The sequence below is a fragment of the Salmo trutta genome, chromosome 13 (genome assembly GCF_901001165.1).
Source record: "Salmo trutta chromosome 13, fSalTru1.1, whole genome shotgun sequence".
NCBI lineage: Eukaryota > Metazoa > Chordata > Actinopteri > Salmoniformes > Salmonidae > Salmo > Salmo trutta.
This window is the reverse complement of record NC_042969.1, coordinates 53,958,326-54,029,819: the sequence shown is the minus strand read 5'-3', so window position 1 is coordinate 54,029,819 and position 71,494 is coordinate 53,958,326. Positions and strand designations below refer to the sequence as shown.

The 71,494-nt window shown below is 43.9% G+C and overlaps 4 protein-coding genes and 1 non-coding gene across 11 annotated transcripts in view; all 5 read right to left on the bottom strand.

Moving 5' to 3' along the window:
• The window catches only part of LOC115206048 (unconventional myosin-Ic), a 45,317-nt gene extending 35,081 nt beyond the window's left edge, over positions 1 to 10,236 (bottom strand). The window contains exon 1 of one of the 3 annotated variants that reach the window (XM_029772599.1): positions 9,666 to 10,236. In XM_029772599.1, coding sequence (XP_029628459.1) covers positions 9,666 to 9,758 — 93 coding nt within the window. In that variant the 5' untranslated portion in view covers positions 9,759 to 10,236. Of the gene's footprint in view, positions 1 to 6,163; positions 6,617 to 9,665 lie in introns of those variants that run through there. The other 2 variants (XM_029772598.1, XM_029772600.1) reach the window with 2 other exon arrangements.
• Positions 10,237 to 20,138: 9,902 nt separating this feature from the next.
• Positions 20,139 to 25,679, bottom strand: LOC115206047 (14-3-3 protein epsilon). Of its 4 annotated transcripts, none has more exons than XM_029772596.1 (7): positions 25,458 to 25,679; positions 24,030 to 24,229; positions 23,677 to 23,783; positions 23,111 to 23,317; positions 22,831 to 22,967; positions 22,386 to 22,433; positions 20,139 to 21,155 (listed from the first exon to the last, which is right to left on the bottom strand). In XM_029772596.1, the coding sequence occupies exons 1-6, from the start codon at positions 25,519 to 25,521 to the stop codon at positions 22,426 to 22,428; spliced, it is 723 nt and encodes a 240-aa protein (XP_029628456.1). In that variant the 5' UTR covers positions 25,522 to 25,679; the 3' UTR covers positions 20,139 to 21,155; positions 22,386 to 22,425. The 4 variants fall into 4 exon arrangements, with proteins under 4 accessions (XP_029628456.1, XP_029628457.1, XP_029628454.1 ...); XM_029772597.1 differs by having other exon boundaries at positions 20,139 to 21,152; XM_029772594.1 differs by lacking the exon at positions 22,386 to 22,433.
• A 2,389-nt stretch (positions 25,680 to 28,068) lies between these two features.
• Positions 28,069 to 34,204, bottom strand: LOC115206046 (adapter molecule crk). Its single transcript, XM_029772592.1, has 3 exons — positions 33,653 to 34,204; positions 32,716 to 33,278; positions 28,069 to 31,142 (listed from the first exon to the last, which is right to left on the bottom strand). Exons 1-3 carry the CDS (start codon positions 33,870 to 33,872, stop codon positions 31,005 to 31,007), a joined length of 921 nt encoding a protein of 306 aa, XP_029628452.1. The 5' UTR covers positions 33,873 to 34,204; the 3' UTR covers positions 28,069 to 31,004.
• A 7,534-nt stretch (positions 34,205 to 41,738) lies between these two features.
• On the bottom strand, positions 41,739 to 70,535 carry LOC115206045 (leucine-rich repeat-containing protein 75A). 2 transcript variants are annotated; one of them, XM_029772591.1, is made up of 5 exons: positions 69,123 to 69,239; positions 68,732 to 68,852; positions 60,481 to 60,618; positions 51,920 to 52,032; positions 41,739 to 43,752 (listed from the first exon to the last, which is right to left on the bottom strand). In XM_029772591.1, the coding sequence occupies exons 3-5, from the start codon at positions 60,607 to 60,609 to the stop codon at positions 42,921 to 42,923; spliced, it is 1,074 nt and encodes a 357-aa protein (XP_029628451.1). In that variant the 5' UTR covers positions 60,610 to 60,618; positions 68,732 to 68,852; positions 69,123 to 69,239; the 3' UTR covers positions 41,739 to 42,920. The 2 variants fall into 2 exon arrangements, with proteins under 2 accessions (XP_029628451.1, XP_029628450.1); XM_029772590.1 differs by lacking the exon at positions 68,732 to 68,852 and having other exon boundaries at positions 69,123 to 70,535.
• On the bottom strand, positions 47,496 to 47,569 carry trnaa-ugc (transfer RNA alanine (anticodon UGC)). Its single transcript has one exon. It is a non-coding gene; the product is annotated as a tRNA-Ala (tRNA).
• Positions 70,536 to 71,494: the final 959 nt, after the last annotated feature.

Sequence of the window (71,494 nt, the reverse complement as noted above, 5' to 3'; positions counted from 1 at the left end):
CATAGGAACATATAGGACAGCAGGATACGGACAAGGGGACAGGAGCCTACGGACAAGGGGACAGGAGCCTACGGACAAGGGGACAGGAGCCTACGGACAAGGGGACAGGAGCCTACGGACAAGGAGCCTACGGACAAGGAGCCTACGGACAAGGGGACAGGAGCCTACGGACCAGGGGACAGGAGCCTACGGACCAGGGGACAGGAGCCTACGGACAAGGGGACAGGAGCCTACGGACAAGGAGCCTACAGACAAGGGGACAGAAGCCTACGGACAAGGGGACAGGAGCCTACGGACAAGGGGACAGGAGCCTACGGACAAGGGGACAGGAGCCTACGGACAAGGGGACAGGAGCCTACGGACAAGGGGACAGGAGCCTACGGACAAGGGGACAGGAGCCTACGGACAAGGGGACAGGAGCCTAACAGAGCGGGGCCCATACTCATGCAGGGTATCAGAGTAAGAGTACTGGATCAGGTCCCCTCTCATTCATTATGATTAGAAAGGAAAAACTGATCCTAGATCAGCATTCCTACTCAGAGCTGCTTTGTGAATATGGTTCAATACTAGAGTATCCATATTGTCCAAAGCAATGACACACACACACACACAATAAAGACTTTGCAGAAGGGAGAATTGTAATTAAACCCACAATGTGATGTGAGTGTGTGTGGTTTGACTTTGCAATAAATTGAGCAATCTAGGAATGAGGAAAGGTGAGGCTTGGAACTGGGCTTCAACAGGGGCCCCACAGAGCAGGCATGAACAAGCACAGCCTCTTTCCCAACGGAAGCTCTCAACAGGGGCCCCACAGAGCAGGCATGAACAAGCACAGCCTCTTTCTCAACGGAAGCTCTCAACAGGCTGGGGACAAACACACTTCACGTCGTCTCTGGAACCTTGTCCCCAACCAGGCTGCTTACATGACAATACACACTTATTTTTACACACACACACACACGTCTCTGCGGCAGGTCATTGGGTATTATTACCACCCACGAATGAGCAGACAGCCCTGGAATCATGACAACACAATGATACACGAGCGCCCTCCCCGCCACATCATCATTCTACACATCACATCCCCCCCAATTACCGGATGCCATCTCTCTCTTACACACACACACACACACACACCCTGAGGCAGAGAGAGAGAGACAGGGCCTGAACACACAGGGCTTAGCTGGCTCCTCTCCGAAGGGACCAGTCAGGACAGAGTTAGAGGATCAGATGACTGCTGACAGGAGCTTATTGAGACACACAGGCCTATAGGTGGATCACACTGAAGGACCAGCTCTGTGCAGTCAGAGCAGAGTTAAACCCAACCTGGACGTAGACCTGGGCGTGATATGAATGTACCTCTGCATGTCCCATAGAGTGAGCTGAGGCTAGTGTGTGTGTTTGCATTCGTTCGCTCTCTCCCTCGCACCCGGGCCAAGCTCTTATCACACCCTGCTCCGTTTGAAACAGGAAGACTCACATCGGTTGCAGCTGAATGAAAAGGAAAAAGGATTTCAGCGAGTATGTGATAGTACACTGGAAGTGAGGTTTTGGAAAGTCTCGTTTGAACAGATGCTACGTCAAGTGTAATTACATGTATCAGAAGAGATAAAAGGAGGTTGTTGGTGCTGGCAGAGGAACTTTGCAATATCCATGTCTAATTCAGAGCCCTACATTTAATTGATCCTATCAGTGGGAAACTCATTGTGCTTGTTTGGCTAATGGGTTTTCCAATCCAGGGGCTCTACTGTAATTGCGTCGACATTCATCAATCCATTACCTGACAGACAGAGGAGACGCTTCCTACTAGTTTTACTACTACCGCCCCTCCACACCGCCACCTGTGGGTGGGTGGCTGGCCTTCAGATAGAAATATATGACGTAGAACAAACATGCTACACTGGTGGAAGGAGCCTGATCGCGCGAGAGCTCAGCGAAGCGGTCGGTCCTCTTGATCGGGATACAACCATGACAGCTGGGCATATGGAATCACCTCAGCTTTACTTGTGACCTTCATCTGCAAGATTCCACAACGTGCCCTGCCCTGTAACAATCCATCTGGCCTGAATATTTGTTTTCCGATGACCCATACTCTCCACCCCCCTCCCCTCCTACATCACGTTGAGTGATTGACAGCACAGGGTTGGGACAACACAAGGACACACCTGGTTGGGATTGCAGTCGGCTTACGGCCCAGGCTGTCATGGAGTGTAGCTGGGTAAAGGTTAACGTGCAGGGCTGGCAGGCTGGCCAATCAGGAAGAGCGGGGGGGATGGGCAGGCAGGCACAGTGTTGCTGGCCAAGTTCCCAGCGATGGCAACCCCACTGAAAGGAACTAAGTTTATGTACAGTCACTGTATCCAACGTTCCATGCTAGCCTGGTCCCAGATCCGTTTGTGCCGTCTCCACAAAAAGGTGGCAATGAGGAGTTGGTAAAACAACACAAAACAGATCTGGAACCAGGGTATATCCATGCCTGTTTAACTTCCCAGAGGACCACAATACACACAACAGGAAGGTGGACTGGTAGGGCTCTAGCCGGTACAGAGAGTGTGGGAACCAACCCAGTGTGACACAATAGGTAGGTGTGCCAGCAGACAGGGAGCACATGGGCCATTTACAGGCTAGGAGTGTTGTACAGTCATTGGGTAAAGAAGAACGGCCGGGACGAGACCAGTATCACGGCAAGGAAACAAAACAAAGTGGATTTAACTTCTTTAGGAAAAACGTCCCTAATATTGTGACCCAGAGTCACATTTATTTCCCAAGTTATAGCAGGCAATATTGTACCTGCAGCAGGTTTTTAAAGGACCCAAGAGTGGTCTGCATCGTGTTTTCATTTTTGCACTGGATAAAATATTGTGATACTGGTATCTCACAGCCCTACAAAGACATGCAGGTCCACAGAGATAGGTCCATAAGGCTACAGGTTCTCTACCACAGAAAGGGGCCATTTTCTTAGTGAGCACATACCTCGTTCATCTGAGTGGAACAGGAGGGCTGGAATACAACGAGCCACAAGTTAATAAGAAAAGTAGTTATGAAGTCCCATACATGCTTATAGCAGGTTATAAAGCATTGTACGTGCAGGCTTTAAGTAAAGTGTTACTGACAGCAGTACTGAAACTACAGGAGTCTGCAGTCTGGATAGAAGGCATTGAGTCCAAGTGTTAGAGAAGACGTGGTGACTATCGTGATACAAGGACGCAGGTACCACTAAAATGCTTTTACTTTGCACTCCAGTCAGTGAGCTCAAAGTGAACAATGAACAAAATGTTCATTCATAAAAGGCTTTATAAATGCCTATATCGCAATAATACCACAATTCAAATCATGGCATCATACACATGGATTTTATAGGCTTACTAGGTCAACTGGTACCAATTCCTATGTTTAGTTTAACGGAGCAGAAGTACCACATAGTGAAGGATTAGCGACTGAAAGAGGATCTCTAAGCCACACCCCCTGTCCGTCAGGTTTATCAGTGTGTGTGGGTGTGTGTGTGTGTGTGTGTGTGTGTGTGTGTGTGTGTGAGGGGCTAGTGTAGGTCTAGAATTCTGAGAGACATCATACTCTACCAGTCATGCTCACTAGGCACAAAACGGAAAGAAAACTGACCAAAACAGGGAGGTACTATCTGAAACCGTCCAATAACAAAAAGCCCATGTTCCTTTTCTGTTCCGCATCATTTACAAAAGCTTTGTTACTGTGTGCCTTAATGAACACAATCCAGGTCTGACTGAGCCAGAAGGGTTCCCCAGTCTGAGTAGTTTGGTCCTGATAGGAAGCTGGACTTGGTAGCAGGGCGGGGCGCTCTACTCTTCGAAGGCCGGGACATTTCTGGTGGAAAAGCCACAGCTAAAACGAGACGAACTCCAGATGGTCCAGCCGGCTCAGTTTATGACTCACCAGCGTACATGCAGCACTCTACATTGACTCACTACCAGACTCACATTCTACCAGACTGACTCATTCCATACATACACTCCTCTACCCAATGCTCGACTTGGACTGAAATAGGTGCCAGAACTCCTTTAGGTGCCACCTCTTCTTCCTTCTCCAAAACCGCTCTTATACATATACCTCAGACGGCTAACCAATAGTATGTTGATGGGAGCGAGACTCAAAACAAACAAAAAGCAAATGCATACAAAACACGTTCTCTCGCTCCTCACTTTTCACCCATTGCTCCCTCGCTCTCTCAGACTTGTCACATGAGCTCCCAAATCAGTAAGTAGTGTGTTTCTCCCACCATTTCCCATCTGTCAGTCTCCGTCGGTCTTTCCTACTCCCCTTCCTAGACGACCATATACTTTTGCCATCTAAACAGAAGCAGGCAGTGGGCCAGATTCCATGTCCTCCTCCACTAACTCATGACCGTTGGCAGTTCCACTCCTACCAGGGTGTGAAAATCAGCGTGGCCTCACTGTCTACCACAGTATTTGGTTTTTTATTAGCTGTTGCAAAAGCAGCAGCTACTCTTCCTGCGGTCCACACAGAACATGAACCACTACACAGAAGTCCATCGACGTGGCTGTTTTCAGGGCTGCTTGTCCCAGACATGCCCCGTCTCCCTGTTGCTTGGTTTCCAAACTCTGGGCAGAACGTGTGACACGCCTACACCTGTGAAACCATTGCAACTGAGAAAGTACAGTACTTTTGCAAGCTGTCCCTCGGTCCACTAATTCACAAGGCCTGGACGAATGTTGTCAAGACGTTTTATCATTTGACCAAGAGTTTTCCTGTTCTAATACATAATCTCCCTTCTCATCCCCTCTCCATCTTTGTTCATTAGTCTCTAGTACAAATCCAACTGTTCATCATCTGTTCCAACTAACAAGGTAATCCAGCAAACTGCAGTGTTGGTGACTTTGGTGGTGAGTGTTTCATGGGGGGAGGGGGGGTGTCGTCAGAGGTTGACGAAATGGTTCAGGGCCATTTCGAGTTTCCTGTTAGAGGTGGAAGAGGCCGACTGAAGCAGGTGGAGCCAATAAGTCTCCTGGGGTAAGGCTCTGCAGCACTGACAGCTGCTTCTGTGACAACAGGGTCACAACAAGACGAGGTCTGCAGAGCCACCCATGTCACCACCATTTAGTTCACACACAACACATACTGGCTGGTCACATGTAGCAGCTGATGACAGAAGCATTTGCTGTTGTGGTTGTGGTGGGGTCTTTAAATAACATTAAACAGAAATGCCCAATTGCAAAGCGATATATGCAAAAAGGAGATTATGCAAACAGTGGTGGTGTCAAGCAGAGGGTTATATCTGGCTCTGTCAGAGTCTCAAGCTTTGTGAGACAGAGCTGGGAGGTGCCTAAATATCCATAGAGTGCAGACAGCTGGGATAAAGCTCAACCCCCAAATTGTTCTGCCTTGGGCCAAAACTGGAATCCTTGTAGAGTTACTTCTCTTTAGGGAGGGAGGGAGGGGGGGAATCCCAGCATCCCTCTGAGATCGTCTAATGGAAAGTCTTGGCTACAGTTAAACACCAGACAAAATATCCCCAAGACGTTCATTGTGGGAGAAAGTACTGACAACACCACGGATTGGTTTTAGTGTTTGCCTAACTCAACAATTGAACAAAGAAACAAAAATCACCAGGATGTAGCTGTAGGCTTATCTGTTTTTATTACTGTATCTACACATATACAGCCATACGATGTAAGTGGAGAGCAATGCCACATCTCAACCCTGTATACAGTCCTGTTGACATAACCCCAGGTCACCCAAGACACTCACACTGCTACCCACAAACCACCAGGCAGCTTAGTCTAGTTAGCTCATATACTGAACAACATATCTGGTTGTAACTACTATGATAAGTATTTTGATTCGCAAATGTATGGGATCATGAGGCTATTAGGAGTGGCAGGCAGGCAGCAGGCAGGCAGGCAGGCAGCAGGCAGGCAGGCAACTGTTCAGGTGGTAAAGTTGTTACATCACGCATGGCATGACAGCCAGCCACTCCTAATAGCCTCATGATCCCATACATTTGCGAATCAAAATACTTATCGTAGTAGTTACAACCAGATAGCCTCGTCGCCGACTTCCTACATTGTCACAAATATGAAGCACGCAAACTTCTTCCCGCTACAAAATAACTTTGTAACAGCCTGTTTAGAAAACGGAGGCGAAACAAGGTACCTCAAGATATACATACCTTCAATTAGCCGAAGTCAATACGACACAGTAGGTTACTGATGTCTCTTCGCCGGTAGGCTACAAAACGATAGCAAGCTGTTCTGTCTCTCGTTGAACCCAGATTAAACTCCGTCTCTGTGTGACCAGTCCTTTCAGCGGTTCCTCGTTACTGATCCAACAAGCAACTGCAATCTGGTGGCTGTAGTTCTAGTGAAGGTTTTTTCTCCACAGCCTTAGTAGCCTAGACTAGCCACCACTATTCATCTATTTTAAATGATCTTACACTTTCTTTCTTTTTTTAAGAGTAACGTTGTCTAGCAAATATACAATAGCAGTAGTTTTAAGCCATAAAAAAAAGATGATTATATTATTCTGAGTATTTGAGTCCCCTGGTGAGTCGTGGAACATGTCAGTAATTCCCCCTCCCTCTTTCAAACAAGCAACAGCCCTTATGCTGCATTCATAACCTATTGGGAACGTGGTAGTTACCAGTTGTGAAGTGATAAATACAAGTTGGATGCATTCACGTGCTTTGAACTCGTTGAAAAACGCCGATTGGCTAATGATCAACAAGCTGCATTAACCATAAACTAAAAGAACAGCTATCATGCTTGTAAAAGCAAAGTGAATTCTAAATGCCTGTGAAACCTTAGCCTGTGTATTTTTAGTTTAAATGTGTATACCCCTGTGTATAAAGTTTGTCTGTGTTATTTGGTATATTGTGTTATATTCGTATAAAAGTCATGGTTGTAAACAAATGATCATGTTCCAAAAACATATAATCGATTGCTTTTTTTGAATATTTTTTGTTGTTACAGTAAACTGCTTAAAATTATTTTATAAAGAGGTAATTTCCTTAGTATTTGACGACAGAGGTCAGCGAGTGGGAAAGTCGGAGCGCAGAAGTTATATGCGGCAATCACATGGTAACTGGTTATAGTTATGCACGTGCCACGTTCAACCAGTTAGCAAGTCAGACATTTTGGAGTTTCCTAGATCCAACTAGCACATTAACGGGGCAATAGACGACTTTCCCACTTGCAAGTATGACTTGGAGGGGCATTCAAGTGGATTTTCCCAGTCGTATATGGTAAATACTACCTTCACACTTGGCTATGAACGCAGCAGAGATACCAGGAAGTTCTCGAGACCCATCCCACAGACTTAAGGAGTGATATAATTTGTTTTACATCAAACTGTTTTCAACAGGCGTAACACTAAATAGGCTGTATGGGAAGTAGTCTATGCATTGTTTGCATTGGATAGCCCTGTGTGAACCTAATGTTGCACTGTGAGAGCACACTTCCTTGCTTTGATTAGCCTATTCAATGTTTGCCTATATGGATTGTATGCCTATAGGGATGTTTGCCTATAGCTCCTACCCCAAGAATAACATGGGTTGAGAGTGTCTGTAAATACTGTTGTACTGGTGAGAATATGCCGTTAAATGATCCTGAATGAGAAAAGAAAAACCGCCGAAGGCATTCAACTCACTTTCCCTCCGCTGACTTTGTAGTAGTGTTCTTCTACCCTCTACTGTCAATAGACCTGTCACTACACCTTCTGTCCACGTTCTACAATGCATTGCGTGGTTCTTGGAAAGGGTGTGGCCGCCATGCGCGTTTTTAATCAGATCTGTGGCAGCAAGTTCAACAATTTGATATTGCTATAAATGTTAATGTTATTCTAGTATATTATGACATTCTACTTGTCATATTATGCTACAGGTAGGAGGCATGTACACCTTAACAAAAGTCCACTGTCAGCATTGCTTTATTATTGTCAGCATTTTTTAATGGTGCCATATTACACCACCTCTTCCCATGTGAAGGTGACCTTTGCAGTTCAATTGCCTGCCTGTATGTGATAATGGACTGCAATATGGCACCCCTGCCAGAGGGGGTAGTGATCGATTCAGTACTGTAGCCCACCTCTCTCTCTCTCTCACTCTCACTCTCACTCTCACTCACACACACACCACCCAGCTTTGCTAGCCCTCCTCACTCTGCTTTAGTTATGCTGGGAGGAAAGGTTGTATCCTGTTGACAAGGCCCTGTTCATTGGAAAGACAGACTGTACTCCAGGGAGTGTCTCTGTCTCTCGCCACAGAATCTGTGTGAAACTGGAAGAGGGCATTGTTCCTTTCTCGATAAGGAATGAGAAAATAGTGTATATGATATGCCTACTCATTAACTCATACACTACACGCGCCTTCAGTTCACAAGTCCACATGTTCAATCACACACACACACACACACACAATCAGAGGCACGCGAGGGTGATGTGACCGCGGTGGAATGTTGGGATGCATGGGAAACGCATGTGCTGTTCAGGAATTTCTCTCTTTTCCTCCCCTACATTCTGTACCATTCCCATCATTAGCCATTCCTGCTCACTGAACGAACATACGGCTCAAACGGAACATGATGAACTAAGATTTATCAGATGAAGTTAATAACATCTCACCGGGTGTACGCTCGAGATCTCTATCTATTCCTAAGATTCAAGTTGGTCAAAGTTGGTTTGTGTACTAGTCCAACATTCCATGAACCTGCACTGCTTTCTATGGCACAGCCTGTTGTTTCACCATATGCTGTCTGATTTAAAGCCCCACACCCTGCATTCCTTAGATTGTGTGAACAGGAGACTCAGTCCCACTCGCTCTATCACCACTCTCTCACATTCACCAGGAACTTGTGCAATCCCCATTCCATAGAGAAACATGCCACTCTTCTTTACATTGCTAATGTGTTATGTTAATAACATTATTTAAGTGGCAATCGACCATTCAGTTGGTTTGGATGTTCTTATTGTTTATAATTTGTTTATTCAAATTGCCCTTCCGCCATTCATTTTCTGTTGTATACTTTTCTGAATCTGTATTTACATTGGATGACGTTTTCACACCTCTTCACACCTCTCCAAACACACTGATGTAGCCAGCACATTATAAGCCCCATGTAACATTTTTCACTTGTCACTCTGCTGGACCGGCATGCACGATCAATGGCCTAGCAGGTGTTTTCTGACCGCGGGCACTGAGTGGAAAAATCGAATGAGGATGATATCGATTGCACTCTGTCAAGCCAACTATTTGGCACAAACAAATTTACCGTACATAGTCAAGCCGCTTGGAGGCTGCTGAGGGGAGGACGGCTCACAATAATAGCTGGAACGGAGCGAATGGAATGGCATCAAACACATGGAAACCATCACCACAAGCCTGTTCTCCCCAATTAAGGTGCCACCAACCTCCTGTGGTCAAGCCAAAACCAGAGTGAGCGGCCAAGGTGACCAACTGTTTCCCATGCACAGTGAACCTCTAAAAGGATACACCAGCTCAACTTCCACACAGGCAGATCCTAGCCTAGTCCCAGATATGTTTGTGCTGTCTCGTCAAGGTTGGCAAAGTTAGCAAGACAGCACAAACAGATCTAGGACCAGGCTAGGGAAATCCTACTCTTGGATATCGAGGTATTTAAAGTGTATGAGGAGTGAGCAGATTGAGTGGATGGACTCACCTTGGTGCAGCTGTGGCAGAAGCTCTCTCCATTCTTCCCAGGGGACAGGATGATCTCACCTGTAGGGATCAACTGGATCCTCAGCTCCATCATGGTCGCTCTCTCTCTCTCTCTCTTTCCTTCTCTCTTTCTCGATCCCTCGCTCTCTGTCTCTCTCTGTCCTCCGTCCACTTACTCGGTCCTTCTGATGGCGTAGCAATGAATTCCCCCCTCGCACGTTTGGAAAAATTCCTCCCCTTAGCGTCGGTGAGAGGAATAAGGCTGTTTCTGTTACACTGTCAATAGAAAGAATGAAAAGTAAAACTAAAGTAGAAAAATATGATTTTACTGGCCGCACATACAGTCATTTACATGTATGCTTCTTTTCTCAGTTATCAAACGAGGCCAAGACAGTCAAAGCACAAGGATGTTTCCTGCATCTGTGCAGAGTGTTCTAGTGCGAATTTCCCCTTAGCAGGCAAAGGATATGTGTTGATGGTCACAGTGTCAGGCTCTCTTTCCACAGCCGGCCCAGCAGTATAATTGATGTCCCTGCACACCAGATCGCTGTGGCGCAATGCACTCAGGGCTTCCTCCTGGACCCATGCATCCTGTCTCGGACGTTCCCAACGTTCACAGGGTAAACACCAGAGGAACCCACTCTCTTTCCTCACGTTTCCCCTGGATATTTGTATTACATTTAAAAAAATGTAACCTTTATATTCAACTAGACAAGTCATTTAATAACAAATTCTTCTCTACAATGACGGCCTACTTGTAAAGCCCCTTGTACAACTGTGAGACACGCGTAAACGCCACATGCCTCCCCCACCTTTCCAAAACAAATAAGAGACTTTTGCCTCTTGTGTTTCTAGTGTCTTCGGTTTCCTCTTCCTAAGGGGTAGACAGATGAACCCATTGATCTTTGCTGTGACACTGACTGCCCTCAGTGCCCTGTGACCCCTCCCAAGGTTCCTGTTTGTTCCTTCGACCAACATCCCCTCAGCATCTTCTCAGCATCCTCTCAGTCACACCCTTTAAAAGCTGCCCTCCCTGGACCACTGACGTCCAGGGATCTCAGCAATGCCAACGCACAATATTAATTATCAACACTGATATGGATTGAACATCAATGATAGATTGAGTTTTGCTGAGTCTGGAGTTATAGCATGGGTTTGGGTGGATGAGTGGCGAAGGAAAAGTGGCTCTATATTACTGTATGTTTTGGGTCATCAATATGGTCAGTCAGTGGTGGGATTTGTGGTGAGGGTGACAGAATATGTATAGAAACTGATTGTGGTGAATAGTGTTTTGGGGAAAGTGTGTGTGGTGTAGTGGGCTGTGGGCAGTTTCTCTTCTATAACTTCTGTTTCTGTTCCTTCATATCCTCCATCACAGTGTTCCCTAGATGTGTGTGTTCATCACGATTTGTGTACGGCCTTGTGAATATGCAGATATGTTTGTGAGAGCATGGCTGTTTGTACAGTGCATTCGGAAAGTATTCAGACCCCTTCCCTTTTTCCACATTTTGTTACGTTACAGCTTTATTCTAAAATGGATTTAAAAGCGAAAACAGGTTTTTAGAAATGTTTGTACATTTATTAAAAATAAAAAACATATCTTATTTACATAAGTATTCAGACCTTTTGCTATGAGACTTGAAATTGAGCTCAGGTGCATCCTGTTTCCATTCATCATCCTTGAGATGTTTTTACAACTGTATTGGAGTCCACCTGTAGTAAATTCAATTGATTGGACATGATTTGGAAAGGCACACACCTGTCTATATAAGGTCCCACAGTTGACAGTGCATGTCAGAGCAAAACCCAAGCAATGAGGTCGAAGGAATTGTCCATAGAGCTCTGAGACAGGATTGTGTTGAGGCACAGATCTGGGGAAGGGTACCAAAAAATGTGTGCAGCATTGAAGGTCCCCAAGAACACAATGGCCTCCATCATTCTTAAATGGAAGAAGTTTGGAACCACCAAGACACTTCCTAGAGCTGGCACAAACTGAGCAATCAGGGGAGAAGGGCCGTGGTCACTCTGACAGAGCTCCAGAGATCCTCTATGGAGATGGGAGAACCTTCCAGAAGGACAACCATCTCTGCAGCACTCCACCAATCAGGCCTTATGGTAGATTTGCCAGACGGGAGCCACTCCTCAGTAAAAGGCACATGTCAGCCCACTTGGAGTTTGCCAAAAGGCACCTAAAGGACTCTCAGACCATGAGAATCAAGATTCTCTCGTCTGATGAAACCAAGATTGAACTCTTTGGCCTGAATGCCAAGCATCACATCTGGAGGAAACCTGGCACCATTCTTTTGGTGAAGCATGGTGGTGGCAGCATCATGATTTGGGGATGTTTTTCAGTGGCAGGGACTGGGAGACTAGTCAGGATCGAGGGAAAGATGAATGGGGCAAAGTACAGAGAGATCCTTGATGAAAACCTGCTCCAAAGCTCTCAGGACCTAAGACTGGGGCCAAGGTTCACCTTCCAACAGGACAACAGCGCAAAGCACACAGCCAAGACAATGCAGGAGTGGCTTCGGGACAAGTCCCTGAATGTCCTTGAGTGGCCCAACCAGAGCCCGGACTTCAACCCGATCGAACATCTCTGGAGAGACCTGAAAATAGCTGTGCAGCAATGCTCCCCATCCAACCTGACAGAGCTTGAGAGGATCTGCAGAGAAGAATGGGAGAAACTCCCAAAATACAGGTGTGCCAAGCTTCTAGCGTCATACCCAAGAAGACTCGAGTCTGTAATCACTGTTAAAGGTGCTTCAACAAAGTTCTGAGTAAAGGGTCTGAATACTTATGTAAATGTGATATTTCTTTTTTCTTTTTTTTTATACATTTGCAAAAATGTCTAAAAAACAGTTTTTTCTTTGTCATTATGGGGTATTCTGTGTAGATTGATGAGGGGGGGAAATGATTTAATACATTTTAGAATAAGGCTGTAACGTAACAAAATGTGGGAAAAAGTCAAGGGGTCTGAATACTTTCCGAAGCACTGTACATGTGGTGGTAGTGGGCCCTTGGTGTATGCCTTCCTACAGTGTCTGGGGGGCTGCTGAGATGGGAAGTGACAGTGACACACATCCTTTGACCTGTGACATGCGCCCGAGGTGTTCCTGATTGCTGGGCATCAACAGGAAACAGTGGCCTTGACGCAGCAAGACCTCAGGCCGTGCTCAGCCTAGCAGACTGTTATGGATGAGAAGAGAGAGAGAACACACACTGATGTCCCTGAAACATACTGGGAAGAGTAAGAACTGTAACAGAAGGCAACCACAACCAGAAATGGACATTAAAGAAGGTTCATTTGGCAAAGCATCGAAAGTAATGACCTTTTGAATGACCCTCTATGTAGCATGACTTTGCTTATGAATAAAATGTAAAGCATTTACGTATTGTTTATGAAGACTTATTGATTGCCCTATAAAGCCTTTATACGTTGTGGTTTGTTGATAGTGTGTGTACTTTTCTGAGACGTTTTTCAAGTTCAAGGATATAGTTTGTTGTTTACACTGATCACGGATAAGATATTATGAGTTTCCAAAAACAATGCAGAAGATAGTTATTAATTAACAGAAGACAGGCTCAAGGTCCTTTCCTGGCTGAAGGTTTCCTACACACACTTCCTCTTTCTCAATGCTGTCCATCCTTCAACACACAAGGCGAAGGAGGCCCAACTCTCTCCCTCTCTCTCTCTCTTTCTCTCTATGCTGGTCTAAACCATCTTTCGTGTCCAATCCGCTCACGCTGTAAGGGTGATATGAGGTGTGTGTGTGTGTGTCAGAACCTGCAGCTGTTACAGTAGTGTGTGTCAAGGTGAGCCAGGCGCAGTGGGAGAACTCCTACACGACGGGCCAGTGTTCCTGAACTAGGCGCGGACACAACTTGTCACTGACAGAGATGTCTTTAAGGAAGTAGAGAGGGAATCGCATCCTGTTTGTGTGAGAGAGAGAGCCAGGGGCCAATCTGTGAGTAAAGGGCATGTGGGCATGGCAACGAGAAAGGGCAAGGAGGGGTAGGGCAGAGGTTCAAAAATATACTGTGTACTGAAGTAACTAACTAGAATAGGCTAGTGCTATCTCCCAAGGGTGACTGGAAATAGCCATTCCTATTTTTAACACTAAAAAGGAAATCCCTAATATTTCCATGCTGTTTGTTCCTTCAGTCTGCTCAGACGCAGTTATCAGCCTCCGACAACGCAGGATTCAGCAGCGCCGTTTCCACAGGAAAGCACGCGACGCCAAATAGGCTACCACTCAAGCACCAGCCCAAAGAACTGTCCTCACACTACATTTCCCTAGAAATGTTCTGAACGTACTTAATAAAATGTGTATTTTAATTAGATGACACTGTATTTTGGTACTGTCTTTTTTCATCTTTCTTACATTTCCCCTACAGTAGGTTATTTTTGCCTTAAAAACTTTGATTGGGGCCAAATTCGTGCCAATTAGAGCTAATCTTTTTTATCTAGTGCTAGCAATTGCTGCCCTCTTGTGGTTTCAGATAAAAACACAGCTTTATTCACACCATGAGTCTTAAAATGAATGTGAAATGAATGATGTTGTCATGGTAAATCTACTGTACACACATATCTAAAGCCTCCACTGAAGTCAGGAGAATGAAAGCATGCACCACCAGCTAAAACCAGAATCCACCAATGTATAGCTCAAGAAGGCTACAAGCAACTATAGGCCTAAGCCAGAGGTAGTAGCTACAGTGCCTTGCAAAAGTATTCATCCCCCTCTGTTTTTCCTATTTTGTTGCATTACAACCTGTAATTTAAATGGACTTTTATTTGGATTTAATGTAATGGACATACACAAAATAGTCTAAATTGGTGAAGTGAAATGAAAAAAAGAACGTTAAAAAAAATGAAAAAAATGAAAAGTGGTGCCTGCATATGTATTCACCCCCTTTGCTATGAAGCCCCTAAATCTGGTGCAACCAATTACCTTCAGAAGTCACATAATTAGTTAAATAAAGTCCACCTGAACATCCCACTGAGCACCATTAAATCCACTTGAGTGATTTAAGAGGAAACATTTAAATGTCTTGGAATGGCCTAGTCAAAGGCCAGACCTCAATTCAATTGAGAATCTGTGGTATGACTTAAAGATTGCTGTACACAAGCGGAACCCATCCAACTTGAAGGAGCTGGAGCAGTTTTGCCTTGAAGAATGGGCAAAATCCCAGTGGCTAGATGTGCCAAGCTGATAGAGACATACCCCAAGAGACTTGCAGCTGTAATTGCTGCAAAAGGTGGCTTTACAAAGTATTGACTTTGGGGGGTGAATAGTTATGCATGCTCAAGTTTTCTGTTTTTTTGTCATATTTCTTGTTTGTTTCACAATAAAAAATATTTTGCATCTTCAAAGTGGTAGGCATGTTCTGTTAGTCAAATGATACAAGCCCCCCAAAAATACATTTTTATTCCAGATTGTAAGGCAACAAAATAGTAAAAATGCCAAGGGGGGTGAATACTTTCGCAAGCCGCTGTAGGTGAGTAGTCTCCATACACACCAGGTAAACAACACATTACACACAGAAGGAAAAACTGTGTTTTGAGAAGGACTGAAGTACGAAAGCTGAGAAATCAAGAATAGTCAAATCAATAAAAACTCAACAAACTTTTTGAAAAGGCATGTTTTAGTGTTGCAGTATACCAGATAATGATTGTATGAAAGAACAGTATATATTTTGGTCCCAATGCAGAAGTGTTGCCAGCACTGATGAGCCTGGTCTTTTTTAGTGTTCCTCTGCATTATGAAAGGCAGATTAAAGAGAAAAAGTGCTAAAAGCTGAATGAAGTGTCTCTTTTAATCAGGCTCCATTCATATGGGTTTTCTGTTAGCTCCATAGACTGGACATTAGAGGAATCGCTCAAGTATTGACTGTACACATCAGATACATAGACTGAGTGTACAAAACATTAGGAACACCTTCCTAATATTGAGTCGCACTCCCTTTTGCTCTCAGAACAGCCTCAATTAGTCAGGCATGGACTCTATAAGGTATCGAAAGCGTTCCACATGGATGCTGGCCCATATTGACTCCAATGCTTCCCACAGCTGTGTCAAGTTGGCTGGATGTCCTTTGGATGGTGGACCATTCTTGATGTGCCTGTCACCTACCACCATACCCCGTTCAAAGGCACTTAACTATTTTTTTCTTGCTCATTCACCCTCTGAATGGCACACATACAAACCATGTCTCAATTGTCTCAAGGCTCAAAAATCCTTCTTTATCCTGTCTCCTCCCCTTCATCTACACTGATTAAAGTGGATTTAAGAAGTGACATCAATAAGGGATCATTGCTTTCACCTGGTCAGTCTATGTCATGGAAAGAGCAGGTGTTCATAATGTCTTGTACACTCCGCTTACAACATGCTTAATGATCAAATCAGTCTCCTATTTTACATGTCATCTATAATCTACATCCGTCCTCGGTCTGATGAACAGATCTCAGGTGGGGGGGGAATGGGAAGGTGAAGAGGAAAACAGAGTGTGAGGAGACGGAAAGTATTCCCAGCAGAACTCCTGCCCGTCAGTCCATTCATATTTGACCCCCAGGTGAGGTCAGACATATTCCCAGCAGAACTCCTGCGCCCGTCAGTCCATTCATATTTGACCCCCAGGTGAGGTCAGACATATTCCCAGCAGAACTCCTGCGCCCGTCAGTCCATTCATATTTGACCCCCAGGTGAGGTCAGACATATTCCCAGCAGAACTCCTGCGCCCGTCAGTCCATTCATATTTGACCCCCAGGTGAGGTCAGACATATTCCCAGTTTGGGATCATCATGATAAGTACAAAATATTTCCCAAAATGTCCGATTTTCACAAATGCCTTACCTGTTTTCTATTCCTCACAATGCAATATACATACACAGTCAACAGATCACCTTTGATCTCAAATATCTAATGTAGTTTCACCTGATTTTCAGTGGAAGCATCCTCTGTATGCACACGTCTTGTCCTCCGGGGGTTACTGAAGGAGCTGCTCCTGCGTCACCCTAAAACCGGTGAGGAGAGTAGGAGTCTGGACAGCATAAGCACACAGTTGTATGAGCTGGAGAATGCTGTATGACTGCCTTATTATACATTGAATACTAACTGAAGGGTTGGCACTGTCTTCAACAATCCCGACAGTCATATTCATCCAATAACAGAGGTAAACACCAACCAATGGAGGCAAGGGTGTGTCATTCCAAGGAGATATGTCACTTTGACCTGCCAATGGACTTCAGACAGCTGGAGAGCGGGTTGGATGGATTTGCACCAGATGAATTCAGAATGTGAGATCTATCTTTCATTCATTTGGTGGAAGTGCAAAGACTTTGGAGGTCATTCTCTTGTGTCTTTCTGTGTGTCCCAGCCAGGCCTCTCTCCACAGGGCTATCTCCACAGGCCTCTCTCCACAGGGCTATCTCCACAGGCCTCTCTCCACAGGGCTATCTCCACAGGCCTCTCTCCACAGGCCTCTCTCCACAGGGCTATCTCCACAGGCCTCTCTCCACAGGGCAATCTCCACAGGCCTCTCTCCACAGGGCTATCTCCACAGGCCTCTCTCCACAGGCCTCTCTCCACAGGCCTCTCTCCACAGGGCTATCTCCACAGGCCTCTCTCCACAGGGCTATCTCCACAGGGCTATCTCCACAGGCCTCTCTCCACAGGCCTCTCTCCACAGGGCTATCTCCACAGGCCTCTCTCCACAGGGCTATCTCCACAGGGCTATCTCCGCAGGTTTCTGTCAAGTGTGTAAGCGAAGAAGCAACCTCTACAGGAGAGTCTTTGAGAAGTTTGATAAGGACAGGGATGGACTGCTTTCAATCCAAATGAAATGGCATCATGTAACGTGGCTCCTCCACCACAGCGGATGGTCTGAGAGGAACCCCCACCAGCAGGCGCCTACCCAGCAGAAACAGTAGTTAGACTGACTCGTTTAGGGATGAAATGTGAGAATCTAAATCCATTTAAAGTGTATAATCCTGTTACAAAAGAGTTGTGGACAAATCTATATCGAATCACAATTTATTGATTGAAAGCAGATGCAAAATCACACTTTGACTGTGTGTCATTCTGCGCGGCATGTGCCCTGTCTGAAAGATTATTTCACTCTGCGTTAGTTTAAGTCAGTCTTGTGTTTGACACATGATAACCAACTGTCAAATGACAAAATAAATACACTGGGTGCATTCATACGAATGACATGAACTTGTTCACTTTCACATAAAAGAAACAATCAAGAAAAGACCAGCAAATATACATTTACATTTACGTCATTTAGCAGACGCTCTTATCCAGAGCGACTTACATTCTTGAAAGTTATCACTATTAACAGATTAAAATCAACACTTCCAATTAACACTGTTTAAATGAACTCTTGAATTATCAACAGTGGAAATACGTCTGAAATTTTGTTAGAAAAGACGACATGGAGGAATATTGTGAAAAGGACCGTTTAGATGAGGCAGACATTTCACCTCCAACGACTAGACTGTTGTTAATGATTTCAAGACTTAGATGTGTTCAAACAAACCTAGACCAGCACCTCAAAGGGATGTGGTAGGCCAAGCAATCTCACGTACCAGAGTTGATAGGGCTTTCTTTATAGACACTGGGGCTGTTGAGACTAGGGCCCTTGTAACCTAGTTAGGGTCTTACAGTCACCTGTCACGGTGACAATTCATATAAGTGTTGGTAGGCTTATTTGTCCCCTTTCATTTTAATAAACGTGTCAAAGCAAACATTCTTGTAATGTGGGCCTACATACAGTGCGTTCAGAACGTATTCAGACCCCTTAACTTTCCACATTTTGTTACGCTACAACCTTATTCTAAAATGGATTAAATTGTTTTTTCCCCTCCAAATCGATCTACACACAATACCCCATAATGACAAAGCAAAAACAAGTTTAGAAATTCTTCACATTTATTAAAAATACAGAACTGAAATATCACATTTACTTAAGTAGACTCTTTACTCAGTACTTCGTTGAAGCACCTTTGGCAGAGACTACAGCCTTGAGTCTTCTTGGGTATGATGCTACAAGCTTGGCACACCTGTATTTGGGGAGTTTCTCCCATTCTTCTCTCCAGATCCTCTCAAGCTCTGTCAGGTTGGATGGGGAGCGTCCCTGCACAGCTGTCTCTCCAGAGATGTTAGATCGGATTCAAGTCCGGGCTCTGGCTGGGCCACTCAAGGTCATTCAGAGACTTGTCCTGAAGCCACTTCTGTGTTGTCTTGGCTGTGTGCTTAGGGTTGTTGTCCTGTTGGAAGGTGAACCTTCGCCCCAGTCGAAGGTCCTGAGCAGGTTTTCATCAAGGATCTGTCTGCACTTTGTTCCGTTCATCTTTCCCTCGATCCTGACTAGTCTCCCTGTTGCTGAAAAACATCCCCACAGCATGATGCTGCCACCACCATGCTTCAACGTAGGTGTGGTGTAAGGTTTCCTCCAGACATGATGCTTGGCATTCATCAATGTAACAGTGTTATTTGTCACACTGCTTTGCTTTATCTTGGCCAGGTCGCAGTTGTAAATGAGAACTTGTTCTCAACTGGCCTACCTGGTTAAATAAAGGTGAAATAATAAAAACGTCATTTAAAAAAATTCAGGCAAAGGGTTCAATCTTGGTTTCGTCAGATCAAAGAATCTTGTTCTCATGGTCTGAGACTTTAGGTGCCTTCTGTCTGGCCACTCGACCATAAAGGCCTCGACACAATCCTGTCTCGGAGCTCTACAGACAATTCCTTTGACCTCACGGCTTGGTTTTTACTTTGACATGCACTGTCAACTGTGGGACCTTATATAGACAGGTGTGTGCCTTTCCAAATCATGTCCAATGAACTGAATTTACCATAGGTGTAAATAAGGTATTTCTGTTTTTTTTTTTTTTATACATTTGCAAAAATATCTTAAAACCTGTTTTCTCTTTGTCATTATGGGGTATTGTGTGTAGATTGATGAGGGAAAAAATGGTATTTAATCCATTTCAGAATAAGGCTGTAACGTAACAAAATGTGGAGGTCAAGGGGTCTGAATACTTTCCAAAAGCACCATATTTCCCTGCCATACATGCTTAACCGGTATACAAGTATAACACTTTATGTATATGACAACTGCTAGCAAATCAATGCAATCCATCATTACAAATGTTTTAACTTGAAATCTTCAAAAGAAAGCTCTGATTAGAGATTTGGTGTAGGGGGGCAACCAACCATGAGCCCTGTGCTGGTTAGTAGCCTAGGGATTTATCTCCAACCTTCCACCAGTGCTTCTCAAATGACAGGGACTTAATGGCCCACCGAAAATAAATGGGCATACATCCAACAGGCAAGCTTCCATTTTGTGAGTCATTTCTAACTACGTTTAAAAACACCCAATACCATGGCTTTCCTCCGTTGCTTTTTGAAAAGTCAAAAAAATCAACAAGCATGAATTCATCGTCTGATGCAATCAACACCAATAGACATTTGAGTATGTTTAATTTAGATTGTTTAATGTTAATTCCATGCTGTGTTTCAGTAAGAACAATACAGATGCTCCATCTGTGGCTCCAGTCAGATATCCAGTAGTACAAATTAGTTTTAAGTTACACATAATGAAGCTAAAAGAAAAGGAAAACATTGAGCTATATAAAAGGAGGGGAAAGAGGCAGAAAAATAACGATTCATTAACTCATGCAGGCTTGAAATCATCTATTTAGAACCCTGTCATCTTGCAACAGAAGCCAATCCAGAACTGTGTTAACGCGACAACGCTCCCTTGGATTTTTACGGCTACCAGCCACCATCTGAAATCAGCAAGTATTCGCAATACAGTATTTTAGCACAACGTACAATCCAAAACATTACAATAGAATCACTATGGTGTAAAAGTTAAGCATTTTGCTCCACGTGGATATCAAGAATTTTGCCAACTTCCTCTGATCAACTAAGTCAACAAAAGAGGACTTTGTTTAGACTTGCCCTTAAAAAGGTTTAATGATTTGCATCTCTTTCACTAACACAGAAATATTACAGCTCCCAAGACTAATAGACATATCAGTAATAAAAGTTAATTTCTGTAATTACATTAAGAAAAAAAATCTCTAAATACATCCAGCAACTGATAAAATATTGAGGAAAGAGCATAAACAAAACAAAATTAAAACAATACAATAATGAAAACAAAGATTTTTTTCAGAACCGCGTGTACCAAGAAAAATAAAATAATCCAGGGACTCTTTGCCTTTCCAAAATTGTATTTATTGTCTCAATTAAGTGGTATTTATATTTGAATTGAATTAAAGGGCAAAAAAAAAAAAAAAAAAAATATTAACAATGACTGATTATCTCTAAGACCATGGGGCCAGAGAGCTGCTGAGAGCCGCGGTCACTTGGGCGTGGTGGCTACAGTTTTTTTGTGGGGGGGGGGGGTCTCAAGTTGGCTGTAATGTCTCACTGGGGCTCGTCCTCCACATCTTGCAGCGCCTCTTTGTTCTGTTCTTCACCTGCTTGAAAACAAGAGAAACAGACGGTGAGGGCTGGGCTTTCAGGTTATGTACACCAGAGACAACCCTCAATCTAGGTGATCAGACTCAGTGCTCAAACATCAAACATATTGAGATGCCGTGGAAGTACTGCATTACTCCTGTGCCAGTTTTAACCTACAGTCTCCAAAGTTACAGGTGGACAGGCCGAAGTGAGCCCAGCAGTGGTTTCATTCAGTGTGCCACAAACATCTTAGCACATGCAGTGAAACGTCAACCACCATCTACAACCTTGTGGGCCATATCAAAAACAACTACGGTAGCGCTTCAATCAAATTAAAATTACATCTCTTATAGTAATTAAAAACCCCTTCAAATGAAACGTCCTATATAGGCCCTACTTGACGACAACCTGACAGATGACTTCCGTTTACCGCTGAGAAGCGTTTGATTTGTTAATTTCCCCATAGCCTACTCATCCCATGATTTATAAGCCATCTAGTTAACACAGTGACATCCAATCTTTAAATCCCTCGACAGATCTGCCCAAGACTCACCTGCACCCCAATATTCTATTCCAACACAAGCCACTATATTGTACTGGCATTCCGTCGCTCGTGAGACAGCTGTCTAGTTGTGTCATGCTACAGGACGCCAGGCAGACAGAATGACAGAGCGATTATAGGACTGGATGTAGATGCATGTCACCCAGTCAAAGACGACAGGATATCCCACACAGCCTGAACAATTGGTGCCATGCTGTTAGTCCTCCAGTCTCCACAATATGCGGCTCTTACAATAGCTACGGAGATCAAGCCCTGTACGTCAACAGATCAGGCGACTACAGAGCGTCAAGACTCCACACACAAACCCATGTTCTAACTCGGTGAGACACCTCGCAGCCCCGCAGAGAAAGATCGTTACCGTGTGCCTACAGAGCTGTCCTTTACCTGACCTCACCAGTATCAAAAACCCCAATCTGTCAGCTGTCCAAGACACGTGGAAATCATAACATGAAAAAGACAGTCGCTTCAGGTTACCTTCAAACTAAATGCTTTACTGATACACCGGCGCTAAAGAAAAAAAAATCGCTACGTAGAAAGACGGATTCATAAGACACAGTGTGTGAACATACAACTTTCCCCATGACACAAACCAAATGGGTGAGTGGCATTGCAGTGAGTTAATAGTGAAGGGGGACAGAACAAACGATTCAAACCAAGGGCAGGGCAGGGCAGGGCAGAAAACACTTACAAAGTACAGATTATGGGAAATGAACAGCTGTTTTGCTCCTTTAGGACTCTACACAGATGGAAGGAGAGAGGAGATGGACGTTAAGATGAAGGTTAAAGAAGGGGGGGGGGGGGTTAGAGACGGATGGAGAAGGGAGGCTTGAAGAGTTTGTGTAATGATCCACGTCAGCAGCTCTGAAAAGAGCCGAATTACCAACAGCACACACCTATAGGAAACACAGTGCTACACTTTCTGGTAGGAAAGCATCCGTTCACAAACTTTAATGGGCATACTAGAAAGAAAATAGCACAGGCAAACTGCTGTAATATTGCAAGTATACCTCAGACTGGAAGAAATGAAGGAATTGAGCATGTCCACTCAAACAGCAATTTCTCCATTAATAACATTACCAACTTCCTCCATGCATTGGAAAAATCCAGGTGGGTGAGCTCTCACTCACGCTTACCATCTCCCTGCATGTCTGAAGTCCATAGTGTCAGGTTGTCGCGTAACAACTGCATGATTAGTGTGGAGTCCTTGTAGCTTTCTTCGCTCAGCGTGTCCAGCTCTGCGATGGCGTCATCGAACGCAGCCTTCGCCAACCTGCAGTACAAACACTGGTCTTACGTCGCACTCGTATCAAGGGAATAAGTCACCTTATTGAATCGTTTGAGCACACATGATCAACAGCCAAATAAGAGCTCTAAATTAGAAGTCTATCGAGGAGAGCCGCGCGAGGTACTTGCCTGCACGCGCGGTCGGGTGAATTGAGGATTTCATAGTAAAATACGGAGAAGTTAAGAGCGAGGCCTAGGCGAATGGGGTGTGTAGGTGGCAGTTCGATCATGGCGATGTCACTAGCAGCTTTGTAGGCGACCAAACTGTTCTCCGCAGCCTCCTTCCGGTCGTTCCCGGTGGCAAACTCAGCCAGATACCTGTGGTAATCACCTTTCCTGAGGGAAAAGCAAGACGGAGAAGAATCAGTGGGTCATCATGGTGTAAAACATACAAAGGCTCCGTGAAAACAGGGGTCCATGTGAAAAACAACTACGTTCCCAACTCAGGGCTGTTACCAGGACAACCTAAAACATCTAGCGGATAGGTCCGTTTCAATGATCAACGAATGGAGGATAAATGTCAGAAAAGCATGAATTCCTTCCTGATTTATCAGGAAGACCCACAATTCCTGTTCTATGCCTTATTCTAGAACCATTAGAGTTGTGGAATACTGTTTTAATCCGGTTGTTAAAAAAACAGCAATAACCATCTATCCCCAAACAAACACATCGACAACAAAAGCAGAGGCTCGTACATTTTGTAGTAGAAGACCTTGGACTCTCCCGTGTTAGCAGCTGGAATAAGGTGCTTGTCCAGTACATCAAGAATGTCATTACAGATCGACTTCAGCTCGTTCTCAACCTGCAGGAAAAAAATAAAAAATAACTCAATGAATGACCAACCACTGGCACAACAAGCAACAATACAAATGGTATCATTCAGGTGAATTAGCCTCAATTATTTTATAATGTTCAACATTTTCTCCAGTGGTAATGCTACCATATTGCTTTAAGAGTGCTGCGGCTCAAATGCCTCTCTCATCATATCAGATCTCTCCCGCACTACACTAATGCACTCAGAATGACTCATCCTTCTGGGCTTACTCACCGTTTGCCTGTATTCCCGGATCATTTTCAATTTGTCTTCTCCGCCCTTGTTTTCTTCCCTTTGTTCAATACTGCTGATTATCCTCCATGATGCTCTCCTCGCCCCAATGACATTTTTGTAGGCCACTGATAGTAGGTTTCGCTCCTCGACTGTTAGTTCCACATCCAACCCGGCCACTCTCTTCATGGACTCCACCATTTCTGTGGGGAGCAGAGTGGAAGTCATAAGTAATTGGTGCTGAAAGATCAGATCCAAAATAAAACTAGGGGACAACGTTTGATGACTTCACATTGCAGATCTTTCCTTTTTCTTATGCTGAAGTTACAGATTAGAATTTCTGTATTCACAAAGAGTCTCAGAGTAGGTGTGCTAATCAATTTTGCCTAATCGACCATAATAAATATGATTCTAAGGACAGGTGAGACCTGATCCTAGCTCGGCATGCCTACTCTGATGTGCTTTATGAATACAGGTTCTTAATAATACAATCTTGGAAGGTAGTATCTGCTGCAAAATGTAGTCTTACATTTTGCATGAACAAGGTACATAATCATACCTTTAAGAAACCGGTAGTCACGTCAATGTCAAGAATGAGAGCGGCATGTCTGAATAATCGCGTTTGATTTGGGGGTTAAATATTACTGGTTTTATTTCGGGGCAAATCAAAGTTGCATGTGGCCAGGGTTCCATAATCTGACAGACATGATCATGCCCTGTAATCGCACATCTAAAAACAGCTTCATGCCAATTGACAGGCATGTTCTCTCAATAACTTAACTACGTCAAAATTGCTTATCATTGGGGGTAGGTTTTATTTAAGGTCAGTCTTCGATACGTCACACCCAAATAGCAGGCTATGGCTAACGTTGGACCACGAGAATGTTAGTAAACGTGGGTATTTGGCTGGCCAACAGATTTACATAGTTATCTAATGTTAGATTATAGCTAGTAATGTAGCATACATTTAAATTGGCTGACATTGTTTGGGAAAAGTAATCCCCACATAGGTACTGTAGCACAGCTAACGTTAGTCTTGTACCGCGTTAGCTAGCTACCACCCCCACTTGCTTACTAGCTACCACCCCCACTTGCTTACTAGCTACCTAGCTCTCGCACCATCAATAATCCGCCATTTTGTATTCTCTTTAAATTATCCATATCTTTGAACAAATCTGGACAGTTAAATAGCTACCGTATTGGCTAATTAATGCTAGTTACACGGCTACCTAGTTAAGCCAATGCGTTAGCTCAGGCTAACTAACTAGCCAACGTTAGCGCACTGACATCACCGTCCTCGCCCCTGCAAGAGGGAGGAGGGTGAGTGACTGCAAGTGTTAGCTATGTTGGAAGCTACTAACGTTAGCTTGCTGGGGGAAAAAACAGCGGCGAACATGTCCCTCCATCGAATAATTCAATTGTATCTCTTACCGTCATATCTTTCCGCCTGCTCGGCGAGTTTTGCCTGATATACTAAATCCTCCCGATCGCCCATTTTGTTGCGAGTGGCGAAGTTTAGTTTAACTGACAAATGGATAAAAATGCTCGACAGTAGCTGCTAGTAGGTCAATCTGTCGGCGGGTCCAGGGAAATCAACGGATAGATCAGTGGCGTTTCCACCCCACCGGTTGTACTGGAGTAAAAAAAAATGGCGAAAATCTCAATCCGGGAACCTATCACCCCCCACTGAGGATCACCCCTTCCTCATAAAACCCCCTCCCATTTTTACACGGCATGGCAACCAGTGACTCGGGGATTCCAAACACTTACACCCACAGTATTATTATCATGGTGAGCATAATCACATACAAAAACAATTGTAAGCTTGATAAGGCTTTCTCAATCTTCTTATCAAGAACATCTGTAAAATGGTATGGAATCAGCTTGATTCGTTTTTGGTATTTTCAGTGGTATTGTTAGCATACATGCCCCCATAACGAACATGAGAATTAAAAACAGGTTCAGCCCCTGGTCTCCTTTCCCCCCTGCCCTGCTACAAAGTTTCTCCCTGCAGGCAGTCACTGAGTCCGAGGCGCTAAAGGAGCTCCTTAAACTTGACCCCAAAAAAACATCTGGGTCAGATGGTTTAGACCCTTGCTTATTTAAGGCTGTTGCCCCTACCATCGCCAAGCCCCTCTCCTTTCTGGGGAGGTTCCCATTGCTTGGAAGGCAGCCACAGTTCGTCCTTTATTTAAAGGGGAGATCAAGCTGATCCTGTTATAGGGCTATTTTTATTTTGCCCCATTTATCAAAAGTGTTGGAAAAACATGTCAATAATCAACTGACTGGCTTTCTTGATGTCTATAGTATTCTCTCGGGTATGCAATCTGGTTTCTGCTCAGGTTATGGATGCGTCACTGCAATCTTAAAGGTCCTCAATGATGTCACCATTGCCCTGGATTCTAAGCAATATTGTGCTGCTATTTTTATTGACTTGGCCAAAGCTTTTGATACAGTAGACTATTCCATTCTTGTGGGCCGGCTAAGGAGTATTGGTGTCTCTAAGGTGTCTTTGGCCTGGTTTGCTAACTACCTCTCTCAAAGAGTGCAGTGTATAAAGTCAGACAATCTGCTGCCTCAGCCACTGCCTGTCACCAAGGGAGTACCCCTAGGCTCAATCCTAGGCGCCAAGCTCTTCTCAATTTACATTAACAACATAGCTCAGGCAGTTGGAGCTCACTCATCCATTTATATGCAGATGATAGTCTTATACTCAGCTGACCCCTCCCCGGAATTTTGAGTTAAATGCTCTACAACAAAGGTTTTAGTGTGCAACAAGCTTTCTCTACCCTTAACCTTGTTCTGAACACCTCCAAAACAAAGGTAATGTGGTTTGGTAAGAAGAATGCCCCTCTTTACTACCTCTGAGGGTTTAGAGCTTGAGGTAGTCACCTCATACAAGTACTTGGGAGTATGGCTAGAAAGTGCACTGTCCTTCTCTCAGCACATATCAAAGCTGCAGGCTAAGGTTAAATCTAGACTTGGTTTCCTCTATCGTAATCGCTCCTCTTTCACCCCAGCTGCCAAACTAACCCTGATTCAGATTACCTTCCTACCCATGCTAGATTACGGAGTCATAATTTATAGATCGGCACTGCACTCTATTCTCCTCTGTAAACCAGTTTACAGAGGAGAATAGAGTGCAGTGATGTGTCCTATAAGGAGCATTGGTGGCAAATCTGATGGCTGAATGGTAAAGAACATCTAGCTGCTCTTTATTCCCGTTGCAAGACCCACTGGTTGATACTTATTTATAAAACCCTCTTAGACCTCACTCCCCCCTATCCGAGATACCTACTGCAGCCCTCATCCTCCACATACAACACCCGTTCTGCTGTTAAAAGTCCCCAAAGTTCACACAGCCCTGGGTCGCTCTTTTCAGTTCGCTGCAGCTAGTGACTGGAACGAGCTGCAACAAACACTCAAACTGGACAGTTTCTCAATCTCTTCAAAGACTCAATCATGGACACTCTTACTGACAGTTGTGGCTGCTTTGTGTGATGTATTGTAGTCTCTACCTTCCTGACCTTTGTGCTGTTGATTGTGCCCAATAATGTTTGTACCATGCTTTGTGCTGCTACCATGTGTTGCTACCGAGTTGTTATGTTGTATTGCTACCATGCTTTGTTGTCATGTGTTGCTGCCTTGCTACGTTGTCGTCTTAGGTCTTTCTTTATGTAGTGTTTGTTGTCTCGTTGTGATGTGTGTTTTGTCCTATATTTCTTAATCCCAGGCTCCCGTCCCCACAAGAGGCCTTTTGGTAGGCCGTCATTGTAAATAAGAATTTGTTCTTAACAGACTTGCCTAGTTAAATAAAGGGTAAATATATATATATATATTTTTTTTAAACACGTGAAACAGACTGGCTGTGACATCTTTAACAAGTCCGGGATAAAGTTTTAGTAGAAAGGCCTGTAATAGTAATATTAATCAGCTGTCTGGATATTTAAATACAAATAAACACACCAGTAGGGCAACTGGCTTTTTGTAGGTCTATGTTATGCATGACAAGTGAGCCAAATTATGAAAAAAGGCAGTGCAGTTTGATCTCATCAATTTATGACAATCAACAAGATCGCTAGGGTACAGTATTTTCATTTGCCAATCCTTTGACTTTATTTACTATGTATATCTTAACACATTACATGCTACAGAAAAATAAAAAGGTAATTTCAATTGTCTTAAAAGAATATATAGTGTTATAATACACTGGCACATTGTGATATCACAATTTCCATTCGTGGTTGCCAACCAAGCCCCATTATGAAAAGGTAATGACTTACACAGGGTTACAAAAATACAATACTTTAAAATATTTATAGGCATTAAAATAAGAGCAGATTACATAAGCAACAGGCATGCACTGAGAAAATGAATGGAAAAAGCAGACATGATTTAACAGATGTTAATACTGGAGTAGCTGATTACAAAAGGAACTAACTGTAATCACTTACAATACCAGCAAAAATATTGTAACCATCTTACAAATAGTCTTGACAAACTAGATGATTGCTTCTTGGATTGCTTTTAAATTCAGAAAGGATGTTTGCGAGAAAAAGAAAATGCATCATGACGCCTTTCTGTTTTCTCAATGACATTCAATTCCGCATTGAAAAAAGGCGCAAGTTTAAGGTTGTTCCACCTGAGCGAGTCTGACCACAAGTCAGAGACCACTATGATGTCACCACAAATGCATTTGATGGTTCCTTTGTATCTGCTTCTAATGCTTAGAAATGGGAAAGCACTCCAAAAGTAACTGAAAGTAATCAGATTATGTTACTGAGTTTGAGTCATCCAAAAGATATTACTGACTACAATTTCACAGGTAACTCATAACTGTAAAACATCTAGAAAGTTACCTACCCAACCCTGCCCATAAACATAGATTGTGGCATAAATTGGCAATAAAACAGTTTGTCAGGTGGCCCGAAAGCTACAATTACACAGAGAAATGGTACAAGTTTGTGGGCAATGGGAAAACCCCTTTTGTTTGCGGACAATCCAATCGTTAAAAGGTTATATATTCTATTCATCTGGACTTTGCAGCATCAACTACCAAGAACCTACATCTAAGGCCAGCACCCAGTGTATTTTTGACGAGGTACTACAGCATTGGAGTTCAACTCGTATTACCATAATCAATTTTGTAGACTTCACACCCTGATAATGCGTTTAGATTTTTCACAGCTGCTTTTTTGGGGGCTAAATTACCTTCACTATATATTTTTAAAAGCCACAGACAATGAACACAGCAGAAATGACATGTTGGCACAATAAAGGCAAGAACGGGGAGGGGTCAGAACTGATCATTAATTGTAAAAAAAAAAAAAGATTGCATTTTGAAAAAACAAAAACACATTTCACCTACAGCAACCTCAACATGGGCCAAGGCTCAGTTCTCCCAGAACCTCTCTGCCTAATGCTGTTGCAGTGTACCCTAGTGGCCAGTTCTACAGAGGACAAGGTCATCAATTGCTCAAGTCACCTCCGCCTAAATCTATGGGAAAGCACTCTAGGAGGTGAAGTTATCCAAGTGAATTTCAGGGGCCCATTCAGTGGGGTGCAAAGTGTAAGAACGGTCAGATACAGGTTTAATTCATAGTGGAACAGAGATATGCATCTGCTGTGCACAGTAAACTACTTACATGTAACATTTGTGATGCTGTGCCAGGGTGTAAACGCTGTCCTATTTCTACATAATAGGGATGGAAAGATTGTCATGTGTCAACAGGTGGACTTAACTGTGATCGCTTATCAACAGAGAACAACACTCAAAAGTTGACAATCTTAGCAATAGTATGGTGGTTTGTGGATACACGCAAATTAAAAATGTTGTTTTTTTGCTCGCTCTATTACACTGATGAATACGGACAGACATCAATTCTCAAAATGTAGTGGATGACTGGAATCTAGAACAGAAAAGTGAGAACAGTCAGTGTCAATGCACTGCCTTGACCTCGTAACCAACGGGAGAACAAGTAGATCCTACCGTAATCAGTTTTGAATCTTGCAAGGAGAAAGCCAACTCGCACTAATATTGACCTTAACTCATGAAAATGTTGTTTTAACAGTCTAATCTTTGGCTATGGTATTATACGGTATGGCAGAACATTTGCGCGACCCTGGCTGATCATACACAAAAAGGCATCTCCACTGTTAAGAACAAGGTGAAAAGTTAACAGCTGTGTGTAAATGTATTATTATTATTATTTTTTTAAATATGATGTTTCAGTGATTCGGAGGAGGGGAGCAGTCAAAGACTTTTTAAAAAGAACACAGACAAGCAATGCAGGACAGAGATGTAGCGCCTGACAATACCATAAGCAGACAACGTAGCCGACACATTTGATGAGATCTCCGCAATAGTGGTGGACTGGCAATGTTACATCTCAGAAAAACAACGCAGAAAAATAAAAACAGGATTTTAGCATGTAATGGTCATCAACAATTTCATAATGATATGTTATTTTTTTTCTTACAAAAGACTACTAGTTACTTGGTCGTGGATCTGTAGCGAGGATGATCGTTTTGGGTACAATGTAGTGTTATCTAACGGCTCTCCTTGACAGTCAGAGAAAGTGCTTCTCCGTGGGTCTCTGTGTGTACGATTCCAGTCCAAGAGAGCATTTCTACCTTGCGTTCCCTCTCCCTGAATAGCTGTCCACACACTCTTCCTCTTGGTAACACACAGCCACTGTCCTCATCCCCATCAGACAAGGCCTGTCTTTCTTTAGAAGGGGTATGTGTGTGGGTGTTTTGATAGAGCTGGCCATGGTGCTGAAGTGGTATAAATACTGGTGTTCTGAGTGAAGATGACAAGCGTAATGATTATCTAACGGGACCAACTGAGGAAGAGGAAGTGGTCATGAGGAGGCTGCTGATTGGCACAGGGGCGATGGTGGCAGGAGAGGGAGTGAGTGTGTGTATTTAAGGGCAGGGTAAGGGATGGGAGGAGCCCAAGGCGCCCAGTGTCCACTCTCAGCTCACCTCGTCCTCGGGGTTATTATGGTCCAGCAGCTTAACGTGGGTGAAGGGGAAGTGGCCGCGCTTGCCCTTGCACTCGCCCTCCCACTGGCCGTTCACGTTGATCTTTGTCACCTTCACCATGTCGCCCACCTGTTGGAGGAGAAGGACTCGTCAAACAGACAGACCTGGGTCATGTTCATTACGGCACGCAACGTGAAAACACTTCCAAACGATTTTCAACGCAACACAAAAATGGGCCTTTCTTACTGGACGAGTCCAGGGAGGCGCTCGCCGTTTCAGTCCGCTTGGTGCCCAACGAACACCGTGTTCACCCTGTAATGACCTTGTTGCAGTAGTTGCAGCAAGATAGCCACTTGTGAAGCTTTGTATCGCAGCAGTTCATTTAGCCTCGCAAACAAATCACAATGCAACTAAACACAAACCAGTACTGAAGAGGTCCATTTACTGGTTCACCCTGTCGGCCTCTTCATTACAGGTGGACCATTCTTCTAAAGAGAGTGAAGTACTCTCATCTACTAAGATGTGACCAGGAAGTGTGTGCAGGGGGCTAATCATTAAACCTATATACCTCCTGTGTCATACCACTGGCAAACACCTTCATGGGGGGTAAATATCCTGTTGGTGATTATTGGAGCGCAGTGCTGACTGACTCTTGGGTGAATAGAAAATATAAACTCTGGGACCCAAAACTATATTAAAGTTGGGCAAAAAGTATTTGACATTACTTTTTGTCCTTGTAAGAATGTAGCCTGACACTTTGGTATTTCAAAAGACGGGCAAAACAGACTACTTCCACCCGGTAGCTGATTCCGTCAAGACAGAAAGTGAACATCATGTATCTGTTTCCCTGTTCCTTCTCCCTTCTCTCCAAGCAGGTAAAAAGAGGAGAGAGGAGCAGCTGAGACTGCTGGCTTGTCGCCCAGAGGCTGCTCTGGCTCAGAGTAATGTCATTAGAGAAATTCAAGGAAATGTTCCTCTACACAAAGTATTTCCTTCCCACAACAAACTCCGCTTTGGAAGGCCTCTTTCCCCTTCCGGACAGTTAGTTAAGACAGTCAGGGAGGGAGCCTCTGGCAGCATTCTCTAATGAACTTCAGAGCAGTTGGCTATTGATTTCACTGACTGACCACCACCCTCCATAGACTGGTTCGTATTCATTAGGGCACACCCGTAGCAAAACGTTTTACAATGGAAGAAGAAAACAAGCATTGCTTACTGGACAAGATCAGGAAAGTCCCTCCCGGTTTTGGTCTGTTTTCTTCTGTTTGGTGACTAATGGACATGAACCAGACTACCTTGTTTTAACAAGCCTAGCGGCTGGGACACTGAGGGACATGCAACTGGTTAAGAAGCTGAGGAGGAAGTCAGACAACAGGTCACAGAGGCCACATACCAACGCCTTCATTCCTTCCAGCATTGAACGGAAATGGAAGACATAACTTGGAATGACCTACTGGGAGTGAACCTAGGGACTTCTCTAGATTATGACTTTACAGAAGGCATAATAAAAAAGTAATTTGATTCCCTGGCCTTAATCTTGACATAATGCCAAAGGAAATCTATGTTTTACAAGACCAATAATGATTAGCCTCATTGCACCTCATTGACAAAGGAAAATCCATGACAAAATGAGGGTCAAAATCTGACAGAGATGATGAATAAAGGGAAAGAGGAGACGAGGGAACACAGCTAGGGTAGGTACCTCTAAGGCAAGGGCGGTCTTGTCGTAGGCATTGGGCACCCTCTTCTGGATGGCCCTGGCAAAGACGGGTCCGTTCTGCAGGTTTGGCAGAGGTGTGGGCTGGGCGTACTGGCTCGGGTCTAGCAGAGGAGGTCCCTGAACACTGGAGCCATCTACCGAGCCCACCCCACCGGGACCCCCTGCTCCAGAGCCCCCCGAGGTGGGAGAGGCCGGTCGGTACTTCTCCACGTAGGGCACAGGGATCATCCCGGCACGCCCCTCTAAATTCTGGGCATTCCACCACTGTTCCTCAGGCTTCTCCAGAACCCGCAGGATGTCGCCCTTTCTGAAAGGAAGGTCCTCATCGTCGTTGCCTGGGAAATCAAAGACGGCGCGGACGAGCTCGTCTTCCAGCCGCTGCAGCGGGCCTCCAGCACCTGCGCTGACCAAGGAAGAGTGTTTGGCCTTGTTGATGGGCTCTATCAGAGTAGTGGTGTCCAGGTAGTGGATCTTGTAGAACTCTAGCAGGGAATGGAGGGCATCAAACTCCTGGTCCCCTATACGGAACTGTGGAGGCGTTAGGCCTGGGAGAGGAGGGTGGGGAAAGAGGGATGAGTAGAAAAGAAGGAAACAACCACAGAAACCATTTCACTGGCCAAAGGCATTAGGCCTTATTCATTGGCATTTGAATTACCACATTTATGGCCCATAAAAGGCAGTCGACTAGATATTTGACGTCTGGTTAATCCAAGCTTCACTGTTTGGTTGATTCACGTGTAGGAAGTTAATCTAAAGTTATGTTCCAAATAAAGCCAAATCAACGGTGAGTGTCTTGCTGGATTAATCTTTTATCATTGGGTTGCATGCGTTATTGTACATCCGGTTGCATTGAAGTTCCACAAGGACGGATACCCTGGGGGCTTCTTTATTCCGCAGCCCCAAAACATGTCTCTCTTACCTGCGCCAGACTGCCGGTTGTTGCTGATGCTGTTGATGATGTAATGCGAGACTTTGGAATTCTCTGAAACCGACAGCACGTAGTCGCCTGGACTTGTAATTGAGTCTCTCACCAAAAACACTCCGTGTCTCTGTCCTTGTAAAAGTGAAACTGCCTCCTGTCTACTTAATCTTCCCCAGTACCAACTTGCACGGTCCTCTGCGTCAAAATTTCCGGCCATGACTCCCACTCCAAAGCCGAGGCTTCACGGGCCTTCCCTTTGCCTCCCCTTATCCACAAACAGCATTCAACTCATACAAAAACTTTAGCGCGGAGAACACGTTTGGAAAATAGGCGACATTCGCAACTTGCTTATGCCCATCAATTTAAAATCCACAAGCCGGTCCTCGTACAAAACGTGTCTGATCGCCTGATTAAAATGATATATCGATTATAACTTACCCAAATCAGTTGTAAAACAATACAATTTTGAATAAATTCTTGTAACTTGCCACAAGTAACTTCAAAAAATGAAATGGCGGATCCGGGGAAACAAAACTGACCCCATTAGCCGGATATGACGTTTATATAAATTACGTAGCAACGTGTCAGATGAGGGTGTCCATGTTGATAAGGTCAAATATTACTTTATTTTTGATAGGATATGAGATAATAATAATAACAGTACACATTGTATTAATTCATCCAACCCATGGATTATCTAATTTGTGGTCTATTTGATGGCCCATAAATCCCAAATATGATGTGCTTTAGGCCTGAAGGCCACTGATGTGGGCAATTATGCGCGACTACATTTATTTATACAGGTTAGTCAATTAAGACAAATTCTTATTTACAATGACGACCTGTCAGGGAGCGGGCGCAGCACATATAACACACAAATAGGTAAAACAATATCATACAAACAACAGTCAAAATACACATGATGCACAGTCAGTAAAACAGACAGTAAAACATTCAGCAATAGGCAGCGTTTAAGAGGCAGGGGGAAACACATGCAGTTATCAGTTAAAGCTGCAATATGTAACCTTTTAGGCGACCAAACCAAATTCACATAGAAATACGAGTTATAGATCTGGCAATCGAGTTGAAGCAAGTCTAAGAAGCAGTAGATATGTTCTATGTGGCTATTTCTATGCTTCATGTTCTGAGGTTTCATTTTTGCATCTTTTACTTTTGGTTTTGTACACCAACTTTAAACAGCTGAAAATACAATATTTTTGGTTATAGAATACATATTTCACAGCGGTTTAGATGGTACAATGGTTCTCTACACTATACTTGGTTGTTTTGTCACATTAACTGAAATTTGGCAAACTATTAGAATTTTAGCAACCAGGAAAAGGCAGAGCGATTTCTGCATAGTGCACCTTTAAACTCTCAGACAGTTTGCTTTTAAAAGTACCAATGAACACAAAATAGCTTATTTTCAGTGTTTTTTGAAGGATGGTCCAGTCTCTAGCAGTGGAGAATTGAACATCAGTTTCACCAAAGATACTGAGGGACTTGAGGATTGGCAGGTTTATATAATTGCTGGATCTCAGGTTGCTGTTGGTGATGGGGAGTCTTAGTTGTGAGATGATATAAAGGGGGGTCTTGCCGAAGAGGGATTTGAATATGAATGTCAGGCAGTGGGTTTGACATCGTACATGTAGGGATGGCCAGTCAATGGATTAATATGTCACAGTGATGGGTTTTGTTAAAACTGCCAGCTTCAGTAATCTGTTCTAGCACATTCTACTGGTGTTTTTATTTTTTTGTCAGGCAACTCAGCCCCCTTTCAGAAGGTCCTAAATGTATTTTAGTTCTTATTGGTCAAGGTCACGCCAATTATTATTATGTTAGCCTATCAGCAGCCTAGATTCCCGGGACATTCAGTGCAAGACCCCAGCACTGAACAGGGCAGATGTCAGACATGTGCTTTCCCTATCCTGACAAGCACTACATTTTCCCTCCCGCTACTCATCCTCCTGCATACCTTTGCTGTTCTGATCTTGTATTGTGCGTGCAGCTAAACAATCATAATCTGACAGTTTCAAGAGTGCTCAGATATTTTCTGTCCATTAAAACCCTTTAAACTGGAGTACTGCCTCCTTGTTGTTCTAACCCGACAGTAGTGGTTACTACCGGCATAAACCAACACCTACATTTTCCCTCCTATTTGAATGCTACTTAGATTTGACAACCTACACATATTTTTCATGGTCATTGGAGCCGAATCCAGTAACTCCTACAGCACAAGGATGCCAGTTAACATGCAAAATCCTCCACAAGATGTGGTCTGTCCACGACGACCAGCTCACCTGCCACAATATCTTGATAATTACGAAGATGGCTACGGGTCAAGGCACAGACCACCACACATAACAACACACCACTCCTAATTGGGGAAACAGCTACAGGGTTTTCTTGAGCACTTGAGATGGAATGTATCCCACTGTCCCCTTCAACGACTCATCACCGGTCCAAGTCATCACCCAGGCTGACCAGCAGAATAGAGGACAGAGACTCAGCCTTTTTATCGGTGGCTAATTCAACAGGTTCCCACCTCAGGCTAACCTCAACCAGAGATTGGCAAGATCAGCATCGAATCTCGACCAGAGATCACCGGGATCAGCATCGACCTGAGCGTGGACCGCTAGTGACGACTGGAGGGCTCACTGCGTTTACACATCCAGAATGACGAGACTGATGAGCTAATTGACGCAGTCAGGAAGACGGAAGGTTCCTCCAGACCACCTGACGACTATCGCCACTACTTAATTGCTGAACACTGCTAGTTGTCACCTGACTGTCACAGACAGTCCTTCAACAGTTGTCTCCTCTTACAACAGAAAGATGTCTCCGAGGGGGAGAACGAGGAGCTGTGCCACCAAGCTGCCCAAGAAGTTTATGACATCATCTCAGAGATGATCATGCAACAGGTACTACAACCAGAATGAGGTTCTGTGGTGCCAGCGCAACCAGCTCCGCGACGCCAGCCGTCAGAAGATGCTTGAGACGCTACGCCCTTCCACATCAGCTTCAATCATCAGCCCCGGTCTCAGATCTCACCCTTGCTGTGGAGTCCCTCAGGAGGTGCTACAGCTTTCTCCAGAGCTAGAGGAGCTACCAGAGCTCACTCTGGGGGAGCACCCCTCCACTGTGCTCCAGCCGTTCAGATCCAGCCTGTTCAGTCCATGGTACTCAGGTTTGTAGTGGGGCCTAGCACACCAGCTCCCGCCATGGAGCCACAGCTCGCCACTCCCACCGCTGTGCTTCAACCAGCTCCTGTGTCTTAAGGAATTTTTTAACTCTGGCCCCTTGATCTCAATTGACTTTATTTCACTTAAAAGGAAGCTGAAATGCAGCAGCCATGGTAAAGAAACGAGAGTTGTCTTGGGGGAGGGGGTTTAATGTGGGTGACTTGTGTGTGTTCGCACGTGGCAAGCAGTCTATGGTTTGTACATTCACTCTCCCTAAACAGTACACAGTTACATCACCCTTCTAGATAACTTGAAATAGTCTAACCAGGTCTTGTGTCTTGAAGTCACCTAGCCAACTTCGTTCGCCAATTAGATTCAACCAGCTGGTGTGCAACCATGGTAAGGTTGGTTTGACATTGGATAGCCTATCTCTGGGGCTAATTAGGCAACGTCAATATATTACAAAGTGTAAACGGGACAATATTTTCAAGTTGCCCATCTTTTAGTTGTCTCATTAAATGCATTCAATATTTGTTTATGAATTTATACAATTTATAGTAGGTTTGAGGTTTTTAAGTCATTGAAATTTGGAGGTATTGGCATTTTTAAAAAATTGACTTATAATCCCTAACTTGCCCCATAGGGATATCGTCAAATGTTAAACCAAGTTGACCATGTGCATTTTGATTTGGTCGCATGCAGAGCAATAATAAATGACACTAGAATACATGTTTCTGACTCATATTGATGCCACACAGGACATTTTCAAAACAAGATGCTGCTTTCCAGAGGCAGTCGTTGTTGTTTTCACTTTTATGTTTCCAAAAGTGACCACCAGATGTCAGTCTAATACCAGAGACCCAAAATAGTGCCAAAAACTATGTTTTCAATATCATTTTCTGGGCATCATTCCAATGGTATCGTTAGAAAATCAATACTGGACCCGGTGTAATTCAGTTGGAGCAATAGCTCCCTAGGAAGTGGCCCTCACAAATGTTCCTTGAAGTACCTACTTTAAGTAAAAAAAATCCTTTCCAACCACCTTTTCTTCCTCACTCCTCACTAAAAAAAGATTAAGAAGGCATTTGGGGTTTTCCTGAATATATGTCTTAGGCATCTGGACTGATGCGATGGAAACTAGCTACGTTTATTGTGGCCACCTAGTGTGAGATGACCCATAATGCCTCACAAAACCCTGACTCTGGAGCACTGTGTTACATCCTCTGGACTCTGGACGGATAGTGCAGAGAATCACCGAACAACTTGTCTGCTAGGGGGTCAGCAGAGCAGCACCCACGCCCCATATGTGTGTCCACCTCCAACTCTGTTACCAACTAAATACGTCTGAGTCTTTGTTTGCTCATTGTCTGTGTGAGTGGGAGAGACAGACTGCTCTAGTTATTGATCCAAGAAATAGCCCTGAAACTCCATATATGGGGAAAAATGCGAAGTTATTCTGGAAAAAGTGCTTTGGAGGAAATTTGGAGCTGAAGTCCAAGGCAACATTCCAAAATATTTTCAGGCAGAGAATTAGGGATTATTTACTGCAGCTCACTGCTCAGGCATTTTATTCATAATCTGTTACAATATAATGAGACCAAGAAGAGGGGAAAGACTGATAGTATAATAAAGAAAACATGTAGAAAAAGAAGAAACATATGTTTACCAGAATACAGTATTTATTGTTTTTATTTCATGGCATTGGTAAGACAGCAAGTCACTTGAATTTTCATTTAATGGAAATACACAGAAGTTTCCTTTCCAATTCATCACCTAAACTGAGAGAGCAAGGAACAAAGAGAGCGAGAGAGAGAGAGAGAGAGCAAAGAACTCAAAAGTTGCATACATACATGCTTTTAGAATCGTATAACCCTTTTCCCTTTCAGAGAGAGAGAGAGAGAGAGCGAGAATCCTTATTAATCCATGATACACTCAATATCATAATAGCGAAATGTAAGTACACAAAAGTCTAGAAATTCCAGTACACACCTTTGGTTTATTTGTATTTTTGAACTGTTTAGTCTGCTCCATTAACTCAGGCACATTTAGCTTCTTTTGATTTAATATTCCACTAATAATCATCCACTGGTTTGGGAGGGGAAATTGCAGTCCTGTGGGCACTGGACAGTGAGGAGAGAGTTGCCAGAGATTCCCAAACAAACAAGTATACACTACCGGTCAAAAGTTTTAGAATGCCTACTCATTCAAGGGTTTTTACTATTTTCTACATTGTAGAATAATAGTGAAGACATCACAACTATGAAATAACACATATGGAATCATGTAGTAACCAAAAAAGTGTTAAACAAATCAAAATATATTTTATATTTGAGATTCTTCAAATAGCCACCCTTTGCCTTGACAGCTTTACACACTCTTGGCATTCTCTCAACCAGCTTCATGAGGTGGTCACCTGGAATGCATTTCAATTAACAGGTGGGCCTTTTTAAAAGTTAATTTGTGGAATTTCCTTTCCTTCTTATTGCATTTGAGCCAATCAGTTGTGATGTGACGAGGTAGGAGTGGTATACAGAAGATAGCCTTTCTGGTAACCGACCAATTCCATATTATGGCAAGAACAGCTCAAATAAGCAAAGACAGTCCATCATTATTTTAAGACATGAATGTCAGTCAATATGGAAAATGTCAAGAACTTTGGAGGTTTCTTCATCTGCAGTTGCAAAAACCATCAAGCGCTGTGATGAAACGTGCTCTCATGAGGACCGCCACAGGAATGGAAGACCCCAAATCAAATCAAATGTGATTGGTCACATACACATGGTTAGCAGATGTTAATGGGAGTGTAGCGAAATGCTTGTGCTTCTAGTTCGGACAGTACAGTAATATCTAACAAGTAATCTAACAAATTCACAATGACTACCTTATACACACAAATGTAAAGGGATGAATAGAATATGTACGTATAAATATATGGATGAGCGATGGCCGTGCGGCATAGGCAAGATGCAGTAGATGGTATAGAATACAGTACATACATATGAGATGAGTAATGTAGGACGTAGATATTATTAAAGTGGCGTTATTTAAAGTGACTAGTGATACCTTTATTAAATCCATTTATAAAATGTATTAAAGTTGCCAATGATTTCAAGTCTGTATGTTGGCAGCAGCCTCTCTGTTAGTGATGGCTGTTTAACAGTATGATGGCCTTGAGATAGAAGCTGTTTTTCAGTCTCTCGGTCCCAGCTTTGATGCACCTGTACTGACCTCGCCTTCTGGATAATAGCGGGGTGAACAGGCAGTGGCTCGGGTGGTTGTTGTCCTTGATTATTTTTTTTGGCCTTCCTGTGACATCGGGTGCTGTAGGTGTCCTGGAGGGCAGGTAGTTTGCCCCAGAGTGGCCTCTGCTGCAGAGGATAAGTTAACTTGAGTTACTAGCCTCAGAAATTTCAGCCCAAATAAATGCTTCAGAGTTCAAGTAACAGACACATCTCAACATCAACTGTTCAGAGGAGACTGTGTGAATCAGGCCTTCGTGGTTGAATTGCTGCAAAGAAACCACTACTAAAAGACACCAATAAGAAGAAGAGACTTGCTTGGGCCAAGAAACACGAGCAATGGACATTAGACCGGTGGAAATTTGTCCTTTAGTCTGGAGTCCAAATTGGAGATTTTTGGTTCCGCCGCATGTGTATTTCCCCCCCATAAAGCATGGAGGAGGAGGTGTTATGGTGTGGGGGTGCTTTGCTGTTGACACTGTCTGTGATTTATTTAGAATTCAAGGCACACTTTACCAGCATGGCTACCACAGCATTCTGCAGCTATACGCCATCCCATCTGGTTTGGGCTTAGTGGGACTATCATTTGTTTTTCAACAGGACAATAACCAACACACCTCCAGGCTGAGTAAGGGCTATTTGACCAAGAAGGAGAGTGATGGCGTGCTGCATCAGATAACCTGGCCTCCACAATCCCCCGACTTCAACCAAATTGAGATGGTTTGGGATGAGTCGGACCGCAGAGTGAAGGAAAAGCAGCCCACAAGTGCTCAGCATATGTGGGAACTCCTTCAAGACTGTTGGAAGAGCATTCCAAGTGAACCTGGTTGAGAGAATGCCAAGAGTGTGCAAATATGTAATCATGGCAAAGGGTGGCTATTTGAAGGATCTCAAATATAAAATATATTTGGATTTGTTTAACACTTTTTTGGTTACTACATGATTCCATGTGTGTTATTTCATAGTTGTGATGCCTTCACTAGATTCTATAATGTAGAAAATAGTAAAAAAATAAATAAAATAAAAACCTTGAATGAGTAGGTGTTCTAAAACCTTTATACAAAGAAACTGCATTATCACAGCTTCTCAGTATGACAGATAACATGGACTGAGTTGCAGAGAAACATCTTCCAATTCTTATCACTGTTGGCAGTGTCTCTGGTGACTGTTACACGCTGTCTGTGGACCTAAGGAAGCAGTTGAGTCTATCCTCCCAAAACCAGCCATCGAGACACAAGAGACTGCAACCAGACAGACAAAGCACTCTCACAGAGAAATTCATCGGAGACACTGTGGAACAGACAGTGTACTCGTCTATTACATCTCCTATAGACACACATACACACAACGTTGTGTTCAACTGGACTCTCACTGAAATAAGAAAGACTTGAATGAATAAGACACGTCTCAGATAGGAGTAGACCCAAGAACAGAATGCACGCTCTTATCATTTACAGTATAGTAACCACATTATCAGCACAAATGTCTATCTGTTTGGGGGATGATAATAGTTTTGAGGAATTACACTTCTGAGAACTGACATTGAATATCTGGACCCAATTGCATTCACCTCAGCTGACACATAGCCCCATGTCACTGCCCTTAAAGGCATAAAGTACCTCGTATACACAATTAACAAAGGAGATGAAGCGCATAATCCTAATTCTTAAAGCGCTTTATTAGACCGTTGTTACAAATGGGAAAACATACGCTGTGCGAGAGCTACATATTTACTGAGAATGAGGGAATGTTCTATAGCCGTAGCCTAGAGACCATGTTAGATGGCATTGTTGTAACCACACAGCAAAATCCTATTAAACGTGTTGATACAACGGTTATAAGTGATACGTGCACTCTACATGACTGGCAGGGATAAAGGGAACAAGTGAGGCTACTAAAGATGGGTTGTTATAGCTCCTGTCGCCGTAGCGCCTGTCGCCGTAGCGCCTGTCGCCGTAGCGCCTGTCGCCGTAGCTCCTGTCGCCGTAGCTCCTGTCGCCGTAGCTCCTAAATCCTTTTCCTTAGCCTAAACAGTGCTTTTCCTCACTGCACTCAGATCACATCGGAAATCGACACACTGGTGCACGCATACACATAAAAAAATACTGTGTAGGTAGGCTTGGTGAAGAGAGTGCTGGTCAGAGAGACAGAGACAGACGTACTGTAGTATCAGAAAGACGCAAGCTTTTTCACAGACCAAAGCCGTCTGTGTCTACCGCTCTTCTTCTGTCTTTCTACCTGTCTGTCTTTCTACAAATCTGTCTGTCTGTCCGTCCGTCCGTCCGTCAGCCATCTGTCTGTCTCTCTCTCTGACATACAGTCTCTCCATCAACAGGGGAACAAGTGACTGGCACATAGGCGTTCATCCATCTATAGGACAGGATGAGCAGGGAGTAAAACCATGAATGAAACATCTCATACGTGCCAGATATGACATACCCACATGTACGTTAGAAAATGTTTATTTGTTTTCTACATTTGATATATAATATATCTATTACTCTTTACTACAGAGGATTATAATCTTAATTCATAATGAAACAACAATGAGAGTTATCACAAACGTCCTCTTTCAACCTGGATTGTCATCTCCCTAAACTGTGCATCCGTGGACGAACAGTCCACCCAGATCGGTTGGTTATTCCGGATCCATTCCAGTTGGTTGAGATGACAGAGCCCCTCCCCCAGATGTCCAACCCAGGGAACAATTTCCGGTTACCTATGCATTCCAAGAACGTTACCTAACGTTATACGAACGTTCACTGCTTGCTGGTACTGCTTTCTTCTCATTTTAGACAAAACGTGGGAGGGGAAGTTACAAGCAGAGTGTACCGGGGTTCTTGCTCAGGTCAGGTGGTCTAAGTGATCAGTCCCCTCCTCTCCTTCTTCCTCCTTCATCAGTTCAACCACTCCAGAAGAATGCTGCGATTGGCTGGAGCACGACAAGTGGGAGGACTGACTCTGTGTGTCTTCCTCCTCTAGCTCCGCCCTCTCCACCATCTTCCTAATTCCCTGTCCCCGTGTCTCCTCCCTCCTCTGCTCCTCCATTGTCCACATGCTGTCCTCGATCTCGTCCTCCTTCCCCTGCACCTCCAGGTCAAAGTCCAGCAACTCTTCCATCATCTCCTCAATCTCCGTCTCTCCGTCCATCTCCCCCTCCACCTCCGACCTCAGCTCATCCATGCTCTCTGTCCTGTTGATGTCATCCCTGTCATCGTCATCATCCCCCACCCTCCCCTCGGGCTCGCTGGCCTGGCTCTCACCAAACTCCAGGATGGTGGGCAGGTTGCCCTGCTTTGGGCAGCGCTTCCTCAGACTCACCAGGAAGGGCTGGGGCAGGGAGAAGATGTCCACGTTGTTGCCCAGGTCGATCCACGTGACACTGGGGAAGCTGGCCGGGTCTTTCAGGCTGTCCGTCAGCTCCTTGAGGACGGCACGGGTCAGCCGGTTGCCGTTGAGGGCCAGGGTCTCCAGGCGGGGCAGGGCGGCCAGCGTGGGCAGGAGAAGGAGGAAGGCGTCGTCGGTGAGCTCGGTGAAGCCCAGCTCCAGGCTGCAGATGATGGGCGCGTGGCGCTGCAGGTAGGCACACAGGCGCTCCATGTCATGCACTGTCAGGGGGATGCCCGAAAGGTCCAGCGCCCCGTTAGGGGGAGGGGTCGACAGCATCACCTTGAGACTGGGAGGGAAAGGGGGGGAGAAGTAATCAGTTACATGTCACGATGCGTGTTGACCAAACTGTAGATAAATCTATTGAATATCTCCAATGCAAAATGTGTATGCAAATTGTAATTTTCCCAAGAACAAAACATGGCAAAGATCCATATATAATACAGTCAATAAAACTATCAGGGTGAGAGCAACATCCCCCTGACAGGAAGGATATTACATTACTAGACCGTTAGAAGAGCCTGTGATGAGACAAGGACAGCAGGAGCATGGAGCCCCAGGCATAGCGGCAGGTAGGTAGATCAATTACATTGTTATCTGTAATACTGTTGTTTCACCATTTCCTGACACTTCATGTGCTGAGGGGCAGAGAGGTGAGAAATGGGTTCACCCACTTGCATGGAAAGGTTTGCAGAGAGATGATTAAAGGAGGAGAGATGGGGAGAGAGAGAGATGTTTTAGTTTCTGCATAATTAGTCGTCTGCCAGTCCGTGTTGCGTTTCAGTTTGCAAATCTGTCCATATGATCTAAACAAACAAATGCGTTGAGAGTGAACTGAGGGAGATTTTCTGCCGACCTCACCGAAACAAACAAGTGGCTCCCTGTGGCACAGGTAGAGTGTTCACGCGTTTTGGCATAAGCTTGTGTCTTAATACTGTGGTTGACACCCAGGTGTGGAGTGTCTTTCAATTTGGTCATTATGAGTCATAATAACAATGATTCCAGCGATGTGAGTTTGGATGATTTCGGAGGAGAGACAGAGGGGTCTTTTTGCCACCAGTCAACAAGCAGTAGACAATGCAGTGGCCTTGTGGTTAGAGTATTTGCCCAGAGATTGGAAGATTGGGAGTTCAATGCCAAGTCATACCAAAGACTGTGAAAATGGGACCTGATGCGTCTCTGCTTGGCACTCAGCATTAGGGAACCAGATTGGGGGTAAGGCCCTGCGATAGACTAGTTCGCTGCCCAGTGGGGTGTACTTGTACATCAAGCTGCCTCATGCTATAGAAACAGGAGATAGGCTGTCACTCCAATGAGCTGTTCCAGCTTGCACAAGGCTACTTACTTTACAACAAGAAGTAAAATGCTGATTGGCAATATCGTTTGCTCAGTTTGGAGACCCTCAACCTAAAAATGACCATGAAATGAAAACTAGAAAGAAAGTGGAGATAAATAGAAAGAAAGGAGTGGGTCCAGATAATCAAGACCTCAGGAGACAGAAGAAGAAAAACAAATGTTCCAAAGTGAAAATGCACTCACAGCACAGCAGAAGTCTAGTGCTTGGCAGTGAATGAACTGAACAAAGGCCTGCTCTGCATTTTATGCCATAAAAAGGAAAAGTGAGATCAGACTTGAACATCTTCCAGGTACAAATGAAAACAATACAATGCATGTGAGGTCTGGACCACAATTATTACTCAACACCCCCCCCCCCTTTTATTTTTGCTTAATTAGGAATTTACCGTAACAATAGTAAATCTCCCTCCCAATGGCTGTGTAGTGCTAGGATGTGAGCCAAAGAGACCCATTTATTAGTTGGTTCAGGCATAGAATTACAAGAAGGGACTAATCACAGAACATTGACTTGAACGTGAATATCCGTTATAATTCTAATTCTATGGGTCAAGCACTCCGTTCTAATCCATCAACAACATTGAGACATGGTGTAGTCCCACTTATGCTGCTAAATCAGTCCAGATTTTGTTTTGCTAATGGATTTTTATGGGAATTGGGTAGTAGCAAACAAATGGAATTACTAGAATGGGAAAATCTTTCAGACAGTGTACAATTGACAATACAGTCATGCATACACTCAATATGGCTGACGGCCCACCCAACACGGAATGTTGACTTAAATATCCGTTCCATTTATTATTTGTCTATGAGTCGAAGTCAATGGTCCCTAGGTTATGACCTCATGATGAATCCCTGGCTCCCTTTCAGCATTCTCCCTGTGACTTCTCCCCTGATAGTCTTAACTAACAAATCTAAAAAGCAGAGCAGAACGTAAATAGAAACAGATGAAACCGGCGTACAGGACATCAATCCCACACTATCAGCCTGGCTTCCGACCAGAATCCCACGCTTTAGACTGGAGCAACGCTGAGCGTTCTCCGAGTTCTCTCCCTCTCAGACACAGGAGTCTGGACCTCAGGGCTTAGATACTACATACCACATGGGGACCTTTCTGGAGAAGATCGACTAACAACATACATTAAATCCCACGCTTTATGCTAGAGCAACACTGAGCCAAGATCTCTTCCTCTCAGACACAGGAGTCAGGACCCAAATCAAATGTCATTGGTCACGTATACATATTTAGCAGATGTTATTGCGGGTGTAGCGAAATGCTTGTACCACATACTACATTAAAAAATATATATATATATATTTGACCTTTATTTAACTAGGCAAGTCAGTTAAGAACAAATTCTTATTTACAATGACGGCCTAGGAACAGCGGGTTAACTGCCTTGTTCAGGGGCAGAACGACAGATTTTATACCACGTCAGCTCAGGGATTTGATCTTGCAACCTTTTGGTTACTAGTCCAACGCTCTAACCACTAGGCTACGCTGCCGCCCCGTACCGCACGGGGACCGACCTAGCCAACCAAGACGTTTTACAGTTTTATCCTTTATTTTCATCTAATTTAGTTTCTAATGTAAAACACAGTTGATCTGTTTAACCCCAATAACAAACAAATGATGTCACATGAATGTGTGTTCATGATAATAAGAGTAAATCACTGTTTAGCCTCAAGGATAGACAATAGATTATATCTCAAATCACATCACATGTTATTGGTCACATACACATATTTAGCAGATGTTATTGCGGGTGTAGCGAAATGCTTGTGTTTCTAGCTCCAACAGTGCAGTAATATCTAACAGTGTAGTAGTATCTAAAAACGATTCACAACAATACACACAAATCTAAAAGTAAATGAATGGAATTAAGAAATATATAAATACTAGATTGATCAGAATACAGTATATACATATGAGATGAGTAAAGCAGTATGTAAACATTATTAAAGTGACTAGTGTTTCATTATTAAAGATGATCCCTGGTATAGTAGCTCCAGTCTGCAGATCCACTCTAAAATCCCTGTGACCCTTGGTGACCTGGTGACACCATTGTTCAGAGACATAACGCAACCCTAGTGACGGCACAGTGCCATTGCAATATAATGAGTGTGTTATTAAATTACACTTAGGTGTCAGCTAGTCCATTGACAGCAAAGATGATATCACTTTTCCCCCGTGTGTGTGTGTGTGTCTCACCTTATCCTGGTCATCTGTCTCTACGGGAGACGGGCAGAACTACGGTTGGCCCCCATTACCGCTCCATTCACCTCATAATCTCTGTCACCACATTCAACTCTACTTCTCAGATCAGTACAGTTACCACTCATTGATTTGTGTAGGCCTGATATACACACACGCGCAAACACACATGCGCGCTAGTCTTAATTTGACAGTTTCTTTCTTGGTGGCTAAGCATCTGTTCTCTCTCGGCTTCCAGCGGTCATCACTGTCAGTTCACACAGTCTTGCTGCAGGGACCAGCGCTGTTATTTTTAGTTAGCTGATCCTCACTCCAATGCCTAAAGCTTAATTTAAAGGCTTAAAATTCTAAAGAACAACAGCTAGTATCCTTTTTTTCATATAAGGACATAGTCAATTAGCAGACGCTCTTATCCACAGGGACTTACAGTAGTGAGTGAATATCATGTTGTACTTTTGCGTACTGGTCCCCTGTGGGAATTGAACCCACGACCCTGGCGTTGCAAGCGCCATGCTCTACCAACTAAGCCACACGGGACCTTAAGGAGGTTAATGTACACGCACAACCACATCTCGTTTCTATTTATTATAGTCCTCTTTCAACATTTCATACCTTGACATTCGTTATCCATTCCAATATATATATATATTTTTTTAAATCTCCCCAATTTTCGATCTTGTCTCATTGCTGCAACTCCCCAACAGGCTCGGGAGAGACGAAGGTGGAATCATGCGTCCTCCGAAACATGACCCGCCTAACCGCGCTCCTTAACACCCGCCAGCTTAACCCAGAAGCCAGCCGCACCAATGTGTCGGAGGAAACACCGTTCAACTGGCTACCGGGGTGAGCCTGCAGGCACCCGGCCCGCCACAAGGAGTCACTGGAGCACGATGAGGCCAATTGTGTGCCGTCCTATGGGACTCCCGGCCACGGCCGGTTGTGGCATAGCCCTGGAATGAACCTGGAATGGTCTGTAGTAACGCCTTAGACCGCTGCACCACTCGAGAGGCCCCCAGGACAAATTATATTTCCTGTTTAAGACTGAGTCAGCCACTGCCCAATTACAAAGCCACCCTCAACATTCATCAAGACTATGGTTCAGTATCTAACTAGGGGAAGTTCACTCATTAGGTTTCCCAGTACTTTTTTAACCAATAACCACTTGAACTGGAAATGGAGCTTAGGGGCTGGCACAACTCAGTCAAGCAGTTTCCCCTGGAAGAAGCAGTGTGTGTGTGTGTGTGTGCGTTCGTGTCTCCATATGTGTGTGTCCATCCATACGTGTGTGTGTCCTTTCGTGTGTTTGTGTGCGCGCGGTGGGTGCTGAGGTCATGACCAGTCCAGAGCTGAGGCAGAGTGTATGAGACAGCAACGGCAGAGGAGGAGAAGGAGGAGGAGGAGATGAGCCCTTTCCTCCAGTGCTCCTGTCCCCCATGCTAATTAGCTAGCGGCTAGGGCCCCGACTCCTCCACCACAGAGACAGGGGCACGGAGACAAGATTCACGGAGATAAAGCTAAAGTGATCCACAGAACACATTATATGCAGACCTGGGTTCAAATACTATTTTCAATCATTTCAAATACTTTAGCTAGGCTCGCTTTGAGTTTGCCTTGCGCAATAGAGCCAACGGAATAGTCCCAATTGTCCCAAAATCCCGCCCCCTGTCAGTCCAGGCAGACTAAAGCAAACAGTCAAAGTATTTGAAGCCTAGGTCTGATTATATGCAGTGAGGTGGAGATAGTAAAGAGGTTTCCTCTAGCTACCTCTGTAATTACGGATGGAATGGTGGAGTCACGGAGGAGTCACGGAGGAGTCACGGAGGAGTCACGGAGGAGTCACGGAGGACCCGGCAGGCATTAACATGCACAGTGTTCCTCGACAATAGAACCCAGGCACTTCCGACTACGTGACGAGAAGGAGTTTTCATCACTAGCAAACCGTGTCACAATAACCTTCTCAAAACCTTTTCAAATGGCATACTGGTGGGTGACAGTAAATTGGCCTGAGTTGTCTATGCACCCAGTCCAAAACCCAGTCCATAATCAACGACATCAGACTCGATCTGACAAACAGTAGAATGGACAAATAGAATGTATCTCTCCTGAGAGACAAACACACAGACACCGTACTGAGGAAGGACGCCCACGAGGTAGTTCACAGAAACAGGGTGTTAATCACAGCACTGTGCATAAATCTCAAAGTCCATTGTGATTACTATAGAAGTACAATGACCAGAAGAGTCATCATTTTAATGATATGGTAATTCCACTGTCCTGTCAGAGCCATATAAATATAATTATATTTCTATGGTCAGAGCCGTGTACAGTGCTAACGTGATTAGAACTCTGTTGTCTGGGCTACTGCGTAGGCGTAGTATTGTCCCTTCTACGGATCCTATTTCTATGGTGATTACGCTGTGGAACAATAGCAGGCGATAGTAGAGCTCAGAGCTGTAAAGGTAAGTGAGACTGGAGACAGAGAGCTAAGGAATATCTGCACCCAGTGTGTGTGTGGTGAGTGTGGTGTGTGTGGTGTGTGTGGTGAGTGTGGTGTGTGTGGTGTGTGTGGTGAGTGTGGTGTGTGGTGTGTGTGGTGTGTGTGGTGTGTGTGTGGTGTGTGTGGTGAGTGTGGTGTGTGGTGTGTGTGGTGTGTGTGGTGTGTGTGGTGAGTGTGGTGTGTGTGGTGAGTGTGGTGAGTGTGGTGAGTGTGGTGTGTGTGGTGAGTGTGGTGTGTGTGTGGTGAGTGTGGTGTGTGGTGTGTGTGGTGTGTGTGGTGAGTGTGGTGTGTGGTGTGTGTGGTGAGTGTGGTGAGTGTGGTGAGTGTGGTGTGTGTGGTGAGTGTGGTGTGTGTGGTGAGTGTGGTGTGTGGTGTGTGTGGTGAGTGTGGTGTGTGTGGTGTGTGTGGTGTGTGTGGTGCGTGTGGTGTGTGTGGTGGTGAGTGTGGTGAGTGTGGTGTGTGTGGTGTGTGTGGTGAGTGTGGTATGTGTGGTGAGTGTGGTGTGTGTGGTGAGTGTGGTGTGTGTGGTGTGTGTGGTGAGTGTGGTGAGTGTGGTGTGTGTGGTGTGTGTGGTGAGTGTGGTGTGTGGTGTGTGTGGTGTGTGTGGTGTGTGTGGTGTGTGGTGAGTGTGGTGAGTGTGGTGTGTGTGGTGTGTGTGGTGAGTGTGGTGTGTGTGGTGAGTGTGGTGTGTGGTGTGTGTGGTGTGTGTGGTGTGTGTGGTGTGTGTGGTGTGTGTGGTGTGTGTGGTGTGTGTGGTGTGTGTGGTGAGTGTGGTGCGTGTGGTGTGTGTGGTGAGTGTGGTGTGTGTGGTGTGTGTGTGGTGAGTGTGGTGTGTGGTGTGTGTGGTGTGTGTGGTGAGTGTGGTGTGTGGTGTGTGTGGTGAGTGTGGTGTGTGTGGTGAGTGTGGTGTGTGGTGTGTGTGGTGAGTGTGGTGTGTGTGGTGTGTGTGGTGTGTGTGGTGTGTGTGGTGAGTGTGGTGCGTGTGGTGTGTGTGGTGGTGAGTGTGGTGAGTGTGGTGTGTGTGGTGTGTGTGGTGTGTGTGGTGAGTGTGGTGTGTGTGGTATGTGTGGTGTGTGTGGTGTGTGTGGTGTGTGTGGTGAGTGTGGTGTGTGTGGTGTGTGTGGTGAGTGTGGTGAGGAACTGAGAGAACAGGCTAGAGCTCTGGGGATATAAACACCACCTCCAGGGTCAACGGACCCATTACACGCTATATGGAAACAGTTCCACTATAACACACTTTGGAAGTTGTTACACAGGAATATACACACACACACACACACGCACACACACTACATCATCAGTTGTATACAGTGCAGCAGCTGCGCCGTATACTGCACTTGCTATGAGAGTTAGAAGATCTGCAGCGCTGATGGGGAGGCTGCAGCACACACACCCATCGGTGGCGCTGTCATTCACTGACTCACTTAGCTGAGTAAATATTACTCCCATTCATCAATGTACTCACGGGTAGAACAGTTAGAGCTAGGGGCAGAGTGAAGGCTTCTGGGAATAGATGATGAATGAAAATACACGTGTGTACACAGATTTGCTCTGGATTAGATTTATACAGAAACACACAGTCACACACACACACACACACACACACACACACACACACACACACACACACACACACACACACACACACACACACACACACACACAGGATGTGTTGTTTTAGTTGAGTTAGACTGGACCAAGCCAGACACATAGGATGTCTTGTTTTAGTTGAGTTAAACTGGACCAAGCCAGACACATAGGGTATCTTGTTTTAGTTGAGTTAGACTGGACCAAGCCAGACACATAGGGTATCTTGTTTTAGTTGAGTTAGACTGGACCAAGCCAGACACATAGGGTATCTTGTTTTAGTTGAGTTAGACTGGACCAAGCCAGACACATAGGGTATCTTGTTTTGGTCGAGTTAGACAGACACATACACCAGATTATGTGGCATTTTCGTGACTTCCTCTGCATTAACCAATGAGGAAGGAACTGGGAAATCAGGGAGGATGCCAGGTGAAACTATGATTCAGTCCGATCCTTCGACCCAAGATGCCACGTCAAGCCTTTTATTTGCACGAACTAATCACATTAATTAAAAACAAAAAAGGCCTGCCCCGTGCAAGCCTGCAGTTTTTGCGTGAAGGCCAAAGAGTGCGCCAGTCCACAGTGACCCAGAATTCCATTAGGAAATGAGAAACGTACATTTGACAAACCTTCGCACATATAAATAAATAATCATAGCTTCTTCTGTGTGTGCATATTGCCTTTGACCAAACTTTCTCTCTAGCTCTAGTGACCCATCAGAGGGTACCACATGCCCACACACACACACACACACACACACACACACACACACACACACGCACGACGTGTCCCCTGTCTCCTCACCATGCCTGCGGCTTCCTCTTCAGTATGCCCTGCCGTCTCCACTGTGAGTGTGGGCTCAGGTGATAGGTCAGCTGGCGACACACCTTCTCCATGGCACCCAGAGAATCCTCCCCCTGGCAGAGAGAGAAGGAAAGAAAGAAAGAATGTAAGAGGGAAAGAGAGAAAAACAGACAGTGTAGGTTAATATTGGCTGACGGGACCAGAGGAGCTGAGTTGTAGACAACAAACACTTCTTCCTTGGTCTGTGATGAAAGGAGAGGAGCTGAGGGACTGCACTGAACACTGTGTGGCCTCCTGATGGACTCAGGCTCTGGGTTATACCCTGTTCTCTCTCCCTCCCTCCCTCCCTCCCTCCCTCCCTTCAGAAGCACTAAGTATCGACACCAGGTTTTCACAACTACACAGGTAAACACAACCCACAGGGACATATAACACATTTTACGGAGAACATGGAATGCTCTTACCATGGCCGTTAGATGAAAAAAAGTGAAGGGTGGCACGGGTATGCAAAGATATTATACAGGTCATTATTGTCTGTGAGGTCATATCGACGCCCTATTGGTTAATCTCTGCTATTCTGCACCTACGTCATCGTCCCAGGCCAGTATGTGCTGTTGGTGGTAAGATCCCTAGAAATGAAAACGAAGCCATTATATGAGGCCACTTAGGTTTGTTATTCAGGGAGAGATTGGTAAGAGGTTCAAGGGTCTGCCCTGTTGCTGCTTTGTTCCCAGCGTGTGTGTGTGTGTCTCTATGTGTGTGTGTGTGTGTGTGTGTTTGTGTCTCTATGTGTGTTTATTGTTTCCAGCTCCCTGCCTGTGTCCTCTGGAGGTAAGACATATTACATTATTGATGTCTCCACGTTCTCCTCCACTCGTTCAGCGAGCCCTACTGACGTGGTAACTATACCAAGCACGTGTACCACCAAATACGCATCTAGTGGATTATATGAGTGTGTGTGGATGCCCATAGTACAGTAACACAGAATTGTATAGCTTTTGCAATTTCCTTTGAGCAGATGTGGTCCCACAAGTGCTAGCTGTAGCAATATTGTTACACATATTGATCAAATATGAGATATTTACAGTCATTCGTTATTAGCCGTTCTAAGTATCTATCTCATTTTGGCTGTGTAATAAACCTGTTTGTGGTGTCTCTCCATCTGAACGTAGTCTGTGGGAGTAGGGGAACAGGAGGTATCGACCAGTCTGTTACTGATTGTCAATACTCTGCACTAACCCACCATGTCCCAAATGGCAACCTATTCCCTACATAGTGCACTCCTTTTGACCAGGGCCCATATGGATCTGGTCAAAAGCAGTGCACTACTTAGGGAACCGGGTGCCATTTGGGATGCGGGCCTCTCCCCACTGATCTGATACAGGCAGCAGCAGGCTAGCAGCATATGCTGGGCTACCGAGGGATTCCTCTCCATGCTGTGTCCACTGGCCTAGATATGTCTACAACAACCAGCAGACTCTGTCTCAGACAGACAAACAGACAGGACAGACAGGACAGACATGTACAGGATTACACTGTACTGTAGAACAACACTGTTCTGGTAGTAGGGAAGAGACATCTGGAGACATCAGAGACATCTATTTACATATATATGGGGCTCTGGTTTTCCTTCAGTCATGTAGCTATCTATCAGCTGTATAGCAATGTATCAAAATGAAACGTCGCACACACACGTACACACACACACACACACACACACCTTGGGATGCAATCTGCACTGTAAACCTCTCTCCGGTTCTGTTCTATTTGACTTCCTGACCTTCACAATAAACATGACAGGGACAGATAATGAATTCAATACCTACCGACTCCCCACTGTCTCCTCTCCTAAGACCCAATCAAAACCATCTCAAAGGAAGTGCAGTACGGTCAGTAAGCATTCCCCTGTGTAGTATGGCTGGCTGTGTGAGTGTATATATATATAGTTGTGTGTGTGTGTGTCTGTGTGTCTGTGAGTGTCACTGTGACACAGGGCAGAGCTGCTCTGCTCTCTGTCCCTGCAGACAGGCTGCAGTCCCCTACTGACAGAGGCATCAGAAACTCATCACCTCACCGTTGAGCCTCACAGCACTCTCCACTCCTCTCCTCTCTACACTGTGGCAACTGAGCTGCCACCAACTCTGCTGGAGTATTGAAACACATCATCCTGAGATGTTTTGAAACATTACATTACATAGACCAGTTAGTCAAGTATTGTGCAACACCTTGCCAGGGACTGGGAGCACTAACAGAAAAGGTTGAAAACACTATTTTGGTGTTCCGTGTTTTGTACAGAATTAGATACCTTCTCTTTTGGTGCCGTTTCCTTTCTCTAATGCTTCTAAACACCATTATGATGTTTTGAATCCTGTCCAGTGGAGAATGACATGCTTTTTCTGAAGTGTCTTAATGTTTAATATCGTTTTATATATTTGATCATTTGCCATTATATACCTTTCGGCAGGCATTGCCAAGCACAGTATTCAAACCACCAGCAGTAACTGGAGGTTGAACTGCAGGAACTTAAGATTCTGCACTTGCCTCTTCCATTGACAATCTTGAATGTGGGACTGGGTGCCATCCTCACTGAACCTCAGTTTGCCTGACGGTTTTGATAGCTATGATCCATTACACAACAAGCTTAATACTAATATAGAAATATACTTTTCTCTCTTCAAACATGAATACAATATTGTGTAAAATATTCATGAAATATACTTACATTTTGAGCAACATATTAAGTTGGATTTCCATTATTTTGGTAAAATGAAATGAACAAATCATTGAAACGACTTGCATACATTTTTTTTAAAGATATTTGGGGGTATTTTGACACTTTATTGAGACAGTTCATTTTTAAAACCCATTCAGTGTATCAGAACACTGACATTGGGTTTACATTCAAACACCCTCCAAACACCAGATCTCAGCTTAGGTGCAATACTTTTCATGGTTTCATTACACAATCATGGCGATTTGAGACGTTCTATTTTTACAGTGTACACTAAAACACACTCTCTCTCCCTCTTCTCCCTCCTTCTCTCTCCCTCCCCCCGCACCACCCCTCCACAGGATTGATCTCTCAGCTACTTTTTCCCCTTTTTCCTGCCTTCTATGCTTTCCTTCCCTCTCTCCCTCCACTACATCAACACATAAATCTGTTTCTCGCATCTGTACCCAGAAACAAAATAGTCTCTCTCTTCGTAGCGCAGGTGGACTACTAGTTCCCCCATGGTGTTACGCGTCGTCATGGTGTTCTCAATAACAACCTTCCATCGCTCATCCTTACTGTTTACCACAAAGCCTAACTGTGTTTTCTTGCATGAACCACTCAGCACAAGCAGTTCCCTCACAGTACAAACGCAGTTCTTTGAATTGAATTTCGTAAATTGTTACAGGGCTGAAAACGGCAGCAGACTGGGAAAGAAAAAGACAAGTCGAAAATAACACCTGGGTTCACAATCTGCCAAGCTAGTTTTTTTTTTTAAGTTTGGGTTCAAATTGTGGCCAAGCAGAGCAGTAAGAGGAGGAATGTGGGCTGAATCAATCTTTCAGACACATTTTCTATAAGTATCAAGTTGTATTATCAAGCACACAATTACAGTGAAATTACTTTCTTCCAAGCTCTTTCCCAACAATGCTGTAATCAATATCAGTAGCGCTATATAAAAAAATAAAGACCACTGATTACGACGAAAATAAAGATGTTTACCGTGTGTGTGTGGTAATATTATGTTGGGCTCGCTCCATTGTGAGCAGTAACAGCAGCACCGAGGCTGGGCAGGCTGCCAGTATTTTCAGTGTGTGACTCATACAGGAGAACAAGGCACCGCTGGTCTGTCTGTCTTTCGTTTTCCCCTCTGTCTGTCTGTCGTTCCCCCCGCTGTCTGTCTGCCTGCCTGTCTGTCTATCGTTCCTCCCACCATTCTGCCTCTCCCCACCTCCGGCTTTCCCTCCGTCTCTCTCTATCACTCCCTGCAAGACATGCCTCTCTCCTTCCATGATGACGAGTGAAATCTGTCTCTCTTTCCTAGTTGCCACATCCATCTATCCACCGCTAACTCCTTTCGTCATCTCGCTCAGTGAGCAAGACAGAAGCATGATTGTTAGAAAAAGCTTAGGATTAGGCATGGGTGTAATGAAAAAGTATAATCCTTCTTTATCCATCATAACTATCTCAATATAATAATATATAGATTGAACTAAAACAGATTGAAATCCTTATGGGAGTCTGTTATTCAACGGTAGGTCATTTTAATCCTTCTGGGTATGATTGTGTTGTTATTAATCACATACAGTATGTGGGTAAATGCAGAGATGGTATGTTATTCATGCCATGTGGAGTTTTGAGCCGGTCTAATTCATTCTCTGACTTAGGCTGTCAATGAGACTCACTGAGGAACAGGTGGATGAGAGAGAGAGAGAGAGAGAGAGAGACCCTCCTCACATCCCTACAGGCATTCATGTGAGTGCATTTAGATTTCAGTCACAGCATCTCACCAGCTGATCATCAATACACTGTACTCAGTGGCGACCCGTCATTCAGGGCTGGTGGGGCAGAGCAAAAAAATTAAATAAGGAGGAGGTTGCCTGTTTTGCATGTTATTTTGGCATTAATACGTGTCACATATCAGTTTGCAAACAATGTATGAAAAAAATTATCATTGAGTTAATAAAGCCTCCATACAAACATGGTCTCTTTCGCTTTCTTGAGTAAGGCAGCTTCAAAATGCAAGTGTTTCAGCCTAGCTCAGTGCTTTCTGTGGTGGTGGGGCAGCCAGCGGAAAATACGGAGCGTGGGGGTAGGTAATGTTCTCTAGTTGCGCCATGTTCTGTCACTCACGGTGACACAACGTCACTAACAAATCTAAGGGTAGAGCTAGAATATTCAAGCCCCTTGGGCGCTACCTTAGAGTTACACTAGAAGTGCCCATCCAAGAAGGCACCAGGTCATTGGCCACAGATAAAACGACGTCAAATCACATTATATCTACAGTAACTTTGATTGGACTGATCATGTCAACATCACAATTTTCTAAATCTTCGCTAGCAGTCATTATCATGAATCAAGTCGACAATCTACTGGCAAATCCTTTTTAATCCTTGTCATATGGAGAGAAATATTGATGAGAAATTATAGATAAAACGTATCGGTGCTCATCGGCCATTGGACATAAACATTAAACAACAAGTTGAAAATCACAAATGTAACAATGAGTGGTTTGGAAGGAATCAGTGGCTAACTGCAAGCATTGCAACGCAATCATTAGCCTGCTATTCAGTGGAATGGGTGTGTGGTCCCAATTCTGGGTTCAAGGGTCTCTATTCCAAGCTTAAAATGATAAACATTCAACATTGGCCATGCTGTGAATCCAGCATGATTTCTGCCGCGCTCAAAACAACTTAACTCGGAACTGGGAAATCTAACTTGAGTTCAAGATAACTGGGAACTCGGGGAAAAAAACGAGCTCCGGCTGGGAAAATACGTTTTGAATGGTCATCCAACTTTGAATTGTAAGTCGGGAACTCTGGCCTTTTTCTAGCACAACCACCAGAAGATCACTGACATCATTATAATTCAACCTTGTTTTTTACGAGTTCCCAGTTGTCTTGATTGCACCATAAATCCAGAGAATGCCAGACTTTGATGACGAATTTTGATGTCAAGGGAGGACCACCGCGCCACTTTCCTGTTCAACTGAGCACAGCACAACAAGGTGAGTCCAAAAATGTATTGTATGCTGCTGCATAAATTATGTAATATGCCAGGGAAATATGTACAGTGCCTTCGGAAATTATTCAGACCCCTTGACTTTGTTACGTTAGACTTTTTCTAAAATGTATTCAATTGTTTTTTTTTACCTCATCAACCTACACACAACACCCCATAATGACAGAGCAAAAAGAGGTTTTTAGAAATTATTGCTAATTTAAACTGAAATATTACATTTACATAAGTAATCAGACCCTTTACTCAGTACTTTGTTGAAGCACCTTTGGCAGCGATTACAGCATTGAGTCTTCTTGACGTTACAAGCTTGGCACATCTGTATTTGGGGAATTTCTCCCATTCTTCTCTCAAGCTCTGTCAGGTTGGATGGGGAGCGTCGCTGCACAGCTATTTTCAGGTCTCTCCAGAGATGTTAGATCGGGTTCAAGTCCGGGCTCTGGCTGGGCCACTCAAGGACATTCAGAGACTTGTCCCGAAGCCACGCCTGCGTTGTCTTGGCTGTGTGCTTAGGGGCGTGGTCCTGTTGGAAGGGGAACCTTCGTCCCAGTCTGAGGTCCTGAGCACTCTGGAGCAAGTTTTCATTAAGGATCTCTCTGTACTTTGCTCCGTTCATCTTTCCCTCGATCCTGACTAGTCTCCCAGTCCCTGTCGCTGAAAAACATCCCCACAGCTTGATGCTGCCACCACCATGCTTCACCGTAGGGATGGTGCCAGGTTTCCTCCAGACGTGACGCTTGGCATTCAAGACAAAGAGTTCAATCTTGGTTTCATCAGACCAGAGAATCTTGTTTCTCATGGTCTGAGAGTCCTTTAGGTGCCTTTTGGCAAACTCCAAGCGGGCTGTCATGTGCCTTTTACTGAGGAGTGGCTTCCGTCGGGCCAATCTACCATAAAGGCCTGATTGGTAGAGTGCTGGAGAGAAGGTTGTCCTTCTGGAAGGTTCTCCCATCTCCACAAAGGAACACTAAAGCTCTGTCAGAGTGTCCATCGGGTTCTTTGTCACCTCCCTGACCAAGGCCCTTCTCCCCCAATTGCTTCCCTGTGGCTCAGTTGGTAGAGCATGGTGTTTGCAATGCCAGCATGGTGTGTGCAACACCAGGGTTGTGGGTTCGATTCACACGGGGGGGCAGTACAATTATATATATTTTTTTAAATAAATATTTTTTTTTTGTTAAAGGCATGAAATGTATGCATTCACTACTGTAAGTCGCTCTGGATAAGAGCATCTGCTAAATGACTAAAATGTAAATGTAAAATGTGCTCGGTTTGGCCAGGTGGACAGCACTAGGAAGAGTTTTGATGGTTCCAAACATCTTCCATTTAAGAATGATGGAGACCATTGTGTTCTTGGGGACCTTCAATGCTGCAGAAATGTTTTGGTACCCTTCCCCAGATCTGTGCCTCGACACAATCCTGTCTTGGAGCTCTACGGACAATTTCTTCGACCTCATGGCTTGGTTTTTGCTCTGACATGCACTGTCAACTGTGGAACCTTATATAGACAGGTGTGTACCTTTCCAATTCATGTCCAAACAGTTGAATTTATCACAGGTGGACTCCAATCAAGTTGTGAAAACATCTCAAGGATGATCAATGGAAACAGGATGCACCTGAGCTCAATTTCAAGTCTCATAGCAAAGTGGCTGAATACTTATGTAAATAAGGTATTTCTGTTTTTAATTTGTAATAAATTTGCAAAAATGTAGGATTTTTATTTATTTAATTCATTTAAGAATAAGGCTGTAACGTAACAAAATGTGGAAAAAGTCAAGGGGTCTGAATAGTTTCCGAATGCACTGTACACTGTAGCTAAGTAAGTAATACTAAGTGTAGGTTGTGTAGTAAGCTGTTAGTAGCCCATGTGCCTCATGCTACTAATTTGGTCTATTTTCCCCTCTTAATTTAGCCTACTGTTCTGACTTGGTGGTGCACATGTAGCCTATAACCTGTTTTAGAGAAATGTAATCATCGAATAACATGTGTATGTGTTTGTGACAGGTGGATGAGTCACAGGACATGAGGGATCCAATTCTCCCCGTGCCCGGCGAGCGAGCTTTAAGAAATCAAGCAGCTATGCAAATAGATAACCCCTCAATGGAAATGTATCTGCCATCTCTGTGTGTTATCTCGGCACAGCAGGTTTAGGTAGCTGCATTTACAGATTGGCCAAGAACCACAAAGAACAGCACCAGACCATTATTCCTACTCCACCAAACTTTAGAGATGGCACTATGCATTGGGGCAGGTGGCGTTCTCCTGGCAGCCGCCAAACCCAGATTTTCACTGCTCCAGAGTCCAAAAGAGGCGAGCTTTACACTACTCCAGCCAACGCTTGGCATTGGTGATCTTAGGCTTGTGTGGGGCTGCTCGGCCATGGAAACCCATTTCATGAAGCTCCCAAATCCACTAATTTGAAGGGGTGTCCACATACTTTGTATATATAGTGTATCTCTCTCTCTTTCTCTCAGACACACACACACACGGAAATGATATACACACACCGAGATACACACAAATGTATACACACCATAACAACCACACTTACAGCACATTAATAACCTAATTTCCCAGCCAAAGACTGGAGGATAGGATCTGGTCTGATTGCACCAGCACACTGAAGTAAATAAGGCTGAGAGGTAATATTGTGATGGGGCAGAGTATCTGTGAGTAGCATGTAATAATGGATTAATAATACATTGCGTTTCATGCGCTTTTTACTAGGTCTCAACACACTTCGCATGCGCGTGTGTGTATATGTGTGTGTGCCCGTGTGTACTTGCACGTGTTGTGTTAACACGTTGATGTGTGCATGGAGTGTTCGGTGTTCTACCGGGCCTGTCTTGGGGGGGCACTGGATGTATCTGGCCAGGCTGATGACGAGGTCGTGGGTGATGGGGTCCACTAGGTTCCTGAAGCTGGCGTAACGGTACAGCACGTCATCCAGAGACGTGGACTCCATCCCCAAGTCCTACACACACACACAGAGAGACAGGAGAGATGTAGAACCGTGTTACATGATTAGAGCCAGCGGTTTTCACTAACCATGTGACCCGGACCAGGAAAAACTCTGCCTCCTACTTATCGCCTATAACTCAGGCCCTGGGTTTTTCCCAGGTTATACCACATTGTCAGGGCAAATTTTATATAATACACATAATCAATCTCCTGCATAATATATCAATATTGCATTCGTTTATGTGACAGTGACTGACGGACATATAGGAAACTAGCACACATAATTATTGACTTGTACTCAGAGGTGGGGTGAGCAAAAGTGGAAACACTCACAAATGTACCACTGCTAAGCAAACTTAACACTTAAACCTGCTTATCCAGTAGCGTTGACTCAAATACTAACAGATAGTAGATTTCGGGACACCTGGAAAGAGAGTGTGTTTGCTGTATGTCAGGAGCCTGAAGCTTTTCCATCAGGCACAGGAAGTCTTTGTCAATTCATGCAAAGACCTCGAATTTGCTTATAGGTTCCCTAACGTGTGTGTGCGTCCGTGACAGCTGGATGAGTCACAGGACATGAGGGATCCAATTCTCCCCGTGCCCGGCGAGCGAGTTTTAAGAAATCAAGCAGCTATGCAAATAGATAACCCCTCAATGGAAATGTATCTGCCATCTCTGTGTGTTATCTCGGCACAGCAGGTTTAGGTAGCTGCAGTTCCAGATTGGTCACGAAATGGCCAGGGTTGGCGGGGGATAGGGGCGGCCTATGGTTCTAGCCAAGGTGAAAACAACATGGTAAAGGCAGAACGACACTTTGAGGTGGAGAAAGAGAAAGGACTGAAAGAAAGAAAATGACGTGAGGAGCAATACCCTCTAGTAAAGAAAAGGCCATGCATTTTTTTTATGTCAGTAGTCTGTATTTAAAATGAATGACTATGACAACTAAAGTCACAAAATTATTTGAACTGTAAGGTGATGGTGAGTGGGAGGGTTGTGAGGGCAATAAATTGTCTTTTGAATTTATCAGGGAGTATTCCTCCCACATAAATCAGCCACATTCAACATCAAAGCAGTGTACTGCATGTAAAAAAAAAAGAAAATTGACTCAGGAGGAGAAATTAAGGGTTTTTCGGGTACATTAGGTGTTAAGAGAGCTGCCCCTTCATTCATCAATTCCCGTTTAATGGGAATTTTCCTGGTATCCGGGCAACAACGGAGTGCACCTGGTTGCCAGAGAACTGAGATGCTTCTCTCAGTCTCTCCACACATCTCTTTGTCTCATTCTGTCTTGTACCCCCAAATCAACTAGCAGGACAAACAGTATCAGAATGAACAGTTTAGTTTCTAATCAACCTGTTGCTATGTGGACTCAGGGCATGGGGTCTAATCCTGGATGCTGATTAGTTAAAACCGTATTCCAGCCGGTGTCTATTCCACAAGTTACCACCTGCTAAAGCTATGGCGTTAAAATGCCTATTTACTCTGTTTCATCTGACTGCACAATCCACTGTCTCATCAGCCTAGCCAGGCAATTTATAAACTTGATCTCCACTATAAAAAGCATCTTGACATTATCTCCCATTTTTTGAGACTAGCATTTGGTTTTCAACTGCAGAGATTTGTATAAAACTTGCTGACTTTTTCGCAACATTGTTTCAATATAGAAATTCTATCTCCAGCTGTCCCATAGTAATGAACATGTCGGGAGTCGGGACTTTTCTCAGCCATTCGAAATCATGAATCAGCTGGCATCATTTTTATGGATATATAGAAGGAATGTCAATAGAATATAGGTCAAACTAAATGAAGTGCAGCTGGTTGCAGTCTTTCCAGCTTCAGTTTGAAGTGATTGTGTTAGCTGTGTTGTTGTCTAGCTCCTCTGAACAACAGTGTCCTGACGAGAGAGCACGTTTTCTATGCCAGGAGAAATCAGCCATCATTAGCTCATTGTTATGGATGTATCCAAATAAATGTCACAAGAAAACAGCTTAAACAAACGCAAATGCAGCTACTTTGTTGTTATTCTGGCTGCACTGTTTGACGTGACTGTAAGTTAACCGTAGTTGACTAGCTAGCAAGTAAGGGATAAGAACGTTGTCAGCCAGTATGGCAATAGAGAATTTAGAACAAACAACTTGGTCGCATCCATAGATACAGAACAAAAATACTTAACGACTGGGTCGCATCTCTGGCAACCGAACCAATAGAACAAATGACCAGCCGGCTTGGGTAGAAACCCTATATTTGTGCCGGGACTATATCTCACGGAAGGATGAAACAGTATGAATAAATTCATAAAAAGTGTTCATGAAAATATGTCAATCATTATTTGAATATGTCGGTAACCCATTGTGTAAAAGTGATAATGCCCTCGAAGTTGCTGTTTGGAGGATATATTGGCACGGTTTGACTTCTTCTCGGGCCTAACAACACCCGTGCCAATATATCCTCCAAACACCGGCTTCGAGGGCATTATCACTTAAGTGTAGTAGGTGTGTGTTGAAACTGAGGTCCACACTCTTAGAAAAAAGGTGATATCTAGAACCTAAATAGGTTTTTCGGCTGTCCCCTTAGGAGAACCCTCTGGACTCTGAGAAAAAAAAGGAACCCAAAAGAGTTCTACCTGGAACCAAAAAGGGTTCTCCTATGGTGACAGCCGAGGAACTGTTTTGGAACATTTTTTTTCTAAGAGTGCAGAGCCAGAGCTAGAAGATTGATAATGACATGATAATACACTGTGTGTCCCTCCCTGGCCTCATCTCAGCTCAGCCTGGGCCTACGTTTACAAAGTGTCTCAGAGTAGGAGTGCTGATCTAGGATCAGGTCCCCCCTGTCCATATAATCTAATTCAGTCTGGTCGAAAATACAAAACTGATCCTAGATCAGCACTCCTACTATGAGATGCTTTGTAAACAGAGGCTCTGATCTCAGAACAACAACCAGCAGGGATTTTTTACATTTAAGCAGGGAGTCATGCTGAGACCAGAGTCTCTTTCGCAGAACACATCAATAAACAACAATTACACTATACATATCTACACTGCGTGCACAATTATTAGGCAAATTGTATTCCTCGGGATTCATTTTATTGTTGAACAAACACAATGCTCTCAGTCAATACAAAATGTTATTGAACCTCAAACCTGAATGTTTAACAAAGGAAAAGTGAGTTTTGTCTTTCTCAGGGAAATATAAGTGTGCACAATTATTAGGCAACTAAATTACAAAACTAATTTCTCTCAACTCACTTGTTTATTCTCAATTTTTAAAGTAAGTGTAACAGATAAGTAACACAAAATGACAATTATATAACATTTCTGGCCTTTCAAAAATATTCAGTGCCCAATATAGCCACCCTTATTTTCAATAACTGCCATGAGCCTTCCATCCATGGAGTCTGTCAGTTTCTTGATCTGTTCACGATCAATTTTCGCTGAAGCAGCAACTACAGCCTCCCAAATGCTGTTCAAAAAGGTGTATTGTCTTCCATCACTGTAAATCTCACGTTTGAGAAGGCCCCATAAGTTCTCAATAGGATTTAAGTCAGGTGAGGAAGGTGGCCAGGTCATTATTCAGGCATCTTTGAGGCCCTTGCTGGCTAGCCAAGCAGTGGAGTACTTGGATGCATGTGATGGAGCATTGTCCTGCATAAAGATCATGGCCTTCTAGAATGCTGAGGACTTCTTCCTGTACCACTGCTTGACGAAAGAATCTTCCAGAAACTGGCAGTAGGTTTGGGAGTTGAGTTTCAGTCCATCTTCAACCCGAAAAGGTCCAACTACCTCATCCTCAATGATAGCAGCCCATACCAGTACCCCTCCTTCACCTTGCTGGCACCTGACTCAAAGTGGTGCCCTGTGTCCATTACTGATCCAGCCACGGGCCCATCCATTTGGTCCATCAAGAGTCACTTTCATTTCATCTGTCCATAAAATCTTTGAAAAATCTGTCTTCAGGTATTTCTTTGCCCAATCTTGACGCTTCAACTTGTGAAACTTATTCAGTGGTGGTCTTGTGTCAGTCTTATTGACCTTGGCCATGTCTCTCAGCACTTGACACCTTGTACTTCTGAACACTCCAGGTAGGTTGCAGTTCTAGAATACGGTGGCACTGGAGGATAATGGGTTCCTGGTAGTTTGACGTTTAATTCTTCTCAAGTCTTTTGCAGTTAATTTGCGCCTTTTCTTCCCCATGCGTTTTTTGCGCCCCAGTTGACTATTCGCAACAAAACGTTTGAATGTCCGGTGGTCACACCTCAATAGTTTAGCTATTTAAAGAGTGTCGCATCCGTCTGAAAGGCATTTTACATTTTTGGCTTTTCAGTGTCAGTTAAATTTATTTTTTGGCCCATTTTACCTGAGGTAATGAGGCTGCCTAATAATTATGCACACCTTGATATAAGGTGTTATTCACTTTCGCCACACCCTCCCTCATTACACAAATACATATCCCCTGAAAATGATTAAATCCAATAAGCATTCAAGTTTATATGGTTTGGAGTTGGAAAATGTGAATAGAAACAATGATAAGATCAGAATACTCACTTGCCTAATAATTGTGCACGCAGTGTATATACACATCAATTACACTATACATATCTATATACACATCAATTACACTATACATATCTATATACACGTCAATTATACTATACATATCTATATACACATCAATTACACTATACATATCTATATACACGTCAATTACACTATACATATCTATATACACATCAATTACACTATACATATCTATATACACATCAATTACACATCAATTACACTATACATATCTATATACACATCAATTACACTATACATATCTATATACACGTCAATTACACTATACATACCTATATACACATCAATTACACTATACACATCAATTACACATCAATTACACTATACACATCAATTACACATCAATTACACTATACATATCTATATACACATCAATTACACTATACATATCTATATACACGTCAATTATACTATACATATCTATATACACATCAATTACACTATACATATATATACACATCAATTACACTATACATATCTATATACACATCAATTACACTATACATATCTATATACACATCAATTACACTATACATATCTATATACACATCAATTACACTATACATATCTATATACACATCAATTACACTATACATATCTATATACACATCAATTACACTATACATATCTATATACACATCAATTACACTATACATATCTATATACACGTCAATTACACTATACATATCTATATACACGTCAATTATACTATACATATCTATATACACATCAATTACACTATACATATCTATATACACATCAATTACACTATACATATCTATATACACATCAATTACACTATACATATCTATATACACATCAATTACACTATACATATCTATATACACATCAATTACACTATACATATCTATATACACATCAATTATACTATACATATCTATATACACATCAATTACACTATACATATCAAATCAAATCAATTTATATAGTCCTTCGTACATCAGCTGATATCTCAAAGTGCTGTACAGAAACCCAGCCTAAAACCCCAAACAGCAAGCAATGCATGTGAAAGAAGCACGGTGGCTAGGAAAAACTCCCTAGGAAAAACTCCCTAGAAAGGCCAAAACCTAGGAAGAAACCTAGAGAGGAACCAGGCTATGAGGGGTGGCCAGTCCTCTTCTGGCTGTGCCGGGTGGATATTATAACAGAACATGGTCAAGATGTTAAAATGTTCATAAATGACCACCATAAATACACATCAATTACACTATACATATCTATATACACATCAATTACACTATACATATCTATATACACATCAATTACACTATACATATTTAAGGAATTTTGGGTATCATTCCACATGAGGCGCAAAAAAACTCAAAGCTGATTTACTTAACTCGTTAGAGAAGGAAGGGATCTCCGGGTTAGCCATCCCTGAGTCTGGGTCTGGTAACTTATACATCTGAAGGTTAACAATGAGGTAAGGTATGTTGGAAGTTTATGCAAGAGGGCTTTATAGACAAAAAAGCGGGCAATGCATCGATCTACGAGACTTCAAAGAGGGCCAGGCTACTTTCTGAAACAAAATGCAATGATGTGTACGGAACCCATCGCCCGTAATAAAGCACAAGGCGCTATGATAAACAGCATCCGATGGCTTCAATACAGTATACTTCAATACTTCAATATAGTATACTTCAATACTTCAATACAGTATACTTCAATACTTCAATATAGTATACTTCAATACTTCAATATAGTATACTTCAATACTTCAATATAGTATACTTCAATACTTCAATACAGTATACTTCAATACAGTATACTTCAATACTTCAATACAGTATACTTCAATACAGTATACTTCAATACTTTAATATAGCTGCATTCATATAGACTATATTGCCATAGTCAATGTTTTATTTTTGATTTTACCTTTATTTAACTAGTCAAGGTATGGTCAATAAGCGGAATGAATGTTGACTGAATTACATGTTTTCTGCTATTTAGTCAAAGACCTGCTCCTAAAGAAGAAGCCTAATTAATTCTTAATTTCTAACTCATCAACATGCTTTTTGAAAGACATATTTTTGTCAGTCCAGATGCTGAGATATTTATAAGCGGGGACACGATCAATGAGGGCACCAAAAAACCCTTACAGGGTGAGGATTGTCTGACCTCACCACTATGATCCACATGATAACCCTTAAGATTTAAGCTTACACAGCCAGGGCCTCCAGCCTGGAACCTCCATCCTCTAAGATTGGATACTACATGGATGGATTGATTGGAACATAGCCTCTATGTCCAGGCTTCTATTTTGGCAAAGCTCAAAATGTATACAGGGAATGTGACAATATGACAGCCAGGCTGTCGACGTGAGACTAATTTGATCGTAACAAATTATACCTAGTGTTGAAGTAATGAAAATCAATAACGCTTGAGAGTGATATAAACAAAAGGAATGAACCAATCAACGAAATCATGTCCGATATTCAATATAAAGTGTATAGGTCTGGTGGATATAGCTTCATGTGGGCCTAAACCACATCGCAAAGCTGCATGCATAGTTAGGTTCTCGTTCTCAATTTAGTCTGGAGATAAATGTTATGAGGTAAAAGTACATTAGTAGGAGTAGCTCTTCTTCCAAACTATCTCTCCCTCCCTCTTTTCTCCTCTCCATCTATTCTTTACTCCACTCTAACCCCCTTTCCCTCTCTCTCCCTTTCCTCATCTCTCTCCTTTCTCCTCTCTCTCCCTCATTTCCTCCACTCCCTCCCTTGTTTCCTCCTCTCACTACTTTCCTCCTCTCTCCCTCCTCTCCTTGCCTCTCTCTTTTTCTTCCTCTCTCCCTCCTTTTCTACTCCTTACCTCCACTCTCTCCCTACTTTCCTCCTCTCTCTCCATCCTCCCACAGGCCGATCGAGCCAGGCTGAATGGCATCACAGAGGGGCCATAAATTGTTGCCACTCCTCTAATTACAGCAGCAGTGAAGGCGAGCCGAGCCTCTGGGCAGCTGTTTTAACAACATGACACAGCCCAGGATGAGTTATACTTTCTCACAAAAACCATGGACAGAGGGGCAAAGGAGGTGCGGGACGGGAGGGACAGGGGAGAGTTGCAGGATGCATCTCATCGGCTTGTTATGGTATTACAACAACAGCAGATACTGTAGATAGCTGTTGGTGTAAATGTCTATCTGTCATCTAAGTTGATCTAATATCCTTTGGCCATTTGACTGTATTCGAATGCTGGGTCGTATTCATCAGGGCACACCGTAGAAAAACACTTCATATTGGACCGTTTCATATTGGACAAGTTCAGGTCGCACCTCCCCGTTTCTTCCTATTTTCTTCATTTTTCGTGCCTAGTGAACACAACCCTGGATTGACATAGAATGGAGGTGTAGTTTGCGTTGGTCTTCCTTAGTATTCACATCCTCTCCTCACTCAGACAGCCAGTCCCTCTAGTTATGTATGTCCCTTAAAGTGAGGTGTGCTGGGGCAGACGGTGTCAGTGTGTCTGTGGTACAGCTAATCACAACCTAATTGAGAGAAAGCACAACCAGCTTTCTGATGATCTCACCTCTCTACCCGTCTCTGCATCAGTCCATCTGTCTGTCTTTGCATCAGTCCATCTGTCTGCCCTCCTCTGTCCTCTGAAGCTCACCTCCCTCCCATCTGTGTCTTCCTGGCCTAGTGAAGGACTTCTATCAGAGTTAATGTAATCTAGACTTAGACTAGGATTTGCAGTGAACTGACATGGGATTTGGGGTTATAGTAGATGAAACACACCTGTGCACGCACACGCACACACAGGCAAACACACACATGAACACAAGCACATAGGTGCACAAACACACACATGAACACAAGCACACAGGTGCACAAACACACACACACACACAGACACAGTCAAGAACACACACATAAACACACAAGCACACACACTTACATATAAACACACACACACATACCTGCCGGAGTGTCTGCAGCATCTCTGTGGCCTTGTCCTGTTTGCCTTGCTTGGCCATCAGCATCATCTCCTGGATCATGCCAATCCGGCGCTGGTAGGGCGGAGGGGTCCCTCCACGACTCAGCCGGTCCCCTGACCTCAACATGAAGGAGGTGAAGATGTCACCCCTCTCCTTGGTATGGGTCCGTTTCCACCCGTGCTGTGGGCTGGGCCCAGCCTCTTGGCCCCCAACACCTTTGGTCTGTTTGGTGCCCATGTTCGGATTTTAGAATCTGCTGTAAAAAATGACTTGCTCTTCCCAGGCAGTCATGCAAGGCTGACTTGCATAAAAATATTTGTTTTTGCACTAAACATTAAAACCTTGAGGCCTTAATATAGGACCTCTGGGTTCGTTCCCCACCTGACTAGTTGGACAACACACCTGTCCTCTAGTGAATGGTGCACTGTCCAGCTGTTCAGAGTGCAATACCAGTTGGGGAAACAACCTCCAACACATGCATTCAGATTTGAATAAAAGGTCTAACTCGCATAATAAGCTTGAGCGAATTTGCTGCTACGCGTGCCGACTATAAACACAAACAGACACACACTCAACCCGGGACACAACCCAAAACTTTTGTTATGTAATTCGCGGAACATAGCCTATAAATAATTAAATGTTTTCCACTGAATTTTGTTAGGATAAAAATGTCAGAGCTAAAGAGCTAAGTGAAATATGATCAGCTCTCTCTGCGCAGGGTTCTTTAGCAAACGATGAAACAAACGCTGCAAAAAAACCTCGGGGTTATCCGTCTTCCAGACAACGAAATCATTTTAACGACTGCACTGTTATACCAATCCGCTGGTAAAAGCCCCTCAAGTCGGGAAGAGCTCGGAGGATGCTTCCCGCAGCATGGCCGCAAATACGGGGAGCAGCAGTCCCGCAGATCGCCAGCAAACTCCCGGTCGGATGCGCTCGCTCACAGTGCTATCCTGGAGACGACTTCATTCCTGTCCTTCAAATATAAACGGTTATCCTCTGAAGGGCCGCTACTAAATTGATGTGACTGTCAGTGTTGCGAGTGCCTCCTCTCCTCCCGTCCACATTGGATTCCTCTTCCCTTTTAATCAATAATTCCACGCATTCTGCGTCTGTGCAGAAAATGAAGGGGAAGCTAAACGTATGTGGTGGTGGCGATGGAGACAGGACACGGTCATGTTTACATCTTTATCTGCTCCGTTTGTTTATTCACCTCTGCCTCTTCAAATCATTCACATGTGATGTCAACCTATTCCTTGGCAAGATATTGGATTCGTTGTTCCTATATTCTAATGATTCGCTCTTCGAGGCATGTCCTGTTAGAACGGCCTCAGCGGTAGCTAAGGGTAGAGTCCTAGGGTAGAGTCCTAGTGTAGAGTCCTAGGGTAGAGTCCTAGGGTAGAGTCCTAGGGTAGATTCCTAGGGTAGAGTCCTAGTGTAGAGTCCTAGGGTAGAGTCCTAGTGTAGAGTCCTAGGGTAGAGTCCTAGTGTAGAGTCCTAGGGTAGAGTCCTAGTGTAGAGTCCTAGGGTAGAGTCCTAGTGTAGAGTCCTAGGGTAGAGTCCTAGTGTAGAGTCCTAGGGTAGAGTCCTAGTGTAGAGTCCTAGGGTAGAGTCCTAGTGTAGAGTCCTAGGGTAGAGTCCTAGTGTAGAGTCCTAGTGTAGAGTCCTAGTGTAGAGTCCTAGGGTAGAGTCCTAGTGTAGAGTCCTAGTGTAGAGTCCTAGTGTAGAGTCCTAGGGTAGAGTCCTAGGGTAGAGTCCGGGACCTGGTTGAAGGTGTCTCTTGTTGGGACTGAATATAGGCTGCGCACTGTCGGAGGAGCGGTGTGCACAGCGCTTCTCTCCCCAAGTCCCCGCACTGAGAATGGGTTGGGCAGGCAGCTCCCCACTACACATACGTCCTGCTAAGAGGATATCGCAACGACTATAGCTAGGTCAACATCATTTGCCTTTTTTTTCCTGAACGATGAATGTGGATTGGGTAGGCTAATTTAGAGGTAGTCCAGTGCCTAGAATAACCTATAATAACGCTTCAATAACACAGTACTATGACATGCAAATACTTAGATCATAATATTATGACCTTGGCTTGGACGTTAACCACATTGCAAAGACGACTTCAACAGCAACTTTTAGTCTCGTAATTGCAGAATTTCAAATGACATAAATCTGCAGCATTGGACTGTTCACGGGAAGTGCAAAATCGTTGTATTGCATTATATTGACCTCTGGTGTTGGCGGCGTGAATGTACACACTTTTATTTTAGGGCCAGTGTTGTTTTGTAGCATTCTAGTGTAATATTAAACTATAGAATAGTATAGTATTTTTTCTGTAAATATGTGACTATTTCTCAGAT

What these genes read in the sequence shown, in the direction of transcription:
- LOC115206046 (XM_029772592.1), bottom strand. Translation starts at nt 33,872, where the DNA reads ATGGCCGGAAATTTTGACGCAGAGGACCGTGCAAGTTGGTACTGGGGA. An exon ending in CAACCGGCAGTCTGGCGCAG is followed by an intron (nt 33,279 to 33,652) that starts GTAAGAGAGACA and finishes CTCCTCTCCCAG; the next exon opens with GCCTAACGCCTCCACAGTTC. An exon ending in AGACCGCCCTTGCCTTAGAG is followed by an intron (nt 31,143 to 32,715) that starts GTACCTACCCTA and finishes CTCCTCCAACAG; the next exon opens with GTGGGCGACATGGTGAAGGT.
- LOC115206047 (XM_029772594.1), bottom strand. Translation starts at nt 25,521, where the DNA reads ATGGGCGATCGGGAGGATTTAGTATATCAGGCAAAACTCGCCGAGCAG. An exon ending in AAGGTCTTCTACTACAAAAT is followed by an intron (nt 23,318 to 23,676) that starts GTACGAGCCTCT and finishes CTTTTCCCTCAG; the next exon opens with GAAAGGTGATTACCACAGGT. An exon ending in TTCAGACATGCAGGGAGATG is followed by an intron (nt 21,156 to 22,830) that starts GTAAGCGTGAGT and finishes CTTGTTTTCAAG; the next exon opens with CAGGTGAAGAACAGAACAAA.
- LOC115206045 (XM_029772590.1), bottom strand. Translation starts at nt 69,377, where the DNA reads ATGGGCACCAAACAGACCAAAGGTGTTGGGGGCCAAGAGGCTGGGCCC. An exon ending in TGCTGCAGACACTCCGGCAG is followed by an intron (nt 60,619 to 69,122) that starts GTATGTGTGTGT and finishes GTGTGTGTGTAG; the next exon opens with GACTTGGGGATGGAGTCCAC. An exon ending in GCCCCCCCAAGACAGGCCCG is followed by an intron (nt 52,033 to 60,480) that starts GTAGAACACCGA and finishes TCTCTCTGCCAG; the next exon opens with GGGGAGGATTCTCTGGGTGC.